General features: G+C 43.1%; 5 protein-coding genes across 6 annotated transcripts in view; 2 read left to right on the plus strand and 3 right to left on the minus strand.

Moving 5' to 3' along the window:
- Window positions 1–8,782: 8,782 nt before the first annotated feature.
- elac2 (elaC ribonuclease Z 2) lies at window positions 8,783–18,016 on the minus strand. Its single transcript, XM_015002469.2, has 24 exons — window positions 17,540–18,016; window positions 16,790–16,840; window positions 16,645–16,715; window positions 16,090–16,154; window positions 15,944–16,001; window positions 15,802–15,870; window positions 15,595–15,708; window positions 15,182–15,237; window positions 15,053–15,111; window positions 14,906–14,978; window positions 14,725–14,837; window positions 14,558–14,656; window positions 14,351–14,489; window positions 12,791–12,876; window positions 12,597–12,706; window positions 12,413–12,509; window positions 12,132–12,270; window positions 12,018–12,056; window positions 11,346–11,455; window positions 10,671–10,770; window positions 10,473–10,593; window positions 9,482–9,560; window positions 9,195–9,339; window positions 8,783–9,119 (listed from the first exon to the last, which is right to left on the minus strand). Exons 1-24 carry the CDS (start codon window positions 17,851–17,853, stop codon window positions 8,910–8,912), a joined length of 2,517 nt encoding a protein of 838 aa, XP_014857955.2. The 5' UTR covers window positions 17,854–18,016; the 3' UTR covers window positions 8,783–8,909.
- Window positions 18,017–20,013: 1,997 nt separating this feature from the next.
- Window positions 20,014–29,886, minus strand: LOC106927123 (germ cell-specific gene 1-like protein). Its single transcript, XM_015002470.2, has 5 exons — window positions 28,267–29,886; window positions 23,901–23,948; window positions 22,015–22,167; window positions 20,755–20,866; window positions 20,014–20,592 (listed from the first exon to the last, which is right to left on the minus strand). The coding sequence occupies exons 1-5, from the start codon at window positions 28,568–28,570 to the stop codon at window positions 20,286–20,288; spliced, it is 924 nt and encodes a 307-aa protein (XP_014857956.1). The 5' UTR covers window positions 28,571–29,886; the 3' UTR covers window positions 20,014–20,285.
- A 3,243-nt stretch (window positions 29,887–33,129) lies between these two features.
- On the plus strand, window positions 33,130–36,482 carry rcvrna (recoverin a). Of its 2 annotated transcripts, XM_088007805.1 has the most exons (4): window positions 33,130–33,883; window positions 34,724–35,225; window positions 35,392–35,503; window positions 35,591–36,482. In XM_088007805.1, exons 2-4 carry the CDS (start codon window positions 34,845–34,847, stop codon window positions 35,707–35,709), a joined length of 612 nt encoding a protein of 203 aa, XP_087863931.1. In that variant the 5' UTR covers window positions 33,130–33,883; window positions 34,724–34,844; the 3' UTR covers window positions 35,710–36,482. The 2 variants fall into 2 exon arrangements, with proteins under 2 accessions (XP_087863931.1, XP_014857953.1); XM_015002467.2 differs by lacking the exon at window positions 33,130–33,883 and having other exon boundaries at window positions 34,046–35,225.
- A 1,607-nt stretch (window positions 36,483–38,089) lies between these two features.
- gas7a (growth arrest-specific 7a) lies at window positions 38,090–55,326 on the minus strand. The gene is made up of 10 exons (XM_015002462.2): window positions 54,407–55,326; window positions 49,194–49,283; window positions 47,184–47,299; window positions 46,073–46,147; window positions 44,525–44,603; window positions 42,402–42,533; window positions 41,219–41,342; window positions 40,539–40,618; window positions 40,247–40,345; window positions 38,090–39,702 (listed from the first exon to the last, which is right to left on the minus strand). The coding sequence occupies exons 1-10, from the start codon at window positions 54,533–54,535 to the stop codon at window positions 39,589–39,591; spliced, it is 1,038 nt and encodes a 345-aa protein (XP_014857948.1). The 5' UTR covers window positions 54,536–55,326; the 3' UTR covers window positions 38,090–39,588.
- A 14,311-nt stretch (window positions 55,327–69,637) lies between these two features.
- Window positions 69,638–69,951, plus strand: part of LOC106927116 (myosin-4-like) — a 27,269-nt gene continuing 26,955 nt past the window's right edge. The window contains exon 1 of the mRNA XM_088007809.1: window positions 69,638–69,951. This exon is cut by the window's right edge and continues 243 nt beyond it. The gene's annotated coding sequence lies outside the window, so the exon portion shown is untranslated.

Raw genomic sequence — 69,951 nt, forward strand, 5'->3', positions numbered from 1 at the left:
TTTTCATTAATAAAAATCTCAAAGTGCTACATCGTGCAGCTAAACACATAAAATCAACAATCCAAAACAGACAGTCATTTAAAAGTGGAGTAAGCTTGTCTAAAAAGAAAAGTTTTCAAGCCGGTTTTAATATCGGACAATAATTACGGGGCTCTCAAATAGTCCGGGAGGGAAATCCATAGCTGAGGAGCCACAGCAAATACCCGATCACCCGTAGTCCTTAGTGTTGATCGAGGAAGATGGAGAGGATTACAGGCTCGGGATTGTAAGGATCTAGAAGTTCAATGTGAAATAAGCAGTCCTTCAAATAATCCGGTGAGGTTCCTATAGACAGTTTTGAATCGTTTTGAAGTTTTGAATCGTTTTGAATCATTTTGAATCGTTTTGAAGTTTTGAATTGTTTTGAATTATTTTGATTTGTTTTGAAGTTTTGAATTGTTTTGAATCCTTTTGAATCGTTTTGAATCATTTTGAATCGTTTTGAAGTTTTGAATCGTTTTGAATCATTTTGAATCGTTTTGAAGTTTTGAATTGTTTTGAATTATTTTGATTTGTTTTGAAGTTTTGAATTGTTTTGAATCCTTTTGAATCGTTTTGAATCATTTTGAATCGTTTTGAAGTTTTGAATCCTTTTGAATCGTTTTGAAGTTTTGAATCCTTTTGAATTGTTTTGAAGTTTTGAATCCTTTTGAATTGTTTTGAATCCTTTTCAATTGTTTTGAATCGTTTTGAAGTTTTGAATCCTTTTGAATTGTTTTGAAGTTTTGAATCCTTTTGAATTGTTTTGAAGTTTTGAATCCTTTTGAATTGTTTTGAATCGTTTTGAATTGTTTTGAAGTTTTGAATCCTTTTGAATTGTTTTGAAGTTTTGAATTGTTTTGAATCATTTTGAATCGTTTTGAATTGTTTTGAAGTTTTGAATCCTTTTGAATTGTTTTGAAGTTTTGAATCCTTTTGAATTGTTTTGAATCGTTTTGAATTGTTTTGAAGTTTTGAATCCTTTTGAATTGTTTTGAAGTTTTGAATCCTTTTGAATTGTTTTGAAGTTTTGAATTGTTTTGAATCATTTTGAATTGTTTTGAATTGTTTTGAAGTTTTGAATCGTTTTGAATTGTTTTGAATTGTTTTGAATTGTTTTGAATCGTTTTGAAGTTTTGAATTGTTTTGAAGTTTTGAATCATTTTGAATCGTTTTCAATTGTTTTGAATCGTTTTGAATTGTTTTGAAGTTTTGAATCCTTTTGAATCGTTTTGAAGTTTTGAATCCTTTTGAATTGTTTTGAAGTTTTGAATCCTTTTGAATTGTTTTGAATCCTTTTGAATCGTTTTGAAGTTTTGAATCCTTTTGAATCGTTTTGAAGTTTTGAATCCTTTTGAATTGTTTTGAAGTTTTGAATCCTTTTGAATTGTTTTGAATCCTTTTCAATTGTTTTGAATCGTTTTGAAGTTTTGAATCCTTTTGAATTGTTTTGAAGTTTTGAATCCTTTTGAATTGTTTTGAAGTTTTGAATCCTTTTGAATTGTTTTGAATCGTTTTGAATTGTTTTGAAGTTTTGAATCCTTTTGAATTGTTTTGAAGTTTTGAATTGTTTTGAATCATTTTGAATCGTTTTGAATTGTTTTGAAGTTTTGAATCCTTTTGAATTGTTTTGAAGTTTTGAATCCTTTTGAATTGTTTTGAATCGTTTTGAATTGTTTTGAAGTTTTGAATCCTTTTGAATTGTTTTGAAGTTTTGAATCCTTTTGAATTGTTTTGAAGTTTTGAATTGTTTTGAATCATTTTGAATTGTTTTGAATTGTTTTGAAGTTTTGAATCGTTTTGAATTGTTTTGAATTGTTTTGAATTGTTTTGAATCGTTTTGAAGTTTTGAATTGTTTTGAAGTTTTGAATCATTTTGAATCGTTTTCAATTGTTTTGAATCGTTTTGAATTGTTTTGAAGTTTTGAATCCTTTTTAATTGTTTTGAAGTTTTGGATCGTTTTGAATTGTCTCCCGCTCCACCCTGCTGACGGACTCAGCTGTTTTTTAAAAACTCTGTCTGCTCTGTTTGCTGTTAATATTCTGTTTTTCTTAATGACTGAACAAGGCAGAAATGACCCATTTTCTTCACGTCATTAAAATTCATTAAACTTTAATCTGATCGGCTTCTAATTTAAAACACAGATGATGAATCGCAGCAGCCTCAACATGGAGAGAAGCCTGATTCTCCAACAAGCCCAGCGCCGCCATGGCAACCAGGCAGAGCCAATCGCATCGCAGCGATGAGAGGATGGGGGTTTAAAAACCTGCCGCACCATGAAGCACAGTCACACGTAGCTTCACCGCTGGAAAGAAGCTAAATATTTACTTTATTCTTAAATGATTTTTCCACAGGACAAAGTTGAAAGAGTTCTCAGAAAACTTCAGTTCTAGTAAATAAAACAGGAGAATTCCTGATTGATCAAGACAGACTGATAATAATCCATCATGTTTGTGGTTTTGAGTTTTTTCTTCTGGATTTTATATTTCTGATGGATCGAAAATGATGGAAACATTCAGGTCATCATTTTAAAAACAAAAATATCTTTTCACATTTACCTACTGCACATGGAAAACACCTGCTTTAGATTAGATTAGATTAGTTTAGATTACATTAGATTAGTTTAGTTTTAGTTTAGTTCAGTTTAGTTTTAGATTAGATTAGTTTAGATTAGATTAGTTTAGATTAGTTTAGTTTTAGATTAGATTAGATTAGTTTAGTTCAGTTTAGTTTTAGATTAGATTAGTTTAGATTAGTTTAGATTAGTTTAGATTAGATTAGATTAGTTTAGTTTTAGATTAGATTAGTTTAGATTAGTTCAGATTAGATTAGTTTAGATTAGATTAGTTTAAATTAGATTAGTTTAGTTTTAGATTAGATTAGTTTAGATTAGATTAGATTAGTTTAGATTAGATTAGTTTAGTTTTAGATTAGTTTAGTTCAGTTTAGTTTTAGATTAGTTTAGATTAGAATAGTTTAGATTAGTTTAGATTAGATTAGTTTAGTTTAGGTTTAGATTAGTTTAGATTAGATTAGATTAGATTAGTTTAGTTTTAGATTGGATTAGTTTAGATTAGATTAGTTTAGTTTTAGATTAGATTAGTTTAGTTCAGTTTAGTTTTAGATTAATTGGTTTAGTTCAGTTTAGTTAGTTTAGATTAGTTTAGTTTTAGATTAGTTTAGTTTAGTTTTAGATTAGATTAGTTTAGATTAGTTTAGTTTTAGATTAGATTAGTTTAGATTAGTTTAGTTTTAGATTAGTTTAGTTTTAGATTAGATTAGTTTAGATTAGTTTAGTTTCAGATTAGATTAGGTTTAGTTTAGATTAGTTTAGTTGTAGATTTGGATTAGTTTAGTTTTAGATTAGATTCGTTTAGATTAGATTAGTTTAGTTCAGTTTAGTTTTAGATTAGTTTAGTTTAGTTTTAGATTAGATTAGATTAGTTTAGATTAGTTTAGTTTAGTTTTAGATTAGATTAGTTTAGTTTTAGATTAGTTTAGTTTAGTTTTAGATTAGATTAGTTTAGATTAGTTTAGTTTTAGATTAGATTAGTTTAGTTTTAGATTAGATTAGTTTAGATTAGTTTAGTTTTAGATTAGTTTAGTTTTAGATTAGATTAGTTTAGATTAGTTTAGTTTTAGATTAGTTTAGTTTTAGATTAGATTAGTTTAGATTAGTTTAGTTTCAGATTAGATTAGGTTTAGTTTAGATTAGTTTAGTTGTAGATTAGATTAGTTTAGTTTTAGATTAGATTCGTTTAGATTAGATTAGTTTAGATTAGTTTAGTTTTAGATTAGTTTAGTTTAGTTTTAGATTAGATTAGTTATGTTAGATTAGTTTAATTTTAGATTAGATTAGTTTAGTTTAGTTTAGTTTTAGATTAGATTACATTAGATTAGATTAGATTAGATTAGATTAGATTAGATTTAGTTTAGTGTTTTGAACTGGGTAAAGAGAAGAACCAGAACCAGCGCTAACTGTGTCAGATGTATTGATCTGAGTAACATCCTGATGTCATCAGCTGTAAATAAATCAATAATATTGATCATATCTGATGGGTTTTTGGTGACTATAAGTGTTGACCCTTATAAAAGGGGACAGTTACAAGAGAACAAATGATCAGATGAAACCAGTGGCCTTTACTTGTTCTTGTAATGTTTGTAAAGAGCGCACGAGGCCCCCTAGTGGGCTCTTGACTATGGCGCCAACTCTTTCAGACAAAGGACTATATTTCTTGCACACACCAAATCAAACTAAATTAGGATAATCAAACAATTGGATCTAATATTAAAATGGTCAAATTAATATCATACCCTGCAACATAAGCTCATTAGCAAACAGAGTTGGAGATTTTAACCCTGATTGTTCTTACAGGATGTGAAGGAAAACCCAGTTTCTGTGCCAGCAGTTCATTCTGCAGAGCGAAATGCCCTCACCCCGGCCTCGGTGTTTTTAACTTCTTTTTGTGGTGCCATTTTGAAAATTATTTCCATAAACCAGGCAGGAAGCTCCTCCAGACTCTGCTAATTCAGAGAGCTGCAGGTATTTACTGCAACATGTAAATATGTCTGTAACGGCGTCAGACTTCACTGCTGAAGCAAAATATGATGCAGCTCTTTGCAACTTAACTGCAGAACATTTGGACCATGAACAAAATGAAACACTGAGGCGGAATATTGTGGTGGGATGAACAGAGTGTTGACTCCCAGTTCAATTTTTAGCATTTCTAAAATATTCCAAACAAAATGCAGGTGAAAAACCTCGACACAAAGCAGCCAATCCAGTCGCCCCAGTCGTTCTCCTGAGTGCTGATTGGTTGCATCTATGAGTACAAATAAGGCAGACTGAAGATGTTAGCATCTATGCTAACGCTAAGTCCTGTGCATGTTTAGGAGACTCTAAAAACAGGCGTCGTCTCCCTAACAGGCCGATTCTGGTTTTTACCTCCAGGTTCCCATCGGTCCATAGAAATACGTAGAGATTACAGGTGCTTTTATTTTCTGCTTCTTGTTTTTGGTTTATATTTTCCATCTGGCATGATGATAGATCTGTTTTCATGCGTGTTGCTGTAAAGAGCCGGCTGCCTTTTAAAGCTGTAATCAGTTTCGCCATCAGGCCTGAGTTTCTGCACGCGGCAGCAGGAAGCCGTTCGGATGAACTCCGAGGAAAGGTCTGGGCTTTGTGCTGATGAGCAGAGGGAGTCCTGCAGCCCGATGGGGTCACAGCGATAGCTGCAGCAACGCTCACATCACCCACACCATCCGAAGGCAACAGAATATTCATTAAACCTCCACAATAAGACAGAATTTAATCTTCCAATTTAATTATAAGGTCGGCGCTCAGGAAGGCTTTGGTCTAGATTCTGTTCCCTGGGAGATTGGCCCTCTTTCCCGACTCCCACAATGAGAAGCAGAGCATCGTTTCCTCCAGCAGCAGCAGACCTGCCACCGCTGCTGCTTTTGTTCCTGGAGGAGGAATAATGAGCGAGGAATGAGAAGGAGACACAGGAAGTGTGGCCATTACTGGCCTGTTAGAGAAAACAAGCAGAACCCCAGAACACAACAGGGGAGGTACTGACCATGAGAGAGATGACTCTCTGAGCACGCCGCCACGCCGCTAATGGCTCTCACCAAACCTTTCCTGCTTCCTCGGCCTCCGAAAATATTCTGTCTGCTGTTAAAGCAGGGAGTGGAGGCTGCGTCTAATTCTGTCGGTTTTTACATTGAAAAGGATTTTAAACACTCATTTTAACTCCAAATGTAAAATGAGAGTAAACCAGAGTAAACACAGAATCAGTTTTTAACAAAGTGTTAGCTTAGCTAGCAGCTAGGCGTTAGCTAGCTGGAGGAATTCAGCTAGCAGGAAGATGTTATCGTAGCTCTGGAGGAATCCTAGTTAGCAGCTAGATGTTAGCGTAGCTCTGGAGGAATCCCAGTTAGCAGCTAGATGTTAGTGTAGCTCTGGAGGAATCCTAGTTAGCAGCTAGATGTTAGCGTAGCTCTGGAGGAATCCCAGTTAGCAGCTAGATGTTAGCGTAGCTCTGGAGGAATCCTAGTTAGCAGCTAGATGTTAGTGTAGCTCTGGAGGAATCCTAGTTAGCAGCTAGATGTTAGCGTAGCTCTGGAGGAATCCCAGTTAGCAGCTAGACGTTAGCGTAGCTCTGGAGGAATCCCAGTTAGCAGCTAGATGTTAGCGTAGCTCTGGAGGAATCCTAGTTAGCAGCTAGATGTTAGTGTAGCTCTGGAGGAATCCTAGTTAGCAGCTAGATGTTAGCGTAGCTCTGGAGGAATCCCAGTTAGCAGCTAGACGTTAGCGTAGCTCTGGAGGAATCCCAGTTAGCAGCTAGATGTTAGCGTAGCTCTGGAGGAATCCTGGACCGAAGTAGAAATGCTTCATTTTACAAACATCGGAGGATTTCCCAACATAATCAGCCTGATTAGGGTTATGGCACATCGTCCATCCCAGTGGAGTCAACGCTGAATGTTCTTAAAGGGCCGGTTGTGCCAGAATGTGTTGATAAAACCCATTAAGCTGTTAAAATATTAATAAATAGCTGTGATTGGATTTTATGATTGTTTTTCTGGGGGGTTTTATAATCATAGTCAGTTAAACCCAACGGGTTTGACCAATTCTTAGGAAACATTTCCAATAAAATCAGAAAAATGTGGAGATTTGCTGATTGTGTATGAATTTTACTGATTTGTGAAAAACTGGATGATTGATGTAATCTGGAATCTAGAGGGCCACATAAAAAGCTACGGCGGCCCAGATTTGGTCCCCGGGCCTCTAGTTTGAAACGTGATTTACGCAATGAAGGCCAGATTTAATTTCTTCTGAAACAATGCAGAATTATCAACAGACAAACAGAAAAGGACAAACTGACGGTTCAGTTCATCCTTTTCCCAAAAACTCTTCCAGCTGCCCCACATCACCACACTGCCACCACCATGTCTGACTGTATGAATATTTATTCCTGAAACTGTTACTAGGACTCATCCCTGTGGATTTCTCAATTTTATCTTCCATGAAATGTTCGTTAGGCAGCTTTTTCAGAGGCTTCATTCGTCTTCTAACCAGTCTGAGAAGTTACATTAAAAACTTTGTTTCTAAAACAAACAGGGTTTTAATGCTGTGACCAAGAAAAATTATTCTAAATGAAAATAAAGTGAAATTCCTGAAACGTGATGATCTGTGAGGGAATGTCGCCCTCTGCTGGTCGCTGTCTGTACGGCTGCTGTGTGGAAAAAGGTCTGAATGTCACAAAGTTTATCTAAAAACATAAATACTGTGAAAAAGTTACATGTTTTTGTCCTTAATATCAGAAAGTGAAACTTGTATATTATGCAGATTAATTACAGTGAATAATTAAAAAAAATTTTGTGCTCAGAAAATCCTTTTGCATGAATTACTGCATCAATGCGTCGCGGCACAGAGACCAACATGAAGATCCTCCTCTTCCTCCAGGTGCTTCTCTTTAATCCTAAATGGTTTTCAGATCCGTGGAAAACTGAATAAAAGAATCTTTTCCACACCTGCATTTATTTACAAGCTTCAACTTCAAATTAAATAATATTTAAAATATGGTGATAACTTCACAAAATACTGTGTTTGTTTTTATTTTTGATTTTGTGGGTCACAAACTGCTCATGATCTGCAGCTGAACATCAGATTCGGGTTTTTTCTCCATCCGGATTTTGTTCTGATGAAACAATTAGAGAAACTGAGGCTGAATTTCTTCTGGACCCGACAGCTGCAGCTGGATTCGGCTTCTGAAGGAACGATAATGTGGCCTTCCAGGAAAATCCATCATGTAGAGATTAACTACATATCATTAGAAAAAAAATATTTTTCATGGTTAGAGGATTAAAAAGCGAAAACAAAAACATCAAAAATCCTCTTGAAATGGAAAATTTATGTTTCCAAAGTGAAAATGATCAATTTCTGGCCCTGAACGCCTCATCAGGATGGCAGCAAGGAGACCGGACTGGGAGGAGAACCGATTCCCAGCCCTGGTCTTTCTGTATGGAGTCTCCATGTTCTCCCTGTGCATGGTGGGTTTTCTCCAGGTTCTCCGGTTTCCTCCCACAGTCCAAAAACATGTCAGGTTAATTGGCCTCTCTAAATAGCCCCTAGGTGTGCCTCTGTGTTGCCCTGCGACAGACAGGTGACCCGTCCAGGTGACCCGTCCAGGTGACCCCGCCTCTCGCCCGGAACGATAGCTGGAGAGGCAGCAGCTCCTCCTGGCCCCCCTAAGGGACCAGGTGTTAGAAAATGGATGGATGGATTAAAACGGTCACCATGCTGGGACAGTTCAGGCTCCTGCTCAAAAACAACCAATCAGAGCCAGGGGCGGGGCTTACTGCTGTCAATCAATCTGAGTGACAGCAACAGTTTTAATATTTAAGTTTATAAAAGCTAGACTGAAGCTTTTAACCCTTGAGAACTTCTAGCATTTTAATTCCAAATGTCTATCATCTCTGAAAACTGATTTATTTTTTCTGATTAATTTGAAGCTTTTAATTTACTGACAAAGTCACAATATTCAACCTTTCATGTACATTTTTGCATTTGCATATCAAATACCATCCAAGTTTTTTCCTTTAAAAAAACTTCTTAATTATATTAATGTAGAAAATTCAGAGCGTTTTCATAATTTTACTCCTTATTCCTGTTTTTGTATTTTTATTTATCTACATTAGAAATATTCCCCTGTCATAAAACATTTATTTCATGTGATGTCATCAGTAACTGTCCGCAGCAGATTGGTGTGAAGATTTTTATTCTGCTCAACAAAAATCAAACTATTTTCACAGCATCACCAGGAAACTCATTTCTGCAGTAAATAAAAGTGTCTGATAAATAAAATGATTGTTTCTGTTCCTGGAGGAATCAGCTGGACTTCAGCCTCTTTGAGTCGCCGCTGTGTAGCGGCGCCCCCTGCTGGCCTCTCTTTGCTCCTGCCTGCACCACCGGGCTGCAGCCGCCTCCTCTGCGGCTCCTCAGCTCCCGCTGCTCCTCCATCTCCTCCAGCTCCTCAGCAAACAGCGTCTTCAGAGCAGCGGTGAGTTTAGGGAGAGTTTTAAAGTCTCTGAAGCTGACCTGGAAGAAACAAGTCATCCTTAAAACCAGAGTTCATGGCAGATTTTACTTCTGCATGTCGTAGCAGAGCCTTACTTTCATGTGGTCGAAGGAGATTCCCACTTTGTCACTGAAGTCTTCACTGAAGAGCGGGATCTTGGCGTAGCGTTGGCTGAAGTGGTTCAACATGATGAAGTCGGCGTTCATCTTCATGCCGATGCCGATGGCCTGCGAGGTCGTGCTGCAGAAAACATCAATTACAGATATTAAAAATATCCAGAACCAGAAAACACAAACCAATTTATAGTTATCTATAAAAAATGTCACAAAAAGCAGGAGAGTCTGAAAAGCTCCAGAGGAGAAGTGATGGGCTGCCGTCTCACCTGTGTCGTTTCTCCACAGCTTGTTCCAGCAGCTCGTCCTCCAGCGTGGCTTCATGGATCAGCAACGTCGCTTCATTTCCTGGAAACATCCCCACAAACGTTTAACCCCTCGCTCCCCAGAGGAACCAGCCGCGTCCCAGTCAGGACTGGGAACAAGCAGCCAGTAAAGGAAGACCTACTGGGAGCTTCTGCTAAACACACAAACATTAAACAGTGAATTCAGTTCTGACCTTTTAAACCATAATAAGATCTTTGTCCACAGAAATGTATGAACTTTGTCCAGCCTGGGAATATTAGCAGCTAGTTAGCGGTAGCCTCAACCGCCTCGAATCACAGACAGCAGAGCCATGAGAGACATATTAGAGAACTGAAGGCTTCCACGCCTCACTCCTCCACGCCTCACTCCTCCACGTCTCACTCCTCCGAGCCTCACTCTTTCACGCCTCACTCCTCCACGCCTCACTCCTCCACGTCTCACTCCTCCACGTCTCACTCCTCCGAGCCTCACTCTTTCACGCCTCACCCATTCACGCCTCACTCTCTCACGCCTCACTCTCTCACGCCTCACCCTCTCACGTCTCACTCCCCCGCACCTCACTCCCCGTGCCTCACTCCTCCGAGCCTCACTCCCCCACGCCTCACTCTCTCACGCCTCACTCTCTCACGCCTCACTCCTCCACGCCTCACTCCTCCACGCCTCACTCCCCCACGCCTCACCCATTCACGCCTCACTCTCTCACGCCTCACTCTCTCACGCCTCACTCTCTCACGCCTCACTCCTCCACGCCTCACTCCCCCACGCCTCACTCCCCCACGCCTCACCCTCTCACGTCTCACTCCTCCACGCCTCACTCTTCCACGCCTCACTCCTCCACGCCTCACTCCTCCACGCCTCACTCCTCCACGCCTCACTCCTCCACGCCTCACTCCTCCACGCCTCACTCCTCCACGCCTCACTCCCTCACATCTCTAGTCTGCGCCGGTCGCTCACCGATGTGGACGAACGCGTCGCAGGGCATGGTGTCTCCAGAGAAGGCCAGCTTCCAGCCAGACTGGTGCACAAAGCTGCAGGCAAAGGCGTTCCTGCAGTGGCGCACCAGGCAGGTCCGAAACTGAGACACAGAGCGTCGATTAGCAGAACCAATCAGAAACAGAGAGCGGAGCGGAGCGGGCCGACGGCGCCGCAGACCTGCTGCAGGCTGGTCGTCCTCAGCATGGACTGGAGCGACGAATCAGGCTTCAGCTTGGAAACATCAGTGTCATCACACAGACTCCTGCTGGGGATGTGACTGAAAACCACAGAAGAAACTCAGTGAACAGTGAACCTGTTCAGACTCAGTGAACCAGTTCAGACTCAGTGAACCAGTTCAGACTCAGTGAACCAGTTCAGACTCAATGAACCAGTTCAGACTCAATGAACCTGTTCAGACTCAGTGAACCTGTTCAGACTCAGTGAACCTGTTCAGACTCAGTGAACCAGTTCAGACTCAGTGAACCAGTTCAGACTCAGTGAACCAGTTCAGACTCAATGAACCAGTTCAGACTCAGTGAACCTGTTCAGACTCAGTGAACCTGTTCAGACTCAGTGAACCAGTTCAGACTCAGTGAACCAGTTCAGACTCAGTGAACCTGTTCAGACTCAGTGAACCAGTTCAGACTCAGTGAACCAGTTCAGACTCAATGAACCAGTTCAGACTCAGTGAACCTGTTCAGACTCAGTGAACCTGTTCAGACTCAGTGAACCAGTTCAGACTCAGTGAACCTGTTCAGACTCAGTGAACCTGTTCAGACTCAGTGAACCTGTTTTATTCCAGGTTTCTGATGAAACTGAAGTGACGCTTTGAGCTGCAGCAGGTTGACGAACCTGAAGTGATGCAGGATTTCCTCACAGAAGTCGTGGTACTGACCGAGCCAGGCCAGGATCTGGACCGGAGCCACCAGGTAGACGGGGCTGAAGGGGATCCCCAGGTTGGCCTGGAGGCGCACACACACACACACACACACACACACACACACACACACACACACACACACACACACACACACACACACACACACACACACACACACACACACACACACACACCTCAGCTGAAAACCATCGATGAACTGATTCCGATATCTGATCTTTAAAGTTGGCCGATTCTGATCCGATACAGAAAAACGGCTGAACTGACTGAAAACTTTTGTTTTTTAAGAGACATAAATTTACTGAATTACAAATTAATTCCATAAATCTGACCCAGTACAGCAAGAAAACCACCAAAAGCTTCACCAGCTGGTCAAACTGTGTTCAGTCGATGCAGTTATGAGTAAAAACAGCCAATAAATGATGAACTAAAACGTTCAACTGTGTAAAAATAAACTGCAAACGGTTCAGAAAATCCAACAGGATTCTGAATAAAAAATAAAGAGTTAGACTGAATAGATCAGTTCTGACTGACCTCTGATCTATTTTCAATGATCAGAACTGATACAGATATTGATAGAGGATTGGTGCATCTCTAGGGAAACCCCGGTTACCATGCCAACGTACCAGCGCGCGTTGCCTCTGCTGCAGCAGCTTTATCAGGCCCTGAGAGGAACAGGAAGTCAGGGTTAGCACACGCCTCTGCGAACACTCACCTCCAGGTGGCGCTGCGGTTCTCACCGTGTGATGGTCGGCGTGGAGGTGGGAGATGAAGACGGCGGAGATCCTGGACAGCGCCTGGTCCACGGCGTCGCCGTAGTGTCTGCAGAGCTGACTGAAGGTTCCCTCCCCACAGTCCAGCAGCAGCGACTGACTGGAGCTACACACACACACAAACACACACACACACACACACACACAGTCTTCAGCCTGAATAATGCACGCACACGCACACACACACACACACACACACACGCACGCACACACACACACACACACACACACACACCAGGCTGTCCTACCTGATGTTGACCAGCGTTCCGCTGACGTTCCTGGTCTTCATGGGAATCGCCGACCCGGTTCCCAGAAACACAACGTGTGGGAATCCGTCAGCCGGACCTGCAGCAGGAAGCAGACTCTGTTCAGAACCGAACTCTGGATTCGGTTCTGAACCAGCCCGATCCAACTCGGCGCGCCTGGACCCACCTGAACCCTCTGCACTGGCCGTCCGGCACTTCTCCACTTCCTCCAGGAAGTTTGGAATCTCAGAAGCTTCTTTCACAAATTCCTCCGTGTTGCAGGAGGGAACGGCGTCTCTAAACACGAGACAGGATGAAAACGGACTAAAATTAAATATCCCATCACCACTGTGGAGAAAAGACGAGCAAACGGGGGAAAACCTCTGCCACTCCATGACGGGTCGCAGCTGGAACTTCAGCAGACACTCGGCTCGGACGTTCGGGACGTGTAAGGCCGCCTGCGGTTCCTGAACATAGAAATGAATAAAATAACTGATTCTGGTCCTGTTGGGTGTCAAACAAACACAGATTCAGAAACTCCAGCGATTAAAATGTTTGTTCTGGTGGATTCAGCTGCTCTCATTTCTAATTAAACTGGCCAGAAATTAAACTGAAGAAAAATATCAGAAGGCCTGATTTAATATTTAAAATTTAGACAGAGAGAAAATATATGATTATGTGCAAAGTCTGATATTTTAAAGAGCAAAATGAAAACTAAAATAAACAACAAAAAAAATTATATAAATGTAATCTGGATTTTTTTATGCAAACTGACAGCAGGAAGAAAAACTGAATCAGCCTGACGCTAATGCTAATGGGACTTTAATAAACAGGAAGAAGTAAACGGGAAGCTGTAAACAGGAAGCTGTAAACGGTAAACGGGAAGCTGTAAACGGTAAACGGGAAGCTGTAAACGGTAAACGGGAAGCTGTAAACGGTAAACCAGAAGCTGTAAACGGTAAATGGGAAGCTGTAAACAGGAAGCTGTAAACGGGAAGCTGTAAACAGTAAATGGGAAGCTGTAAACAGGAAGCTGTAAACAGTAAACAGGAAGCTGTAAACAGTAAACCGGAAGCTGTAAACAGTAAATGGGAAGCTGTAAACCGGAAGCTGTAAACAGGAAGCTGTAAACAGGAAGCTGTAAACAGTAAACCGGAAGCTGTAAACAGTAAACCGGAAGCTGTAAACAGGAAGCTGTAAACAGGAAGCTGTAAACAGGAAGCTGTAAACAGGAAGCTGTAAACAGTAAACCGGAAGCTGTAAACAGGAAGCTGTAAACAGGAAGCTGTAAACAGTAAACCGGAAGCTGTAAACAGTAAACCGGAAGCTGTAAACAGGAAGCTGTAAACAGGAAGCTGTAAACAGGAAGCTGTAAACAGTAAACCGGAAGCTGTAAACAGTAAACCGGAAGCTGTAAACCGGAAGCTGTAAACAGTAAATGGGAAGCTGTAAACAGTAAACAGGAAGCTGTAAACAGGAAGCTGTAAACAGGAAGCTGTAAACAGGAAGCTGTAAACAGTAAACCGGAAGCTGTAAACAGTAAATGGGAAGCTGTAAACAGTAAACAGGAAGCTGTAAACAGTAAATGGGAAGCTGTAAACAGTAAACAGGAAGCTGTAAACAGTAAATGGGAAGCTGTAAACAGGAAGCTGTAAACAGTAAACAGGAAGCTGTAAACAGTAAACAGGAAGCTGTAAACAGGAAGCTGTAAACAGGAAGCTGTAAACAGGAAGCTGTAAACAGGAAGCTGTAAACAGTAAACCGGAAGCTGTAAACAGTAAATGGGAAGCTGTAAACCGGAAGCTGTAAACAGTAAACAGGAAGCTGTAAACAGTAAACCGGAAGCTGTAAACAGTAAATGGGAAGCTGTAAACAGTAAACAGGAAGCTGTAAACAGTAAACAGGAAGCTGTAAACAGTAAACAGGAAGCAGGAAGTGTACCGTTGCTCTGGCGGCTCTGAGCAGAGGGAAAATGTGTGGGTGGATCATGTTGAGCTGCGTCTGGATCTTGTGGCTCCGGACGTTGTGGACCGTGCTGACGTGTTCGTTGAGGATCAGATGTTCTGTTGACGACGGGAACCTGAAAAACCCGGAGCGGACTCAGACCCTGAAACAACGCGGTCCGGTTCTAAACCGCGCGGGTCCCACCTCTCCATCCACTCTTTGTACTGATCCGTCTCCAGGACGGACTCTGGAGTCATGTGGACCACCAGCACGGCCGGATCCTCCGTCCCGCCGTCCTGGAACCTGGAAGGAGAGAGCAGTCAGCCGGACGGCTGCAGCTGCTCAGAGCCGATCCGGCCGGACGACGTTACCGTCTGAGCTGCTGGTTGGAGCACAGCGCTGGGAGGAAGTCCTCGGACGGACACTCCAGCACCAGGAAGACGGGCCCCGGGTCGATGGGGGTGCAGACCTGCTCCGGCCGGATCTGTGAGGCAAAGCAAAGCGTCAGGCGATGGAGATGTAACCCGATTACTCCCAGGGAAACAGACCCACCTCTTTTCCGTCGTGCATGATGGTTTCTCCGTTTTTCAGAGCTCTGATGAGCGGACCGATCTCTGCTGTTCCTCTGCAGAGACATTTTAGAAAGAAATCAGGAAAATCGGGACTGACTTGGGTCAGACATTAAAACATGAGACTCACACCGGCAGACCCAGGTCTTTGGCTTTAGCCACCAAGAAGTTCCCCTTCTTAGGATGAAGCTGCAGGAGAGAAAGGGATGTCAGAAACAAACATACAACCTCCCAAACTAAATCATTTTCTGGTGCTGACCTTGCACACGAAGGCGATCACCAGGGAGGAGTCTCTGGCCACTGCACTTCTTTCACCTGAGACACAAAATAAACAATTCAGACCAGAAACTGAACATGAACAGTTCATTCACACCAGTTCTGTTCAGTCCACTCTAATCCAACTCCAGTCCGTTTGTCTAGTCAAAGTCCGGTGAGGTGTGAATGTTAAGCGACCTCTGACCTCTGGTCCTACAAACCTCGGTCTGCTAGCCTAGCGCTAGCAGCAGAAACGGCTCCTGGTCTTTAGCCAAAGACTAAAGAGAAACTAAGGAAACTGACAGGCATGGTGGTGGTGGTGGGATGCTGAGGGTCAGGCTTCTTGGTTAAAGCTTTTACAGATCCAATTCTGAAGCAGCAGTAAACAGGAAGCAGTAAGCAGCAAACAGGAAGCACCTGATTCTTCTTCTCCGGTGTTGTGCTGCAGTCCACCTCTCTTTGGCGATCTGTGGCTGGGGCTGCTTCTGCCAGCCTGCGGTGAGTTTCTTCCTCTGTCTATTCCTGATTTGGCTACAAAAAACAGTAAAAATCAGATGAAAATCTGAATGCTTTCAAAAAAATTAACTCTGAAGAAATAATAATTTTAAAATCCTTTGAATTTACCAAATATGGGCACCTGGTACACAGTCATGGTTTCGTCTTTGTGCATCTCCTCAGTGTACGGTCGAACAGCTGAGAGGACATCACATCATGAACAACCTCACCACAAACACATGACATCATGTTAACTCAGAATCAGGCCTACACAGCTTGATGGCCTCCAGAGGCCCAGAGAAGGACTTGATGGCATGCAGGTAGTTCTTCTGAAACATGAAAAGATGGGAGACAGAAGGTCAGCCTCTCCATGACGCCTCACAGCAGCCGTCTGTCAAATGTTCTGCAGTTTCTCACAAGCTGTGGAGGTCCAGAGAGCACACACTCCGGGACGCCCGTTTCTTTCAGGGTTAATATCATCCCTGCAATGCACCAGATTCAGAAAATGTAAATATATTATTAATAACAGGCACAAAAATTACAAGCAATTAGTAATTACTAATGCAATGAAAGACAGATTTACATTTAAAATGACTAGTATTAACATCCAAAAAACTGAGTCTGCTGATTGAGAAATTATGTCAGCAATTATTGCAATAGACAATAATATTATTGTTTTGACATTTTCAACTTATATATTGAAATAATAATGAAAGTTTACCCTCTCAAAGACCAATAATCTTTAATTTTGTAAAGAAAACTTTAAGTATCCAAAATAAAACGATAAATAAAGCAACAACAAAAACCATAAATAAAATGGAAACAGAATTACTCAAATATTAATCAGAGTGGAAATTCACAATCACTTCTCTGTGGAAGCTGTTGAGTCCCAGCTCTGATTCAGAACATTTTGTAAAGAAACCCCAGACTCTAACACGAGAGCGTGACTTTAGCTGAGAGTTGACCTCTGACCTGACAGGCCTCCCACATTCTCCCAGCTCAGTCGGGTCAGGAAGATGTTGTCCAGCCGCGCCGCCTTCAGCCTGCGGGGGAAGCAGATCCATGTTAGCGCCGTTAGCTCTGCCAGCAGCCAGGATGAGACGCAGGTGCAGCTTACTTGTGTTCCTGCATGAGTCTCTGGGTTCCTTCTCCACAGTTGAACAGATACCTGCAGCACAGAGACGGAAAGTTTTCATCCCTACAGGCTGGAGCCTGGTTAAATAGTAATAAAGATGATCCAATACAGTTTGTGTGTGAGGATCAGATCAGTTAGAGTTCGTTTAACTGAAGCTACTGATGTGGATCTTCGGAGACCTGCCAGAAAATCCAGAACAAGTATGTATTTAATTTGCTTTAATATATCTTTTATATCTATTTAAGGGCTGCACAGTTGCTAAAGGTGTTGCTTTGCTGCAAGAAGGTTGTGGGTTTGAATCCCGGCCCGGGGATCTTTCTGCATGGTTTTCTCAGAGTATGCCTGAGTGCACTCACAGTCCAAAAACATGACTATCACTTTACAGCAGATTTCTTTGTTGAAGAAAGTCTTTAAATGCAAAGTTTGCATAAAGCAGACTGTAGGGACGTTTGGGTGAATTCAGTAAAGCCACTATATTGTTATTATGCTCTTTTTTCACGAATTTATTAATTGCAATGTTTGATCATTTAAAGAACGGTGACTTTGTGGCTCAAAATGTGGGAAAATGCTCTGAAATCCAGAAGAAACTGCAAAATAAGTAACGTTCACTGGCTGTATGTGAACTACAACCTACTAGAAGGAACCGGGCAATGCGAGTGTGCTCTTCTTTAATTAACGTACTTAAACTGAAACAAACACTTTTATCTAATATAAAGTACGTGAAGCGCCTACCTGTTGTACTCTGAGAAGACGTAAAGCGACGCGTTGCTGTCCCTGCTTCCCGCACCGACCACCTGAACGTACACGTTGGACGGTCCGTGAACGTCTCCCCGCTTGTCTCGGCTCTCCTTGGTCTTCAGCCGGCGGAGCGGCTCCTTCTGCGGCCTCTTCGCTGAGAACTGATTCCCAGAGGTCGCCATTGACCGGGAAAAGTGGAAAACAGTCCGGTAAGGAGAATAATCGCAGCGTGGGGCCGTCGCAGCGGCAGTTACAGCTCTGCCGTTCACAACCAGAAGCCTACAAAGCCTCACATGGAAACTGTTCATGCTATATACTTAAGCTAATCATTAAAATATCCGAGACAGGCGGTATTTACGATCCCAAACACCTCCGCTAGCAGTCCTGACGCATTTCCGAACAGTTGTGCATTTGTTTATCACCGAGCAGAGGCGTTGAGCCTCCTTCACGGCACGTTAAATGTTCGACACATGCGACCTCTCTTCCGGCAAGTGATAAACGTCATCAACAAGTTCCCGGTTCTTAATGCTGATTGGTTAGCGGAAGTTATTGCTTGGTCTTTGGGCCAATCAAAACGAGTTTACCGCAAAGGAGGCGGGAATAGAGCTTCTCGTTTCAGAGAAGGGTTGTAAACGATGCTACAAAATAAAACGCTGAATAATAGACAATATCTGAAAACCTCTTAACCTTCGTTTAGATATTCAGTATTAAGCTAGATTTATTTGAATGCAAACATTTTAAGGCAAAAGATTTGTATTTATTCACTGAAAGTTATTTGAAAATATTACATTGAAAATCTGTTTTTAATTTTTAAGATTGTATCCAGAGGTGTATTGTTTTTCCTAACAATCATACAATGACTATTAAAACAACTGAGTATTGAAGTATAAATTTACATTTACAGTTTTTGTATAAGTGACAAACTAAAGTGAGTTTAATTCTTTACAGAAAAGTCATTCTTATTTTTTGAAAACTTTAGATTTTTCCATGTAAAATTTTCAATAATCAAAATATGTAAAACCTTCGTATAAAATTTAATACTTATTGTTTGTTTATGCCTTTACCTAATCAAAGGATATCAATATGATAGTATTCTTGTTTTTATCTCTGAAAATTAATGGATAGATGGATCCTATGAGCCAGGCGCTTAGGTCTGAAAATACAGATACCTTTTCCATAATATGTGTTTTTTGTTTTTTTTGCATACATATTCATGCATCCATCATCTACACCCACCTGTCCATGCAGGGCTGCGGGGGTCCTGCAGTCCGAGGGCAGAGGCTGTCCGTCTATTTCCACCCTGGAAGATGCTTCAGTCAGATTTAATTTTTCCAGATTTTTCAGGACTTTATTGAAATTCTTCCTCTGGAAATATGAGCCACTGAAACCATCGACGTGAAAGGAGGATCTGAATAACCACAGATGTTTCCTTTCTGCGGCTTGATGCTTCATCATTTTAATGATATATTTATAAAAAACATGAGTCTGATTTTAACATTTCATATATTTGTCCCTCTTCGTGCTTCCCAAGCATAATGAAAACAGTATTATGTGAGTTGATCAGCGCGTGGAATCGTGTCATGGCTGAAAACAGAAGATCAGCAGGCGTACTGTAACCTGGATTGTTTCCATCCAGTGGGATTAAATGTGCCAGGCAGCAGCTGCTCCATCAGAAACAGATGAAAAGAGGAACCAAACAGTCACTGTTAACACACTGCAATTGGATTTTCTCTGCTGTTTTTTCAGCTGGTTGAAGAGCTTAAACTCATGACTATAACAGTCCTGCTTTATTTTGCATCTTCATCATGTAGTTACCTTCAGAGCTGCATTTCTGCTTAGCAAAAGCACAGGTGGTCTCTTCTGTCTAGTTTCAGTTTGCTGCAGCAAACCGCATGCAGACGGCGTCGCTTCTTCTTGGGACGTACAGAACGACCTGCTTTGTGACCTTGTTAAATGGTTTTCTAATAAACTGGCTCTGACTGAAGTAATTTTTTTACTCAACCAGCCGTTATGCAGCCATGTTTGATGAATCCACATTGTTTTAAAAATCTGCCTTCAGAGAATAATTTATCCACATTTTCCTTACCTGAATGAATATTTAATATTTTTGCACTTGGCTGAACTCTGGTGTCCAAAAAGTGGTGAAATGTTTCTTTAATGCTGGACTGAGCTGCAACCAGCAAACAAAACACTAAACATTAAACTGAAGGTGTGATAAAGAAAGTGGTTAAATGTAACAATCACTTCATGAATTATTCATTAACTGCAGTTAAGTTTGGACAACATTAAAGCTAAAATGGTGAAACAAACTAAATACTTTCCTAACTTTCCCCCTCTGCGTAGGAACCCTGTGAAGCTCTGGGAATGTTGTAAAGATCCTTCACTCACATGTTACACTTTTCTTTTATTCACATCTTCAATGTGAATTAAAACAGCAGCAGGAACCAAGCAGACAGTCTGAGGTCAGGTCACCCTGACAGCTGTGTGTCTGTCCTGAACGGTTCATCCAGGTCCTGCTTCCTCTCAGATCCAGCCTCACTCCGGACCGGCGCTTCACTTCCAGCATCACGGCTCCTCTCAGTGCGTCTCACACTAATTCCAGTTTCAGCGCCTCTTGGATGAAAGAAGGCAGATTCAGCTCAGGTAGAAGCAGAAGCCTGTTGCCTTGGATACAGAAGCTAAACGTGGTTTTAACTCTGCAGGTCGGCTGTGAAGCAGGAAGAGTAAATGTTCTCCTCCTTCAGCAGTACGCCTCCACCTGCTGCTCCGGTGGATGCTCCACCTCCTCAAACACGTACGGCGCTCCGGTGGAAGGCTTGTGGCCGTTTACCAGCGGTTCTGGCAGAACCTGCAGGTCCGCCGGAGATGCAGTCAGGTACATGTTCCACACCTGCTCAGGCAGACCCAGCTCCATCATCTTCTGCTTGATCAGCAGGTTCTTCTCGATGTTGTGCCGCTTGTATTTAAACTCTATGATGGTCTTGGTGTATCTGTTCAGGGTTGTGACTGCAGAGCCCATGCAGGTGCCGAACGAGCACCAGGCTAAGCTGCAAAGAGCCACAAAAAGAGACAATACAGTCATTCAGGTTAAATCAGAGCAGCTTTTCAGTTCTTATGAAGTTCAGTTATGGATTGAATCATAACTGAATCTCAACTCGTTTCTCTCTTTATGAAACTAGATTCTGTTGAGACATTGAGGAAGTTCTTACGCATAAGACCAGCTGTAGTCCCAAGTCTTGGGCCTCCAGTCTTCAGGTCCCATAGAGACGGAAAGATGGAATATGGTGGTGAACATCATGTGGGCGACCATCCCACAAAGGCCTGAGCAGAGCAGACGTCAAAACGCTCCAGTGACTTTTCAAGACCATTTACAGTGTTTCGACACTTTTTAAAATCTCATTTCTAGAGTCTCAGGTTGGTTTGAGCATCTATTAGGGTCGAGCATGAAGGAAGGAGAAACAGCCGGATTAAAACTACATTTCATTTATTTTTGTAACTTTTACCCAAACCAGGAAATCATGTACAGTGAAGCAGAGCAGCGAGGTGAACGCAGCCGGCTCGCTCTGACTCAGTATGTCTGCAGCAGCTTTTTCTGGGATTAACAAAGAACAACAGGGGGGAGGGGAGGGGGAGGGGGACCTCTGGGCGGATCTGGGAACAGCCCAAACCGTTGCCCCGGTTCCAATCGGATTACTCCACAAACCAGCAAATCCTCCGAGGCAGCGAGTGGCCGCAGATCAGTCAGCTGCTCTGATGCTTGACTGCAGCGTCCGGCGCATTCAGCCTGGCTGACCTGCTGCCCCGCTGCAGCCGCCGCCGCTGCTGCTGCTGCTGCTGCTGCAGCTCAGCAGCAACTGCTGCTGCCCCACTGTGTGTGGCTGATGGGCCACCACACACACTGGGGCAAAAGTCAGCACATTTTATCAGCTGAACCCCAAAACACACAGCGTACACATAAAGGATGTGAAAGGAGTCAATGAAAGGGTGAAAGGTCATTCCTGAGGTTCAACCTGTTCCCCATTTCTTCATAGCTTGTTTTGTATGGAGCTACATTAGCCTCAAAAACATCCACAAAGCATACAACATAATGTGCATAATAATGCATAAATGCGTACCTGAACTTCACATTTGTGTTTCTCAAGTTGCCACGTTTCAAACACACCGATAGAAACACGCTGCCCGTACACATCGGTACACCTGAGCTGCACTGAGTCAGAGACACGTTCAGCATCTCATCTGTGAATCCTGTTCAGTTAGAAAGTCTCTGATGCTGAAGGTTGGCTGATCCGTCCGTGTCTCTACCTGTTCAGTCTGAAACGTGGCAATTTGAGAAACTGTTTAACAAATGTGAATGTTCATTTATGCATCATTAGACACATTTGTATATTATGTTGCACATTTACAAATGTCTCTGTTTAGGCCCTGTGGATGTTTTTGAGCCTGATGTAGCTCCGTAGTTGTGCTGTTACCTGAGAGGGCGGTGCACATGGCGGCGAAGGCACTGAGTTTCAGCTTGTTCATGACGCTGAAGCAGCGGCTCTGCTCCAGAATCATCAGAACCCCGCCCACGAAGAGCAGAGCCAGGTACAGGCTCTCTGCAACCACACACAGCCACAGGACGCCTGGAGGGCAGAGGTCAGAGGTCAGCAACCACACACAGCCACAGGACGCCTGGAGGGCAGAGGTCAGAGGTCAGCAACCACACACAGCCACTGGACGCCTGGAGGTCAGAGGTCAGCAACCACACACAGCCACAGGACGCCTGGAGGGCAGAGGTCAGAGGTCAGCAACCACACACAGCCACAGGACGCCTGGAGGGCAGAGGTCAGAGGTCAGCAACCACACACAGCCACTGGACGCCTGGAGGGCAGAGGTCAGAGGTCAGCAACCACACACAGCCACAGGACGCCTGGAGGGCAGAGGTCAGAGGTCAGCAACCACACACAGCCACTGGACGCCTGGAGGGCAGAGGTCAGCAACCACACACAGCCACAGGACGCCTGGAGGGCAGAGGTCAGAGGTCAGCAACCACACACAGCCACAGGACGCCTGGAGGTCAGAGGTCAGCAACCACACACAGCCACAGGACGCCTGGAGGGCAGAGGTCAGAGGTCAGCAACCACACACAGCCACAGGACGCCTGGAGGGCAGAGGTCAGAGGTCAGCAACCACACACAGCCACTGGACGCCTGGAGGTCAGAGGTCAGCAACCACACACAGCCACAGGACGCCTGGAGGGCAGAGGTCAGAGGTCAGCAACCACACACAGCCACAGGACGCCTGGAGGGCAGAGGTCAGAGGTCAGCAACCACACACAGCCACTGGACGCCTGGAGGGCAGAGGTCAGAGGTCAGCAACCACACACAGCCACAGGACGCCTGGAGGGCAGAGGTCAGAGGTCAGCAACCACACACAGCCACTGGACGCCTGGAGGGCAGAGGTCAGCAACCACACACAGCCACAGGACGCCTGGAGGGCAGAGGTCAGAGGTCAGCAACCACACACAGCCACAGGACGCCTGGAGGTCAGAGGTCAGCAACCACACACAGCCACAGGACGCCTGGAGGGCAGAGGTCAGAGGTCAGCAACCACACACAGCCACTGGACGCCTGGAGGTCAGAGGTCAGCAACCACACACAGCCACAGGACGCCTGGAGGGCAGAGGTCAGAGGTCAGCAACCACACAGCCACTGGACGCCTGGAGGGCAGAGGTCAGCAACCACACACAGCCACAGGACGCCTGGAGGGCAGAGGTCAGAGGTCAGCAACCACACACAGCCACAGGACGCCTGGAGGGCAGAGGTCAGAGGTCAGCAACCACACACAGCCACTGGACGCCTGGAGGGCAGAGGTCAGCAACCACACACAGCCACAGGACGCCTGGAGGTCAGAGGTCAGAGGTCAGCAACCACACACAGCCACTGGACGCCTGGAGGGCAGAGGTCAGCAACCACACACAGCCACTGGACGCCTGGAGGGCAGAGGTCAGCAACCACACACAGCCACTGGACGCCTGGAGGGCAGAGGTCAGAGGTCAGCAACCACACACAGCCACTGGACGCCTGGAGGGCAGAGGTCAGAGGTCAGCAACCACACACAGCCACTGGAGGTCAGAGGTCAGCAACCACACACAGTCAGTGATGCTAAACTTTAAATAGGCCGTTTGGTTCTGTCTGGTTTCTATTTTTTGTCTTTGATTCACATCCAGTCAAACGTCTGGAGTCTGTCTGGGTTACAGGAAGTGTTGGGTAAGTTTTATTCTTAAGAAATGTCATTTTTCCTGACAATAAACCCAAATAAAGGCAAATTATTAAATGTTTTCAAAGAAAAACGTTTAAATCATAAATTTACTAACCTCTTTGATGTTCAGGTGCAATCTCAGCAAAACTTCGACAATCAAATCCTGTGAAATAAAAGAATAAATACATAAATAAAACTTTCAGACACACATAATGAATAAAACATCCGATGTTTTACACATAGTATGTTTTAATACTATGTTTATACTCAATTTAATACTAAATTATGTCTAAATTTTCTTTACAAAATGATAAAAGTTTTTCATAAATATAATTCTAAAAAAATCTGTACAGAAGCAACTTTTACATATTTTTCTTTAATAAAATGGAGAAAAGCTTTGAAAGCCAAGCAGGGTTTTATGAAACACGATTCATTTGTGGACGACAGAAATAATCTGTTTCTTCAGATTATTTTCTTCCCAAAACTGGAAATAAAAGAAGAAAAATAGAAACTAAAGTTGACAAAATGTCGTTGTAAAGTAAAAACCCTGAATAAGCTCAAAGGGACCTGAAGCAGTTCAGCTCTGAGGCGGTGAACAGATTTCAAAGTGATCCATGACAGAACCAGAGGTGAAAGGTCAAACTCACAGGTGTTTAGGGCTGAATGGAAGCTGCACTAGAACAGAGAAGTTTATGTCCAGTCATTTCATCTTTAGTCAGAAGCTTCTCCAGAACCACTGTGACACTGACCTCTACAGGAGAGCAGCCATGTTAGCTTCATTAATGGCTTTTCAGATAAAGAATCAGTTCAGGAATTGAACTGAACTGATTCTTTGTTTCCAGATAACATGATAATTATCATTTTAAATCTCATTTCCAGTAGTTATCCTCTTCTCTGAGCTCGGTTAGCAAATCTAAACAAACTTTTCTTCTTTCATGTTTTCACTTGTCTGATAAATCAGTGAAGGACATCATTACTTCCTACTGCGTATATTTAGCATATTTTATGTATTTTATATATTTTATGTTTGGTATTTTTACCCTAGAATCAACCAGAAACAACTGATGGTGTTTAGTTTGAACATCAAAAATCATCTCATCATCAATAATATGAAATTCCTTCTTGCTCAAATATATTTCTGTTTTCTTTTAATACTTTCTAGTATATTAATTAACTAATGAATTTACTTTAAAAACATTTTCTGTGTTTTTTATCTGTTAATTTTCTGTGTGGATGGTTTCCTGGAGGGAAGCTGATTCAGCAGCAGTTTGACTTTATTTTGAAGAGATTTGGCTTTAAATAAAAGCTTTGTGGTTTTTTTACCTGCTGTTGTTTTTAATCCTGTGCTCATTTCCTGATCTTTCATTTTTTCTGTTATTTTGCTCTTTTTTGCTGCTCGCATGCTGCCCTTCCTCCAGTGCCAGACCAGTGCAACCAGTAACCAGCTGTAGAACAAACTCACAGATAAAGTCAGTTTTGTAAATCTGTTAAAGACAGAAATCAGTTAAAGTAACTGATTCTGTAACTGGTTCAAATAAAATGATTCAGCTGCAGTTTTGATTTTTAAGTTGCATTTTAATACAGATGGAAACAGGATGCTGTTATAAAACCAGTCAGTTCAATCAGATCCACAGAGAAACCAATCAGTCCACTTCAACATGAAGGTAGAGTCAGAATCAAATCCATATACATTTTCTAATTTAGTTCTATAAAACAATGCAGTCAAATTTAGTTTATGATCATCAATAAAACTAGTTTCTGATCTAAGAAAACATTTGATTTTGCAACAATTGACTGACTTAGCAGCAAACTTTGCAGCAATCCCTCCCAAAACTCACATGGTGACATTTTAGCAGCTGACCTCACTGAGCCATGGCAGCAACACCTCCTCTTAGGCTGGCATGTTGCAGTAGAAAGCATTTGATTGCACTGGTTAGCTAACTTTGCAGCAATGCTCTCTGGCAGCAGATGATTACATCAGTTCATTTGAAGCAATCCTTTCTGGTCATTTCATTTTTCTCTGTTACTTATTTTAGTATTTTTGTTCATTGAGTTTGAAATATTGCTAATTCTTTACCAGTCAGTGGTTTGATTTGTGCTTTATGACCCAAACAGGAGCAGAGATACCGTTCACATCTGCAGCATCATCATACCGTTCACATCTGCAGCATCATCATACCGTTCATATCTGCAGCATCATCATACCGTTCACATCTGCAGCATCATCGTACCGTTCACATCTGCAGCATCATCATACCGTTCATATCTGCAGCATCATCATACTGTTCACATCTGCAGCATCATCGTACCGTTCACATCTGCAGCATCGTCTTACCATTCACATCTGCAGCATCGTCTTACCATTCACATCTGCAGCATCATCATACCGTTCATATCTGCAGCATCATCATACCGTTCACATCTGCAGCATCATCATACCGTTCACATCTGCAGCATCATCATACCGTTCACATCTGCAGCATCATCGTACCGTTCACATCTGCAGCATCGTCGTACCATTCACATCTGCAGCATCATCATACCGTTCACATCTGCAGCATCATCATACCGTTCATATCTGCAGCATCATCATACCGTTCACATCTGCAGCATCATCGTACCGTTCACATCTGCAGCATCATCATACCGTTCATATCTGCAGCATCATCATACCGTTCACATCTGCAGCATCATCGTACCGTTCACATCTGCAGCATCGTCTTACCATTCACATCTGCAGCATCATCATACCGTTCATATCTGCAGCATCATCATACCGTTCACATCTGCAGCATCATCGTACCGTTCATATCTGCAGCATCATCATACCGTTCACATCTGCAGCATCATCGTACCATTCACATCTGCAGCATCGTCTTACCATTCACATCTGCATCATACCGTTCATATCTGCAGCATCATCATACCGTTCACATCTGCAGCATCATCATACCGTTCATATCTGCAGCATCATCATACCGTTCACATCTGCAGCATCATCGTACCGTTCACATCTGCAGCATCATCATACCGTTCATATCTGCAGCATCATCATACCGTTCACATCTGCAGCATCATCGTACCGTTCACATCTGCAGCATCGTCTTACCATTCACATCTGCAGCATCGTCTTACCATTCACATCTGCAGCATCATCATACCGTTCATATCTGCAGCATCATCATACCGTTCACATCTGCAGCATCATCATACCGTTCACATCTGCAGCATCATCATACCGTTCACATCTGCAGCATCATCGTACCGTTCACATCTGCAGCATCGTCGTACCATTCACATCTGCAGCATCATCATACCGTTCACATCTGCAGCATCATCATACCGTTCATATCTGCAGCATCATCATACCGTTCACATCTGCAGCATCATCGTACCGTTCACATCTGCAGCATCATCATACCGTTCATATCTGCAGCATCATCATACCGTTCACATCTGCAGCATCATCGTACCGTTCACATCTGCAGCATCGTCTTACCATTCACATCTGCAGCATCATCATACCGTTCATATCTGCAGCATCATCATACCGTTCACATCTGCAGCATCATCGTACCGTTCATATCTGCAGCATCATCATACCGTTCACATCTGCAGCATCATCGTACCATTCACATCTGCAGCATCGTCTTACCATTCACATCTGCATCATACCGTTCATATCTGCAGCATCATCATACCGTTCACATCTGCAGCATCATCGTACCATTCACATCTGCAGCATCGTCTTACCGTTCATATCTGCAGCATCATCATACCGTTCACATCTGCAGCATCATCGTACCATTCACATCTGCAGCATCATCATACCGTTCATATCTGCAGCATCGTCTTACCGTTCATATCTGCAGCATCATCATACCGTTCACATCTGCAGCATCATCGTACCGTTCATATCTGCAGCATCGTCTTACCGTTCATATCTGCAGCATCGTCTTACCGTTCATATCTGCAGCATCGTCTTACCGTTCATATCTGCAGCATCGTCTTACCGTTCATATCTGCAGCATCATCATACCGTTCATATCTGCAGCATCATCATACCGTTCATATCTGCAGCATCATCATACCGTTCATATCTGCAGCATCATCGTACCGTTCATATCTGCAGCATCGTCTTACCGTTCATATCTGCAGCATCATCATACCGTTCATATCTGCAGCATCATCATACCGTTCATATCTGCAGCATCATCATACCGTTCATATCTGCAGCATCATCATACCGTTCATATCTGCAGCATCATCATACCGTTCATATCTGCAGCATCATCATACCGTTCATATCTGCAGCATCGTCTTACCGTTCATATCTGCAGCATCATCATACCGTTCATATCTGCAGCATCGTCTTACCGTTCATATCTGCAGCATCATCATACCGTTCATATCTGCAGCATCGTCTTACCGTTCATATCTGCAGCATCATCATACCATTCATATCTGCAGCATCGTCTTACCGTTCATATCTGCAGCCTGCTCACAGGAGTAAAATATCCCGGTGTGGAACTTCCTGAGGATGAACTTCTCCTCTCCCGTCTCGAAGATGTACTGCACCTGCCGGCTGTCGTTGAGGTTGGAGCTGTTGAAGCGGATGCAGTACATCTGCTTCATCTTGACCGGCGGCCCGGAGCAGAAGGGCTTGGCCACCTTCCTGGTCCCCTCGCACCAGTAGCTGGTGGTCACCGCTGACACGGCGAAAGCCAAAGCCACAAAGTTGAGCATGATTGCCAGGGAAGCTCGCCGGCCGCGCTCCAGCCTCATGGTCCAGGCCAGGCCAGAGAGATGAAATGAAAAGGCGACTAATCCTGGCTTTCAATATGTAGCCACAGTGTTTTGCTTCCCAGCAGAGATGTCAAATCTTCATAATCTTGTTGCGTTTGGGGCTCCTTGGGTGAGAAAGCAGAGCGTCCCTCTGCCAGCTCGCTGCCTGTTCTGCATCTCTTCACCTCGGCTCCACAGGAACGACACAAACCCATTTTCTGTCTCTGACCATTTAAACTCTCGGCCCCCGCAGCTTCAGATCAAACCCATGGCTCCTCCCCTCCAGCAGATCTCATCATGCAATGTTCTCCATTACAAATGGCAAATTACGCTCCAAACTTCCTTTGAGCTGAGATTATAATCCAGAGTGAGGCTCTGGCTGCTTAGGTTCTCCCAGCATTTCAAACCGATTGCAGCAGATCAAGTGCTGGTTTAACTTTGACCAGTGACATAATGTGCGCAGTCTCATATGAAAATCCATCCAGAATGTGTGTGTGTGTCTGTGTGTGTGTGTGTGTGTGTGTGTGTGTCTGTGTGTGTCTGTGTGTGTGTCTGTGTGTGTGTGTGTGTCTGTGTGTGTGTGTGTGTGTGTGTGTGTGTGTGTGTGTGTGTGTGTGTGTGTGTGTGTGTCTGTGTGTGTGTGTGTGTGTGTGTGTGTGTGTGTGTGTGTGTGTGTGTCTGTGTGTCTGTGTGTGTGTGTGTGTGTGTGTGTGTCTGTGTGTGTGTGTGTGTGTCTGTGTGTGTGTCTGTGTGTGTGTGTGTGTGTGTGTGTGTGTGGAGGGTAAATCTCCCTCCAATAGCGTGCTGACGGTTGAAAAGGGAAACACTGAGGTCCTTTATGGAAAAGACAATAGAATCAGTTTGTTTGTTTGTTTGTTTGTTTGTTTGTTGCTGCAGAGCCAAACCTTTGCCTCCTTCTGGAAACTGTTGATGTCAGGAAGTTTTATTAAACACAGACTTTAGGTTTAAAATGGTAACGAGTTGCTAATTATTCTGGTTGTTATTCATAATCGTCATTAATTCTATTATTTTGATCCGTAGATTTTCTTGTCAGTTTGAAACCATTTTTCTATGTAATATAATTTATTTGTTGGCTCTTTTATTGAACAGACACATGATTATTATAACATGGTTTTAATTACAAGTTTTGGGTAATTATTGAAGTGATATATTTCATTAAACTGAGATAAGGGAAGGATGAATAAGTGTTCACTTCTTCCTTCTTTTTAAACAGAAAGTAAACTAATTATTTTGTTCTTGGTTATGTTTGTTTTCTCTGTCCTACTTGTTATTAAAAACCTGGAAAAAAAAGTCAAAACCCTACATCAGAAAAGATAATGTCCTAACCCTTCTCAAGGACATTATCTCTGGTTCTAGCACACTTTTTCCTTCCACTTAACTTCTCGATATTTTGCGTGGATCCAGCACTCTGTGATCGGCCATCTTGTTTAAAAAAGACGTTTTGTGGATTTCCCTCCTCCCTCCCGGGTCGATTTTAACTGAACGTTTCTGTCACTAAAAGTTTGACTTTATTAAACTCAGTAAAAAAGAAGCATAAACATATTCTTACACCAGCCTGTCTCACATTAGTGGCATCATCCAGTAATTACCTTGGTTACAACAATCTTTCTTTCTTCATTAACATTTTCTGTATCTATCACTGATTATTGATTATGAGCAAACATCATTTCTAACGTTGACATTCTTTTTATATCAATAAACCAAAATGCAGTAACAACTTTAACTTCATTAGATAGTAATAAAACTGATGACAGCAGTAATTATTTTAAATAAACTTACTAAATGTTTTCAGTGATTTCAAAATGATTCATATCTGTCTGTAACTTCCAGACATTTCATGCTGAGCTCCACAATAATTCATTTATTCCACTTTCCTAAACTCATAGACGGCCCGACTCTCTGCGCGTGCACAACTTGCTGAGCAATTCGCCTGAAAACAAAGAGATTATTCCGACCCTGTGCAGCCATGTCATAAAGGACAGAAACACAGGATGAGCGAGTCCAGCCTGTGATGAGGCAGTAAGCCGGCCGCGTGTTGCATAATCATCCTACCTGACAGATGCAACCACTGGATGAAACATTTACCTTTTGGTAAACGATGCTCCGTGTCTGAACTGAATCATTATGTAAAATTCATCATGATATTTACAGATTAAACAACGGCTTCGCTTTTCCTGGAATGATTTTGTAGCAGCAGGTGTGGAGAGTCATAATTTATTAACAAAAAAGAATAAGACTGCAACAAAAAATAATACAAAATCCATAAAACAAAGAACAGCAACTGAAGGAACCAGAGGAAAACTAGAAAATAACCGAGATTAGAAACCAGAGGAGCTAATCAAGGAGAAGTGGAAGCAGCTGAAGGAAAATCACAAGACATAATCTCAGATTAACGGAAATACTGAACAAAAAGAAACAATAATCTCAGGAAACAAGCAGAATGATAATAAATGAATAAACACAAAGATTAATGCAAATAAACAAGAAAACAGAAACAGCCATGAAAACAGGTGATAAATACAGCAGAGAAAAATAAAAACATAAACCCAACAGAAAAGCAGGAAATTTGATCACCTCACAATATATATACATATTAAAAAGTATAATTCTCAGTTTTTAAATACATTTTATTAAAAATAGTATGTCAAAAATAATTAATAACTGAATAATCAGTGGAAATTTTTTTATTTGCTTTACAGTAACTGATCCTGATGAGGACATCCGTTTTATGCAGCAGACATGAAGCTCCATCTCAGAAATGAGAAAATTAAAAACGGTACTCAGCCACACATTCCTTTGGACCGGAGTATATTCATTTAAAAAAATAATTTTCCCTTATTGTGCAACATTTTATCCTTTATTCTGTTCCTCTTTTATTTTTCTCTTGCTGTGACTCTAAAACACATGTGTCAAACTCAAGGCCCGCGGGCCACATGTGGCCCGCCATGCCATTTTATGTGGCCCTCCCAGCATTTTTATAGGCCGATGATCGACTTAAAATACGTTTTGAGCACGAATTGACTACAAACTACATCTCCCACAATGCATTCCGATTGTTACCAGCCAACATTACGGCTTCTCGCCACTAGAGAGCAGCAGAGTCACCTTAAGCTACTTATTGATTTTCCCAGCGAATGAAACTGAGACATCGACAAGCTAACATCAAAACGTCCAAGAAATGAAACATCGACTTACAAGTAAGACTGTGAATGAAGATGTGTGTGAGTTGGTGTCAGGGCGGCAGGTGGCGCTAGACTTTTTTGTTATCTGTTATATGAACCGACAACATAAAAAATAAAATAAAAATCGGTCATGTACTATTTTTATCCGTGAAATTACACTCAACATCGGCTATTTAGTCGCATTTTATGTGGTTTAGCTAATATTTACCGTGAATCTAGATCCCATCACAAATTAAGCAGATAAATGTATCTACATTTAAGCGACTTCACTTAAATTAATGTCACTTCACCCGCTGGGGTCTGAACGCACTTCCTCCTGGTTCCCGGTCTGCAGAAAACTCCGCCGCGTCCGCAGTGGTTGAGCAGCGGACTGCGCATGTTACAGTCTAATTAACTTTTGCACCGTCATTTATTTCCTCAAGATAAACTGCCTGCTCATCATATGGATTAACACAACGTTGCATTCTCTTTAGCTTTCTCTGGTCTGTAATGGAGACTAGAATTTAACGGCCATTTCAACCAAAGGTTTGTAATGCGCTTCCTAACCAGACGCTCCAAAGCGTCCGGTCCAGAACTCTTCAACTCGCCGTCAGCTCCGGTCAGAAAGACGCATTTAGTTCAGAGACCATGAGATGATATTCAGAAAGGATTTTTTTAATTAATTGATTTCAGTTGCCTCTGAGACTAAATCTTTGCGTAAAGTCTATAATGTCTGCCCATGTGACTTGTTTTTATTATTTGTTTGTTTACCTTTAAACACTGATTTAAATATTGTAATTTTTAAACTAAGCAGTAATTTTACATCCATGGAAACTCAAATGTAATATTTAAAATTTCAATACGTAAAATCAGTTATTTAACAATATGAGGTGTTTAATTTATTTTTAACATTGTATTTTTATATATTAATGCTGGGGGTGTTTTCCAGAGCTTCCATCTGCAGCTTTAGATGGTTCCTTCTCTAACACACCTGGACCATTGACTCATTCTAAGCCTCTACAGAACTGAATGAGGGAAGTCAACCTTTTGTCTGGGGTGTTTTAGCAGGGATGCCCTCCTGATCTGTACCGTCAATGTGGCCCGTTGAGGGGGGCCAATATGCTGAAGTGGCCCTCGGTGAAGTCGAGTTTGACACCCCTGGTCTAAAAGCTGCGATCACCTGTCTGTCACTTTCTGTTCAAAATGGGAAATGCACAGTTAATAACTGGACTGGACTGGGCTGGGCTGGACTGGGCTGGACTGAGCTGGACTGGACTGGGCTGGACTGGGCTGGACTGAGCTGAACTGGACTGGACTGGACTGGGCTGGGCTGGACTGGGCTGGACTGAGCTGGACTGGACTGGGCTGGACTGGGCTGGACTGAGCTGGACTGGACTGAACTGGACTGGGCTGGGCTGGACTGGGCTGGACTGAGCTGAACTGGACTGGACTGGACTGGGCTGGGCTGGACTGGGCTGGACTGAGCTGAACTGGGCTGGACTGGACTGGACTGGACTGAACACGCCTCTCAGGTCAGCATGTTTGCTTGTCTTTCCTTTTTTAAATTTAAACTCCAGGAAGTTCTGGCTCTAATTCCACATTACAGAACAAAAGTGTGAATAATTATTAGTGATGAAATAAGTAAAGAGTTGGATGTTTAAGGCCGTCAGTGTCGGATTATTCTGATGGAATAAAAGATTCATTTGTTTTAGGGATTTATCCAGGCTTTAAAATGCTACCAATAAGGCTGGAGGCATTGTGAGCAGAATATTGGTAAACTGGGTCATATCATTTAATAAATAGCCCTGAATGTTCCTTCTTCATGTTTTCCTCTGTAAATCATTTAAGACTTTATTCTCAAATCTTTCTGTCTGACCGTAATCTCTCATCCTCGTCCAGAATTCATCCGGGTTTCTTTAATGTTCTTCTGTTTTCTAGTTTCTTTAATTGCCTCCACTTGCTGCGGTTTTGGTGCCGCTGCAGCAGATGGCTTTACAATCTGGCCCCAGATTATTACAATGGAGACGTGGATAATCTCATCACATTGTGGACGCCAAGCGGGGCTGCAGGCCGGCCTCGGCTGCGTTGGGTCAGATCCTCGCTGACGTCCTGCTCCAGGATCAAACTGCAGGTCCGACTCACAGAAAACCATCTCGCCTCACGTCAGCGCAGAAAAACTCCCTTAACATTTGGTTTTCTCAGCCTGCGTCTTTATTTCACCGGCTGCGGCTAATTTCAGGACGAGATGTAAAGTTTAGACAATGAACCAGTTTCAGGAATGAGAAAAGACAAAAGAGAAAAGCAACATTTATTTTATCTGCAAGAAAACAAATACAACCAAATACACGAGTCAAGAAATGCAAAAAGACAACAACGTTTTATACAGGGAAATAAAATAACTTTCTGTTTCTCCTGACAACGTATTTTGATGAATCATAACGACGAGTAATCATAAAATATTCAGACTGAATTTAATCATTTATTATTTCTATTCCTTGTGCTTCTGATTCGGACCAAATGTTTCTGAGTGACTTCCTGACTGCAGATATTATGTACTGGCGTCACCCTGTTCCTTATTAAAGCCGACTGTGGCCATATTCTGTAAGCAGCTATGAAATGAAACCTCCTTTCAGACCAAAACACAAACAGCAGCCATTTAAAGGCAAAGGAAGCAGGCGGCTTGAAGTAACAGAATAACTCGATTCTTTCTGCAGTTTCTGATTAGCAGACAACTCCATGATGATTATTGATTTTCAAAATAAAACAGGAAATTAAGAAAATAAAATACATAAACATTCAAGATAATGGGAACAAATTCAAACTAGAAAAATAAGTAATAAAAAAGAAATCAAGTTTAAATTTAAAACATAAGACAATAAATATATATCTGGATTAGTTTGTCTCGGACTGCGGTGTGAATGTGTCTCCCAGTGAAGGTGTCATAACGCTGTGACGTGTTTATCCTCTTTAGGACAGCTGTCTGGATTTAGATAGTGATGACCATAATCTCATTTGGCAGCCAAGCAGAGAAACTCTGAGCTCTGCACACGTTCAGCCCTCAAACGCAGGAAAGGAGGAAGATCTGAGGCAGGATGGGGAACACCAAGAGCAGCGCCTTGTCCAAGGAGCTCCTGGAGGAACTCAAGTCCAACACCAAGTACTCCGAGGCAGAGCTGTGCACCTGGTACCAGTCCTTCCTGAAGGAGTGTCCCAGCGGGAAGATCACCAAGGAGCAGTTCGAAGGAATCTACGCCAGCTTCTTCCCGGGCGCCGACCCCACAGCGTACGCACGCCACGTTTTCAGGAGCTTCGACACCAACGCAGACGGCACCCTGGACTTTAAGGAGTACATCGTCGCTCTGCACCTCACCTCTGGAGGAAAGACTCTGCAGAAGCTGGAGTGGGCCTTCGCCTTGTACGACGTGGACGGCAATGGAACCATCAGCAAGAACGAGATCCAAGAGATCGTTAGGGTACTGAGGTCGCTTATTGTCTCACTTCAACCATTAACTATTCGCTGGCTAAAGCTGTGGGTCAACTTGTATCTGAGAGGCTGGAAATAGCAACTATCTCCTGATCTTTTTAAGGTCAAAGTTCAGATTAAGTTAATTGAAAACGCCCTGTGGTTTTCTCCTGCAGTCAATATTCAACATGATCCCAGCTGACGACCAGACGAAACTCCCTGAAGACGAAAACACTCCAGAGAAGAGAGCTGAAAAAATCTGGGCATTTTTCGGAAAGAAGGAAAACGGTACACTTCATTAAATCATTTCACTCTGCAGCAGCTTTTAGCGTTAAAAACCCATCTGAGACAGACATGTTGTTGTTTCCTTTGCAGATAAAATCACGGAGGGCGAATTCATCCAGGGAGTGATGGACAACAAGGACATCCTGCGCTTGATTCAATACGACGAACCTCAGAGAATCAAAGACAAGCTGAAAGAAAAGAAGCAATAATTCAGGAGCTAACTTCATGATTTAAGACTGTTGATCATCTATTTTTGTTTACCTTTTTATTTTGTCTGTTTATGTCTTTTCTTCTGTGAACTCTGTTCTGGTTACCAGCTAAAACAATGAATCACCTGGTGATAGTAACCAAGCCTGCAGCTTCCGATTAGCTAACGGGTAATTAATACGGGGCAGCCTTTAAATCCTGTTAGAGCTTTTATATGAAAACTTGTACAAACTTTGCAGTTTATGATGTTATTAAAAGTGATTAACTCTGTGTATTGGATATCTCACCCAGTTTAGCTTGTCTGCCTGCCATAATGCCTCCAGCTAATTACCGTTAGCGATCAGAGAGCTGCATGTTTTTTTCACACTTTGGTTCATTCATTAGCCTAATTGTGAAAAAGTCAGAACTAGAGCTTCTTATGTGGGGAATTAGGCTCAGGTTAACAGTCCGCCTGCATCAACCAATCCTATTAAAAGCTGAAGGTCAGTTGAGACACTCACGTATTAGCATGTGTGCTAAGAGTCCAGGCAGGATAATAGAGGCTTAACACGGGGGACAATACTTTGCTTGAATATGTATAATTTATACCTATTTCTAACGGCACAATTCATTTCTGTCTGAGAAATTAATTTATTTATTTATCTGTAATTTATCTAATAGAAATAAGTTAGAAAAAATATTAGCAGAAATCTGTTTACAGCAATAATTAATGTTCTAAAAACGTTTGCCTTTGAGTGTCATAAATAAATTTTCAGCCATTTGGATCTGTGGAGAATGTTGCAGTTTTTGCTTGGATTTGAATTTGAACAAAAAACTTTTCCAGGCTCCGCCCCCTCCCACTCTGCTGAGCTGTAGTTACCATGGCAACTATAAACTTGTTACTTTTTAAGCAGCGAGGTTCTGATTGGTTGTTCATTTATTGTTGAATCAAGCAAAGAAAATTTTGAGAGTTTATTTTTTGGAAATAAAAGCCATATACAACTCAGAAAACTGCGCCATACTTGGATGGTGTTGAATTTATTTCCGTCAAAGGCAGTAAAACGCAGGTTAGGGATCACAGCCAAGGGTTATTAGCTCCAAACTGGAAATACTTGTGACAGACTCTAAAAACTTAGGGCTGCCGAGTTTAAAAGCTCAAATATATCCTGATATGCATTAGTAAGTGGAAACACACAAAAAGAGAGTAATATCTAGCTTTCCTTAAAGTGGAACCAAGTTTAGCTTTCTGAAAATATTCCAGCAGTGGGTGGAGTCGATTGGCCCTTTGCGCATGACGTCACGCTCTCTGGAACTCCGCCCACTCCGCCATGACAGACGTTGAAACAACTCCCGTAAAGCTAGTCTAAAAGCAGACATCTTTGGCCCAACACCACTTTTATTTAGTTGATTTCAGTTTTAAAATGGTCACAGGATGCTGCGCGGTCAGCAAACAAACAAACTTGTCATTTTATTTTATAACCTTAAATGAAGAAGAATATGGTGGCGATGGATGGCAGTTGTCAGTCATAATGACCGTTAGCCCTCGGTGTAACCGCGGATTCGCAGCGAATATTTTTTAAAAGGTAAGAAGACAAACGTCCATGCACTTTATAAGTATGATTACAATATCAAATATAAGGAGAAGGTACATCTAACCATTAGTAGCCATGGAGACAGTGCCGCCCCGCCATGTGTGGTTTGAATTCAGGCAAAGTCTGTAATTTAATCAAGACGTCAGGAGGGAGGAAGAGCTAGCTGTTATCCACTTCTGAAACTCCCGCCATCTATGAGCCCCAACCAGGTGAGTTACACTCGCAGACAAATTACTTAGACTCGAACAAGCAGGAGCCATGAATAAACTGGAAAAAACAACTGGGAAACCAATTTCAGTTGCTCGGTTCGATATTCCCGTCCGTAATGGCGCTTAGGATGACTAAGTGACGTAGTCGCAGTGACAATGAGGGGCGTGGCCAGGTGTAGGGGCGTGGCCAGGTGTGGGGGCGTGGCCAGGTGTGGGGACGAACGGGCTGGGTTCAGGACGAAAGAAGAAGCCGTTTATGCTAACTTATAAACTTTGTTACAATATTTATCAAAAAAACAACTAGTGACAAACCTATTGAACTACATTTCAAAAATAATTTCTTTTTTCCATTGGTTAATTTTAAGTTATTTTTGTCTTTCAGGTTATTTCCAACAGTTCTCTCCATGTTTGTATCCAGATATTTCTAATACAGCATCTACTGTCAATAACACAGGACACAATAAAGTTATGGTTGGCTACAAAGGAGATGCACTGCACCTGCTGTCCTTGCAAACAGCATATAATTTCATTTTTAAATTCATCTGATGGAACATTTCTACAATCCCGACTTCCCTGTAGCGTTATGTAATGACACTGCACCGTTTAATTTTCAGAGAGGAGATTTATTTTGTACACTGCATTCCTCGGTTCACGATCGGGACAGAGGTCACGAATGATCAAAACATTCTGAAACACTGGATTTAATGTAAACAGTCACCACACAGGCCAGTTAGGTCAACCGTTACGTCATCATCAGACTCCTATCAGGAACATTTAGTTGGAACGTAACAACATTTAGTGCACAACACTGACGCACGACGATGAAACCTCTACAACAAATACACTACCAAAGCCTGCACGTGTAGCCAGGTGGGATGAAAACAGGATCGTTTTCCTCTTCTTCACAAAACTAAGAATGTATATTTAAAACATTAGTTTACATTTATCTTTCATCAAAATATTTTTTGTGCCTTGCAGTTGAATTAAATGAGCAAATAAACCAAAGACATAGAGACCAGAGGAAATGTGAAGACGACAGAGAAATGCACACGTAAACCGACTCTACATGCAAACGGGGATCTGATGGGCTTCGTCTGACTTGGTGCTGCAACTGGATCCACCCAATCTAGAAATGCATAATCGAATCGTCTGTTGATCAGCACACAAATTGATCAATTTAGCTTTTTGCTGCTCAACACCACCGTAAAAATATTCCCTGCACATTTACCAAAAATAAACAACGTTGTAGAGTGTAAACACCTCGCCTGCCTGAACATCTGCAGATCTGTCAAAACGTTTCACAGCAAAATACATCTAACCAGTATCTACAAATGTACACTGATGCAGAGAATATATCAAGGACATTCCAGGTATAGAAACTGAGAGGCACTAAAAGGTGTTTCGTGTAACTTGGACCACCTTTTCCTGCAGACTGGATCCCAATCGGACCCGGGCCTGAATTTGATGTTGGGAGCTGAATTTCCGTTCCAAGCGCTGGACGCTCTGAACATGTGAGGATGCTGGATATTAATGCTGAACGTTTCTGTTGTAGAAAGAGCCTAAATTAAAAACACAGATCACCTTGTGCAAATTCAATGAGCTACACAAAACCACCAGCATGAGGCATGGAGGGTCAGACATGCATTTCCACCGAAATGAACCAGGAAGAAATATGAAAATATATTCATCATCAAACCTCATTCAGTTTCAGAATCTGTATCTAAAATAAAGTTAACATCCACAATAAGACTGTAGCTTTCTTTCTTTTTGTTTGGTTAGCACAAAATGGAAACAAGTTGATCGAAGCTAAATTTAAGATTTTAAAGAACATAGATTTTTTTTCATATATATATAATTTACAACAGGTAAACAGCAGAGTACGCTATATGGCATTCAGTAAGCTAATGCTTTAGTGACGGGTGAAGTTTAGGAGGAACATGCTGGTTCTTTGATCCGTTTGTTTTCCAGGACTGCGTTCGATCTTCCCTCGTTGTGATTAAAGTCAGAGCTCAGCAGGCTGCACATGCACCGTCCGCCGACTGGGCCGCTCTCAGGCTATCGGACCCGGTGACACTGAGAGCAGGTCGGAGGGTATCCGGGCCTAAATGTCCAGATCCACAGGCCGAACCTCGCCAGTTTTGTTCTCTTTCACCCACAGCTCCCTGTCTTTGGCTGGATCCATGCTCTGCAGCAGCTGGTCCACCGGCTCCACCGTCTGGAAACAAAACAGCCGTCATGCAGCTTCCTTACAGCTAAAAAAGACATTATTCTTTTTTCCACTCCGTATTCAGTCTATAATGTTCATAAATCTACTTTTTGAATTTAATCTCAGTAGAGATCCACTGAGATCATCTAACCAAAACAAAAAGTAGTTTTTAAAAATGATTTCATGATTTAGGGAAAAATATCCAAAGAAATTATGTGAGAAAGTCACTTAAGTAGAACCTGACTGACAACATGAAGTAGGCTTGATATTTTTAAATTAATGAAATCATTTGATTCTGAATAAATCTTGACCATATAAATTCAGACATTTTTCTTATTTTATGAAAACTGAATGGATGTAAAAAATAATAAAATCATATTCCTGATTGATTTCTCACAGATGATATTGATTTATATTTTAACATTAATTCAGTTTAATGTCGCATAAACAGGCTGCAACTGTTTCTGCGACATTAAACAAAGACTCTGACTTTGAGTTTCCAAAGAGGTTCATCTGAGGGTTCATGACTGTAGAAAATGGAGAAAGGACGCACGCTCTGGTTGAACATGTCTGTTTCGTGCCGCAGGGTGGTGTACTGACGCAGGTGCTGCTGAACCCATTCGACCCGCTCCACCTCCAGCCTCTCCAGCTCCTGCAGAGGAACCAGCGAGAAGAAACGGCTAAACATCACAAAATGATCCGAGTCCCACAGGCAGACGGAGCAAGTCATGACATCGTCTCCCCTGAGTAACCATGGAAACGAGGTTTGACTCGCATTAATGAGTGAAAATTAGATGTTTGTAATGAAAACATGAGCCGTTTTGAACCAGGAAGTGACACGTTACCATGCTGGTTGTAACCATTTCCTCAAACCACTTGGACTGAGTCTGATTGTAGAGATCCAGACAGCGCATCAGATCATCTCCTGTCAACGATTAGACACGAATAAAAGCTCAGATTTAATAACTACTTAAGTTATTTATGTCTACAAACTAACGGTTTCCATTTGTCTGTAATGCCTGTAATAACCACCAGGGGGCACCAAGAAACCACTTCTCACAAAGTCTGCAGCCGAGTCAGTTAAATTTAACATAAAGCAAATATATCAGGACAACTTTATACCATTTTTATTGAAAGATTGAATTAAAACATCAGAGCAACTCAGTAAAACATCAAACATGTGATCATTTCTTTATCCTCCATTAAATCTGTTGAAAAAACACAGCTAAAGGAGTCGTTTTTGTTTTTCTAAATAAAAATGGATCATTTTTTTCCATTTTGATTTGATATATTTACATTTTACATACTAAAAACTTTAGCTTTGCACTAAATTTCTGACAATCAGGTCAAAGTGGCAGACACTGAAAACAGAAAAGTTACTGATGTTTATGGAAACTGGTTTAGTTCAACTAAACACATTATATCAGAAGACATTTCTGATGGAAATATCAAACAGTGAAGGGATTTATTTCCCTTACAACAACAGATTGATTCAGAAATTGACAAACGACCTTTGACCTCTGACCTGCCTGTGTGGATTTCCGTCTCGCCTTCTTTATGTCCTCCTCTGTCTTGTTGCTGAGTTTGATCTCCAGCTGCTGCGTCTTCACCTCCAGATCCTTCTGTCGGTCAGCCAGGGCTTTACGAGCCTATGACACACACACACACACACACACACACACACACACACAGATGAACTCTCCCTGTGTTTACTTAAAGAACTGATACTTGTTCAGGTTTAGCATCAGGAAAAGCTCAGCTAACGTCTCTGCAGACCCCACACATGTTGGACACAAACTGCTTAGACTTTAATCTTCAAGCCGGCGCTACAGAGACGCTTTCTTCCCCCAGACTGTGTCTTAGATAAATACTTAACTAGGCCTGGAACAATTAATCAGATTAATCATGAATAATTGATTAGTGAAATAAATGTCAACTACTTCAGTAATCAATTAATCGTTACTTGGAGTATTGAGACAAAAAACGGTTAATACAGTCAGAGCTCTAATTAAGCCAAAACTGTTAAAAAATATTAACATTTTTGCCTAACCTTCATTGTCTGTAAATATTTTCTAGTTTTAGCTTCACCTGGTTTAAACACTGTAGATACAGAAGTTTCTTAAGTGCCTTTTGCATCCAGTTATTAATAAGTTAATCTAGTTAATAATCACATCTCTACACTGTATTGCTGTCAGTTCAGTGCAAAGGTCTGATTGTCTTGAAGTTAGACAGAGTTTTAAGCTGCAGATGATTCAGTTTTGACTAAAAGAATAAAGTTTCTCCATTTTAGGCAATAAAATGTTTTTATTTAAAAAAGGAACCAAATTATTTGTTCATTTTCATCTTTTGATGTATTTCTAATTTTGTACACTAGACTGACACCAGGCATATTTGCACTAATTCAACCTCAAATACAAAACAAATATACAAACATCATAATTCACCAGTTATTTCTGCAGATTTCCATAAACCTTCAGGAAACTCAGTGAACCTGCCAGACATGAAGGCTGAAGAAGCTCTGCTTGTTTTTCTCCTGCTGGTTGGAATAACAGGAGGCCATGCGGCTGCCGCCCACCACAACATGCCGTGAAAATACCAGGAGAAAAACAGAAGCAGCTTCCATTCATGAGCTGAATCAGCAGGTGGGAGGAAGACGCATCGAGTTGACTCGGCCGCCTGCTTCAGTCGTCTCTCTGCCTCCTGGTTACCTTTTCCACGCCGGCGAAGCGGCTGGCCAGCTGCTTCCTCAGGTCGGCGATGTGGTGATCGTACTTCTTCAGATCCTTCTTGAAGTTGTCGCCTCTGAACGTCAGCAACGGTTTCTCTACCTCCGTGTGCAGCTGCAGAAACAAAGAATGTTGTATTATTAATATGAGCTTTCTGCCTTATTAGAAATGGAGTCTGACCCTGAATAAACCTCCAAATGCATATTAGAAATGACTCCTCAGATTGGCAATGAATTCACAATAAAAGTGATTTATTGTTGCACATTATTTAGTTTAATGTTGCATTCCAGTCTTTTAAAACCAGCTATAAACCTGATTGATGAGTAATTTAATTCTTGGTTCCTCTATAAATGGGTCAAATCATTTTGAAGCTTTAAACTTATGTCACTCTTTGCAAATTATGATTATTTTTGTTCTTTGCACCATATGCCCCAAAAATGCAGAAAAGTTGAGTTATAGTTATAATTCACTATTAAAGTTTGGAATCAGAATAAATGTATCTAAAGCCGTTTTCCTGACAGTCCGGTGGACTCAGTTCAACCAGAACTCCACCATCTGCTCCACCTCCAGCTGCTGTGGTTCTGCTCCAAACCAACCTGTTCCCCTCCTGGCCTGTGGGGGCGCTGCACCAAGAACCACTGAAGGAAACGACACAAAAACCTCTGAAGACGCTGAGAGCAACTTCCGTCTTCACCAGATGGAAACAAGATGGAGATTTTAGCGGTTGGAGGATTTCTCTTTAGTCTTTGAGTAAAGACCAGGAGCCAATTCTGCTGCTAGAGCTAGGCTAGTGTGTTTGTTTTGGTTGAATTTACCCAGAATGCCCTGCACTGTAGTTCACTTCCTGCTTTTGGAGCAGTCTCTGGTCCGCTTGGCGTTCACAGTATTCAAACCGAACCAGAGTTCACTTCAACTGAACCCAGAACGAGGTTTGGAGGACCAGAGTTAGCTTAGCATTCACACCTCACCTACCGAACCGGACTTTAAAGGAAAACGGACTGCAGTCGGATAAAAGCGGACTGACCAGGGCTGGTGGGAATGAACCCTAAATGTTTGAAGGTAAGTTTTTCATTTTACTGTTTCTTGTTAAAGGTGGAGGAGTCATGAACAAATGCATCGTTAGTTTCTAATCAGAAATCTATTACTGAAGGCACTCCTATAATCCGTCCTGCACCATTGTTGTGCAGAAAGCTTATGATGTGCAGCAGCAGAGCTCTGAATGCAGCTCTTATTAAAACTGAGAGCAGCAGCTTGATAAGACTCTTCACCGGCCGCCGGACCAAGTGGAGCAGGTTGGGGTCATCCCGCATCGCCCTGGGTCTGGGCCTGTCACAACACGCAGCTAATTAATTAGCCAGTAGGGGGTGGGGGGTTCAGCCCCTCTGGTTTTGATTTCTGCATCACTGGGAATCAGACCCTGGAATGGGTTCCTTTCTTTAGCAGAAAATAAACCTGAGGATGTGGCTGGATGGACGACATTCTGTCAAACTCTGTATGTATGAATATGAAAAGCTTCACATGCGAGCAGATATCAGACCTCATGTCATGGAGGGTTTAGGAGTTTCCACACCGTTACGGCGTCAAAGTTTCCATCCAACATTTCCTGATGAGCGTAATGCAGTGACCTGAGTTTCTCTGCTGCATTCAAAAAATACTTTACTGATCCCAAAGGGAAATTACATAAAAGGGCAGCACAGTGCTGCACACTGACTGTCAGCTGGCTTAAAGGAAGGAAGCCACACTTATCCCTCCCTTATGAAACAGGTAAAACAGAAAAAGAAAGATATTCTGAGAATAATGCAGTTAAACACATCACTGTTACTATTTTTCCTTTGGTCTGTGTATCAAATTGAATTGAACAGCAACAATATGGAATGGACAAAGTTGTAGCAATAATAGCAATCAATATTGTTTTAGAAGCAGCATGAATTATTGTAGCTTCTGTCTTTTAATTCAAAGTAGTTGGATCATATATCATATTTCTCTCATGATTATCATACCTCATTCAGACATAATCTAGTCTGTGTTGTTAAATTTAGTCTCTGTTTACGGTTGTTTCTAATTTCTTTATTTAATCTGAAATCTGAGTGGATGAAGGAAATGACCTTGTTGGAGAACTTGAGGTGAACTTCAGCTTCATCATGGAGGCTCTTCTTCAGCTGAGTCCAGGCCTCTCCCAGAGTCCTGAGGAAACATCCGCATCGTGGATGGAGTATTCATGGAATATTACAATAAAACTCAACAACTTTACAGCTAAATACCAAACTAAAACACAACAACTTTCTCTGACTTCTCCGCGCCGCAGAGGATGGAGGGTGAATGAATTTTAGAACGTTAGGAAAAGATTCAAGCATTTAAAATGTGAACAGTTAAATGAACTTCCTGCTCTGCAGTTAAAACTCCATCATCTGATTAAAACTTGATTCTCTTGTTTCTCTGCTGTAATCAAAACTTGGCCGGTTTTCAGTTAATTTGTCACATTTCATATCATTTTCTGCCAGTTGTGGTTCAATAAGCAACACTCTGACATATTATAAAAATAATTTAAAAATAACGACACTAGGTGATCATCCATCAATCCATCCAGTTTTTATATTTTTGTGTAAATGTAAATGCACCTGAATTTCCCAGCTGAGGAACTAGAAAGTTTATTTTATTGTGTTTTTATGCAGTGATCGGCCAGACAACACAGAAACCTCGGCACATGCGCCGAGCAAATAATATGAAACCGCGTGTTGATGCGCGTATCACTTTAAGGAAAACCACGTGACCGATGCAGTTCCTGTGTTTGGATGTGACCGCGCCAAATTGTATTGACGAGGGAGACACGTTTGTGGGTTTTGTTGGATGGAGATATCTATTTTTCTACCTTTAAACCCCGTGGCCAGCGTAACATTAGCATGGCAGCGAGCAAGGTGTTAGCTTCGCTCGCTGCGTTAGCTTCGCTCGCTGCGCTAGCTTCGTTCGCTGCGTTAGCTTCGCTCGCTGCGCTAGCTTCGCTCGCTGCGTTAGCTTCGCTCGCTGCGTTAGCTTCGCTCTCTGCGTTAGCTTCGTTCGCTGCGTTAGCTTCGCTCTCTGCGTTAGCTTCGCTCTCTGCGCTAGCTTCGTTCGCTGCGTTAGCTTCGCTCTCTGCGTTAGCTTCGTTCGCTGCGTTAGCTTCGCTCGCTGCGTTAGCTTCGCTCTCTGCGTTAGCTTCGTTCGCTGCGTTAGCTTCGCTCTCTGCGCTAGCTTCGTTCGCTGCGTTAGCTTCGCTCGCTGCGCTAGCTTCGCTCGCTGCGTTAGCTTCGCTCGCTGCGTTAGCTTCGCTCTCTGCGTTAGCTTCGTTCGCTGCGCTAGCTTCGTTCGCTGCGTTAGCTTCGCTCTCTGCGTTAGCTTCGCTCTCTGCGCTAGCTTCATTCGCTGCGTTAGCTTCGCTCTCTGCGCTAGCTTCGTTCGCTGCGTTAGCTTCGCTCTCTGCGTTAGCTTCGTTCGCTGCGTTAGCTTCGTTCGCTGCGTTAGCTTCGCTCTCTGCGTTAGCTTCGCTCTCTGCGTTAGCTTCGCTCTCTGCGTTAGCTTCGCTCGCTGCGTTAGCTTCGCTCTCTGCGTTAGCTTCGCTCTCTGCGTTAGCTTCGCTCTCTGCGTTAGCTTCGTTCGCTGCTCTGTCTCCCACTCACCCTTCCTCCTGCGCTGCCAGCGGACTCAGCGACAGCTTGGACAGGTTTTTGGCGTATTCCTCCTCGATCTTTATCCTGACACACAGACATGAAGATGTCAGCTGACTGGACAAGAAAAACCTTCAAGACAATTTAAAAAGCAGAAGATAATGAAGCTGGTTGTGAGTTTTACAGAGCGTCTGTTTCTGTTCTCATGTTTCTGCCCTTTACCTTCACGTTTACACCTGAATGACTCAGCCTCCTGCTCTCTCCCAGGCGCTAAAGGTCAGGAAGGGAAATTAGCTTGAAGGATTCTTAAGAAACACTGGCTTTCAGCTTTCAGCATGCTCAGTGTCATTTTCCACCACAAAGAGCAGAAAGTGGAAAAAAGGTGACTTCAGTTGGAAACAATTACAGCGCCTTCCAACAGCTTGGATTTTCTCATTTTATCAAGTTAAAATGAAAAGTTCACTGCATTTTACTGGAGTTTATGTAAAATCATACATGGGTTTTAAATGTCAGCTTTTAAATGTCTGTTTGCATTCAGCCCCAGGTTCTCTGATGCCCTTAAATAAAATCCAGCCTGTTACTTTAAGGCAAATCAGGGATGAAATGCTGGAGGAGTTTAAATCAAAGTTCAGTTCTGAAACAAAAACCCAAGCAGAGAAAAATCTCATCGATCTGCCAGCAGGAATACGACACGAATGCAAACCTACGAGACCTGGGCTGTGATTTAACAAAACGCAAAATTAGACGAGCAATAAGGTTTCTTATAGATATACTAACTGCAAAAAGATTTAACATAAACGTCCAGATTTGCCAAGTTAAGCAGAAATGTGAGATTACAGATTATGATAGATTAAGAGCCAAACTTCCCCTCACTATGATTTGATATGTAAAGAATGAGAATATTTTTTTAAATATCTTCTTTTCCTTTGCTTCACATCTGTTCTGTATTCTGAGTTGGTTTATCACATAAAATTAAACATGTCAGCGCTGCTGGTTCTGACCTGGTCAAACGTTTCAGGGGTTTTAGGAAACTGCATTTATTAAAACGTCTCTGTTCCCGCTGTGGGAACGTTTCTGTGCCTCAGACGTCACGGATTCAGCCAGCCGCCCGTAAAGCCCTTACCTCTCGTGGATGAACTCAGCCATCTCCTTCTGCAGCTGTTTCCCCTTCAGCTGCTTCTGCAGCAGGACCTCGAAGCCCGTGACGTGGGCGGCCCCCTGCGGGTCCTTCCTGTCGGCCTGCGGACAGAGCAGAGCACCGGCTGCATGAGCGGAGCGGCGGAGCATCACGGGATTGGTCAGAGGTGAGTCAGAGACGCTGAGAGCTGTGATTCATCCTGACTGAGAGGCCGCGCGTCGGCGTTCACACGTCAGCCGCTGAGGGCCGCTTCGCTCAGCCTCTCATGTCAAACGTGTTTGGATGGCGTGTGGCAGCCATGTTGCGCTCGGTGACAGCGCGCGTGGGACCGAGGCGTCAGGTCAGCGAACGGACAGGAAGTCATCAGGAGGAGGAAACGCCGAGTTTCAGTCAGAAATCTGATTTATTTGGGGTTGAAACAGTAAAATCAGATGAAAACTGATTCATGCAGAAACCGTGGATATAATCCACTTTAATCTGCATCAGGCTACAGAGATTCTTTCAAACAGAAACTGTTAACGGTTGTAAAATTACATTTTTGAGATTAAATTTGTTTTGTTGGAGAAGAAAAAAAGACATTTGCAGCAAATTGATAGGAGTTTCAGGCTGAGCGGTTTGAACCTGACGGGTCCAGCAGTGAGTCACGTTATGGATTAGCTGATCTGTGGAAGATCAATCCACTCACTGGATTATCGGCTCCTCTACGAAGCAGAAACATGATGAAGAGGGCTTATGCTGCCGATAATAATCTGTTAAAATAACAGCAAATTCTCCTGTTACACCAACAAACAAGTTATTTTAATACAAAGTAACAGAGTCAGTAAGATTTTTATAACTGCTTTTAGGATATTAGACTTTTTCTCAGGAGATGCCATGGAATTTAGCTCTAAACTTTGACTAGGCCGTGGGAAATGTTTAATTTTCTGCCTTATTTTGTTGATTCAGATCGTCAGTAGATTTCTGAAGGTTTTAGTTTGAAACTAAATTATATTATAATTATTTAGAGCTGTTCAGGAACAGTAACTCCAGAGCATGATGCTGCCACCGCCATGTCCAAACTTTGATTTGTCTTCATCAGACCCAAACAAAGTTTGTTTCTGAGTCCAAGCAGACAGAAATGAAGTGGACTTCCTGTGAGTCCTCCGTTAGCTTCCTGCCATCAGGTCTGGATTTAATGACGTCACTTTGGCCCAGATTAACCGTCAGGAAAATCCTCTCAGCCAAACTGTTTCAGGTCAGATGGAGAAACAGGAAAAATGTGCATGAAGCAGGATTTACTTTAATAATCTGCAGACTAATACAGATAATTACAGCTGTTTTACTTTCAGATTTGCCCTTAAAATGTTAATTTTTAGTAGAATTGTGCTGAAAAACGTCAGTGGAGCCTGACTGGGACGATGCAGCGATGAATTATTTTATTCTTTCTGTTTTTTATTTTTGTGATGTAACCAATTACAGAATTAATTACATCATATAAATGGTCATAACTAGTATTTTATCTAATATTTTACATATTAGGAGAATAAAATAAGTTTTCATGAAGAGGTTCAACTATTTCTCTGTTTTCACTTGTTTCTCTGTTCATAAAGATATAAAACTGGCAGAGGATGAAATATTTTTTCCTGCTGCCTTTGTAAAATAATCATTAAATAAATCATGTTATTACACAGGATGCAGTTGATTTTTGTGTATTTTTTAGTTAAACTTTTCTTCACATAGTTATGAGTGTCTTCTGGTTAAAATCTGAGCTTGTTGATCCTGATGATCTCCAAGCAGCTCATATTTACTGGAGTTTGTTTCAGCCTCCATTTGAACTGGGAGCTGTGGGTGTGTGTCAGGCCATCAGCTGCTGCTGTGATGTTTACACACAGAGCTGAAGTTGAGTGGAGAAACGCTAAATTAGGCAGAAATGGAGCAAAGCAGCTGCTGCGGTTCAGTTTTCAGCTGACTTCCTTCCAGGTTTCTATATCGGGACGAGTCGCTCCAGAAACTCACCCAGAAATAATCGCAGTAGCTCCATTCGTTGGGCTTGAGGAGCTGCTGCTCCGGACCTTCTCCTGGCAGTGGGAACGTCACGCAGTTTATCTGCAACCACACAAGCACACGTCAGGCTGGACACAGACGGCTGAAGGTCACGCTGCAGAGGAGCCTAAAGGTCACCATGAGAGTGTTGACCTGAGGGAGCCACATCGTTTCTGCATGTAAACAGTCCGCCTGAGTCCAGCCTCCTCGCGCTGCAGTGTCTTCAATTATTCTCGCAGCTGCAATTATGTAATGCTGCCATCTGGGATCCCCCAACCCAGCATGTCAGGCTGGGACACGCAGACGGGACGCTTCACCCACAGACACACAGGAACTCCCTGATTCACCGTGCCAATACTGTGCTGCAGCTGCAGCTGGAGATGCTGCTGCTACTGCAGCTGCTGGAGATGCTGCTGCTACTGCAGCTGCTGCTGGAGATGCTGCTGCAGCAGCAGCTGCTTCTGGAGATGTTGCAGCAGCCATGCTGCTGCAGCAGCTGCTGTGCTGCCTAGAGACAAATATCTGACTCATTCCAGCTGCTTTCATCTTCTGCTCACATCTCAGATTAAATCACAACAGGGATTTTTTCAAACAGAGTTTTTTGCTCTCGGATGTTTACTGAAACGCTGATATTGGAAAACTGGAGAGATTGTTTACTTGAAGCAAAGCAGAAGATTCCCACTGAAGGCGTCGGAGGAAGCGAAGCTGATTTAAAAGCAGCAGAAGCAACAAGAAATCAGAGATAATTAAATTTGAACATGTCGTCGACGTGTCCTCCCAGCTCAGCAGGAAATCTTCACTGAGCTTCTCAGACATCAGATCAGCACCAACTGAACTCATACAGAGAACATTTATCATCCACAGGATAGTTAATTATTGTGTTGATGAGGAAATGTTTTAGTTTGCAGCTGAAAATCAAACATTTGTTGGCAAAATAAATCATTTGCTTGCTTATAATATTTAGCTAAATATTTATCTTGAGGCTAAATATAAATAGCAGGAATTTATACAGAGATTTGCAATATCCAGCTTTTATTTTGATAGTACACTTCTGATGAATTCGCATATTAAGAAAAAATGTTTTTTTTCTTACTGAATCTTTAGTTTGGAGGTAAATATTTAGTCTACAAACTAAATATTAAGCTTGTTAATTAAAAGTTTAGTGTAAAATTATGACATAAATATATGAACGAAAAATGAACCTGATTTTTCCTCTAACAGGCTAAATAACCCAAATTATTGCTGTTAATTCTTGGCTGTAACTTTTCAAACAGCAGATCATTTATCGCATTTAAAGCTGCAGATTTTCTCCACAGCTGAAACCCTCGGACGTTTCTGAGGTGCTTCAGCTGCCATCGATGTTAAATGTGTTGTCATTTTGTAGATTTATAATAATCTGATCAGCAGAAGCGCTGGGGAAGCTGCCCGTAGCGATCCGGCCGCCTCTCTCCTCTCTGCTCCGACTTCCAGCAGCTCATCCTGCTAACAGCATCTGCTGTTTGTCATAATGAGCGAAGCTTTAATGCTGCTTTGTGCACAACATTAAACTTCGCTAGATATGAGCCAATTAGCTCTCCTCCAAGCTGCATGTAAACAGTAAAGGATGATTAGGTATTAATGTCTGTTTGGTTTCCAGCAGCTGTATTACAGGATCTCTGGCTCTGGTTTTTCACAGCTGAAGCAAAGCTCCACAGACAGACAGCAGAGATCGTCCTGCCTGTTATGTAAGCGTTGATATAAAGAGGAAACGCGCAGAGCGGCGATCTGAGGCAGCGGCGGAGTGATGTACCGACCGGTCGCCTTGTTCATTTTCTGCCTCAGAGATCACACTGATTGTCACGGCTCCAGATTTTCTATTACAGCGCCTCAGCATCCATCAGCAGCGCTGCTTTCTCACACCGAGCCGCTCGTCCACAGGGAGCCTGTCTGCCTAACTTGCGCCTTTATGGCCTGTTATTGCGGCGCTGCGGGGGGCTGGGGATTAAATATTAATCCAGATTACCTTTGTGACCCAGTGTGTAACAGATCCGCCCAAAAACTCTGGATGCGCTGCAGCTTTTCATGTTTGAACAAAGCAGATTTGTTTGGCCAGTGGGAACATTTTGTCTTCACTCAGCGCTTCGGAGCCGTGTGCCTCAGGTGAGCGAGGCTGCTGCTTATTACACGTTTCACTTCTGATTCATTTATTTGCTGAATAGAGAAAAAAATCATGACAGAGTCGTGGAGGAAATGGCCCGTGAGAAATGTAAAAACGACGTGTTGGCGGCCATTTCTGAGCAGGAATTTCAGCAGACGAGGTTCAGGAAACGGCTACTGTTGCTAAGCAACAAATTACTTTGTGGTAAAATATCCCCTCCCTGCCTCCACAATCTACCTTCAGTAACAAAGCAACTAAACTGCAAATGGGATGGTTTCTGGTTTCAGTACTGAGACTGACACACTGTCGATGAGGCAAAACATTATGACCACTGACAGGTGAAGGAAGGACTCAGATCATGTCCTTTTCGTGACGCCTGGAACTCGTGAGGCAGCAAGTGAACATTTTGTCCTCCATGTGGATGAGTTGAAGGCAGGAACAACAGGCAGCGCACGGACTCAGCTGGGTCTCACCGAGTCCAAAGCTGAGGGATTTTCTGTGGTCTGTCTGTGGAAAGGCCAACAAAGGGCCGATGATGAACCAGAGGCATCGAAGAGGAGCTGCTGCAGCTGGAACTGATGGATGAAACGAGGTGGGAACGAAATGTGTCAGAACCGTCGGTTTGTTGTCATGAAAACCTGCAGACCTTTCTGGACCCGCCTGTGTTCAGGGAGGTGGGAAAGACAAGCCGGCGGAGGCAGCATGATGGTTGGGGAAATGTTTCTCCATCGTCAGGTCTCGCTCCGCCCCGTTAATGTCTGGGTCGGTTCCAGTCGGGTTGGGTCTGTGTGTTCCTCACTATGGACTGCATCTCAGAAATCTGCCGGTGGATTTGTTCCTTCGGTTCTGCTGTAATTGATAGAAGGTTTTGGATCTCAAGGTTTGGCCATAAAATTATACATTTTCCAACTGCTTTGGTCTCGTTGCGGGTAGAAAATGGCGGCTGATGATGTTGACTGAGGCGTAAATCCACCAGGAAATCACCGAGTCCAGTCTGGTGCCAATCAAATCAGTTTTCCATCTCGTTCCATCCAGAGGTGGTTCTAAAAAATGTTGAGGAACCACACTGGATCCGCAAACAGAGACTGATCTGCCTGTGGAAGAGCTGGATACAGCCGGCATGGAGAAGGAGCTGCTGAATCTCTGATCCAGGAAAGTTTTAGCAAGCACAAGAATCTGCTGCCAACGTCACGGATCCAGGCAGACCAGAACTCCTGGATGCATCAGCTCACTGCATGTCGTCATAATTTACTGCAAACAAACGCTGAAGCAGTTTGGTTATGGTGTGAACGTGATCCGACCTCGATCCGGATCCAGGTCTAACCCACAAGATGTCCACTGATTTATGTTGGAGCAAACAAACTAGTTAACGATGATTTAAAGACGGTTCCTCACAACGTCCTCAGATAATCTTTGGGAACCAAAGGGAAACATCTGACCAACAGAGACTGAATCTTTTTCTGTGTGGAAAGAAACTGAACCACCTGAAAAAAATCAACAAACTCGGCAATAGATTCTGACCAATGTGAGAAAAAACCCTGAGACTTTCTGGTAACAAACACCAGGAGGAGACTGCAGCCTCTCCTGGCGTCACGCGTTGGGTTAGCAGCTGTTTCTGCAGTTATTGTCACTTTTAGATTTAGTGTTTCTGATTGTAACTCCACTGAGTTCATGCCAAGAGCCTGGCATAAAGGACTGACATGTGGAGAAACTGTTCCTGTACGGTGGAGGAGTCGGGATGCTGTGGGCTCGATTTTTCTCCTTGAAACACAAAAACCTGATGAGCTTCAATACTAAACAGAAAATGTTTCGTCTGAGTCCCAGAAGAAATGCTGTGGGTTAGAGGAATACGAGTCGACCTGTAAGATTATAGGAGAAGTTTGGTAAGAAGAGCCAAGAACTGATGATTTGGTGAGGAAACCCTGGATTGTTCCCAACTCGGTGAATATAATTACTTAACGGTTTCATCTTTGTTGGGTCTTGACGGTACAGGACGTTCTATGGTTCTTTGACGTTACTGTTAATTTGAGTACAGATTTTAATCCTCAGTCCATCCTCAGCTGACACTGACAGATCCTCATTACTTCCTTCCAGTTTTTGCCTCTGCCTTTTTTCCCAGAATGCATCAACAGGTTGAGCCGAACGCCGGCGATGGTCGGCTCTGAAGGCTGAAACTCCGTCAGGCGGTTCGCACACTGAAGGTGAAAACAAGGTTGCAGAGCAGCTGCTTCCCTCTGATGTGTGAAGAATCCTGCATGGGTCCATTTCGCCATCCGTCATGGCTGTGTGCGTCTCCATGACGACTGTGGCTGGGTTGTGTAATGCAAGTTTCTCTGTGGTGAACAAAAAGAAACCTCTGGAGGGCGTCACAGATTGACTCGCTGTCACCTGTTTTCCACCGGAGGAGGACGGACGGGTCTGGATCAGATCGGCCCAAACGCCGCGGCGTCTCCCTCCTTCTCTTGTTGTTTTCCATCTGAACAACCGTTAATCACTGCTTTTGCTTTTGTCACCATGGAAACTGGACTTGCTGCATCCCTCGCAGGTCTGGGTTTTTTCTTTCACAATGCCCGTCCACAGCGGTCAGCCGAACATAAGGCAGAACCCACACCTCCCACCGATCCCCATTACAGGCTGGGAGGTTACATAACCCGCTGCTCTGTCTGAACGTCTGGAGACAAACAGAACCTCTCAGAAACCAGTCCGGCTCTGGAGCCTCTGGGCTTCCAGCCTCACCTGCACCGGTTACATCTGAAGCCCTTCACAGCGAAACCCAGAAGGGAGAAACAGAGATCAGTTTACCTGACAGGCTCTAAAAATACCACCAGGTTCTGCAGCAGCTTTTTGTTCCTCGACTAAAAACATCGATGAGGGTTTTCAGGGTTTAAATTCACATTTGATCACCTTTCAATCGATCAAACACAAAATAAATGACGGGGAACCCCAGATCTGCGCTGCTCCTTAAAGGCTCATCATGGGATGTCAACAGATGAGAGGAAAATGAAAGCAGAGCAGGAATGGGGGCTCGGTTCGGGTCTGGAGTACTCACTGTGATCTTGGTCTCCTTGACCTCGGTGATCTGCCTCTTGGCCGGCGACACGGAGCCGGGGGGCTGCGGGGCGAGACAGGACGGATCATCAAAACTCTCCTCTGTGTCAAAGCTGGCTTCCATCATCATCCCGCTCACCTCCTCCTGCTGCTCTGCTCTGGGAAAGCCTCGCTCCGCTCTTTCCCTCCACACACACACCGAGACTGCCTTCCAGTCTCACACGCTGCAGCGCGACTGGAGAGGAGCGGAGTCGTGTTGTGGGGAGGGGGAGAGGGATGCTGAGGAGGAGGAGGGCTGCAGAGGGAATGTGACGAAGTCTAGCCTCCGGTTAAGCTGCTGTCACTAAAGTTTACGGGAAGGAAAATCTCCCCCATCGCCCAGATCTCCAGCACCTTGCCTCCACCACGCGCCGCCCCTTATGGGAGTGAAGACCACTGAGCTGCAGGTGCTGGAGAAAAGGATCTGTGAAGCGCTGGTGACTGAGGCTGCGTGTGTTTGAGCTCCTGAAGGGTTAAACGTGACGCTGGAAGATGCAATGTGCTTTTCCTTTCCTGCACTGATCTGACATCCTGACCCAAACACAGAGGACCGAGCGACGCCTCACCTTTGCCGTGCAAAACATGGCGGCCGGCCGCTCCTACCGCCACATGCCCAGAGTTTCCGCCGATCCGACTTCCCGCCGTTCCCAACGTGAAATCTGACTTCGGTCGTCCTGTTTACCGGCAGACTCTGCCATGTGGAGCCTAAACCTCAGCCGCCCGACTGTCCGTCCATCGATTCGCCTGCTTGTGATCGCCCGGCGGGGCCTCGGCCCAGGGGGAGTCGGTCACGAGGGTTGGCATGAATTGGTGTTGGCCCAGGTTCATGTGAGCAGCGGGAGCGGCAGAGATGCTACTGAGATCCGAAAGGCTTTTCACACGATGAGCTGCTCTGATGATTTACACTGAAGGTTGGAAACGTTGAGGGCTGTTAATGTAATAAAGCCTCGTTTTCTCCTCTCCACCGGGTGTAAATGCAAATAAAAGTCTTTCTGAACAGCCTGGAGCGAGACGCTCAGATTTTCTCTCAGGTTTTTATTTTGCAGGCATCCCTTCCTATCATGCAGTGCAGAAGACTTGGTTTCCCTTTAACACGCCACAGGAAGTTAACCATGATGCTGATGAGGGAAATGACTCAAACTGGTGCACTTTATAGGAAGACATTGATATTCTGAAGGTAAAATAAAATGTTTGGCTTTCTCCCCCCTTACAGATGAAGTTCAGACCATAAATCTGCAGAATCCCAAACCTAAAGCTTTCTGTGAACATAACCAACATTCAATTTTTAGCAGTTTTGTTTATTGATGAAGAACAACGATGAGAGCATCGTACCTGATGATGCTTGAGACAGACTGCCGTCACCCGTTTACACGACGCAGGGCTGCTGGTGCTCTCCAGGGATCTGCTGGCTGAAAAAATCACAGATCATTTATGAATGCAAGGTTCAGAAATATGTGGCCACTTCAGGCGGCCTGAACATCTGCTACACCACAACGTTTCTCCTTTGTGTTTAAATTGATGCACCCAACTATTATAGTTATTAGAGCCTTTACTTTAATATATTAATTTCAATTACTTAATCAAATTACAGCTTTATAAATCTGTAAGAGTTATAAAGCTTTAACACAATCAGTCGCTTCTGTACCTACAAAAGTCCTGAGCTGGAACCTTTGTTGCATGTTTCTGGTACGGCCGTAAATCTGACGCACAAGCTACATCCGCCAACAACGAAGCTCCTTCTCTCTGGTCAAACTACTGCGGGTTAATTTCTGTTTCTAAACGATCTGATTGGATGCTGGAAATGACTATTGCTGTGTTGAAGTTGTAGTATAGTGAGTTTAACTATCAGTGAAGCTATGCTAGCCTAAAATAGCATCTCAAAGCTAAACAAGTAGCAGCTAATGCTAATGTTGGCATCCACAGTCCAGATTTCTGAAGAAACTCCATGAACTTTGGTCTAATCTGATGGCTGAAGATCAGATTAAAAACCATAAATATAAAAGCTGCTTATTTTGTCCAAATATAGTTTTCAATTAAAATGCAAAAACTAATTATACAGAAAAATACAAACAGAAATATATTTTACTACGGAATTAACATCCAAACAATAACTGTATAAATTCAGCCCTAATCTGTTTTTATTCTAAAACTGAATGTAGGGAAGTTTTCCTGCAGTCAGTCTGACGATGAACCGTGATAAAACCGTTAGGAATTAGACAACAGGCTCATTTATGAAGCCATTTCTCTGGGTTCCTGTTTGTTTACTTCCTGGTCTTGCATCACATCCTGTGTTGGAAATGTTCCTGGCGGCCCGGAGCGTTCGGTGAACCGAGCCTGGCTCCGTCCTGCAGCCCCCGTGGCGGTTCCCCTCCATCCCTGGTGATTCATGAGCTGTCCAGTCGCTGCTCATCAACCCGGCCCGTTCCCAGCTGAAGGTAACCCAGAGCCAAGGCCGCACAGCTCTGCTGCATGGAGCCGCAGGCTGCAGGGCAAACTCAGATCATTTCACTTTGCTTACAGGAGCAAAGAGAAACCCATGACTTCACTTAACCTCCGCCAGCATCGCAGTAGATTAATGTTTTTCTGACACAAGCAGCTCTGCTCAAAGAATCCCTTCAATAAATATGAGATGAACTGGCAGCTTTCAGGTTCCATGTTTGCTTCTGTTCACACACAGAACAGGAGAAAACAAGACCTGCTCTTTCTAATTCCTGTTACTCAGGTTCAGTAACTCACTGGTTTAATGAGCAGAAAGACTTTCAGGTAACTTCCTCGTCCTTCACCGGAGAGAGGCTGAAGTCAAGTCCAGGATGTCTTAATGACCCCAGCAGGTTTACAGCCCGACGAATGAAACGGAGGATGGCTGTTCTAATTTACGAGGCTGATAACTGCTGGAAGGTTTATCTGCAGCCCGGCAGAACCACTGCAGAACCACTGCAGAACCGCTGCAGAACCACTGCAGCCAGCAGAACCAGTGCAGCCAGCAGAACCAGTGCAGCCAGCAGAACCAGTGCAGCCAGCAGAGCCACTGTGGCCCGGCAGAACCACTGCAGCCAGCAGAACCGCTGCAGAACCACTGTGGCCTGGCAGAACCGCTGCAGAACCAGTGCAGCCAGCAGAACCACTGTGGCCCGGCAGAACCACTGCAGCCAGCAGAGCCACTGTGGCCCGGTAGAACCACTGCACCCAGCAGAACCAGTGCAGCCAGCAGAACCACTGTGGCCTGGCAGAACCACTGCAGTTTGGTTTGAACCCAGGAAGATAGTTTTGTGTTTTAAAAACCTCATAAAGGTCATTAAGGTCACTTCAAGATGTTACTGCAGTTTCTCCAGGCTGTACATCTACACTGAGCAGGTGAACAGGAAACTGAACAGATCAGGTTAAAGATGAATCAGGTTTTAACGAGAGAAAACATTAAAAATAAGGAATATTTTCTTTTAATCTGATCTTCAACCTTCAGATTGGAGCAAAGTGTTTAGATGCTGACATTAACGGTAGCTGCTACATGTTAGCATGTAGCAGCTACATTTAGCCTGAATGCTAACATGTACCATTCAGGCTAAATGCTACATGTTAGCATTTAGCTAACATGTAGGCTAACTCCTTTTAGCACAAATTAAACACGTCAGTCGTCTTTTGCAGCGTCCAATCAGATCGTTTAGATTAACGCTCAGTGGACCAGAGAGAAGAGGCTCGTCGTCCATCGCTGTTAGCCATGGTAAATATAATTATATTTTTAATTAGTTGGCTATATTTTACCACTTTTTGTTTCTGATTATCTCTATTTTATAATCTATTTTTTACAGTATTTTCATGCAGCTGTCACAGCAGTGGTTTCATTTACACTGGCCTGTGTTTCATGAAGTAATCACCTTCCCAGGTGATACTTTTATCCTCCCTGTTCAGTCGCTTCTTTTGTCAGATCCTCTTTATTAAACCACTTCACCTCCATCCTGGACCTGCTGCTTGTGTTTGGGTCCTAAAGGCTCCACAGTCATGACATACTGATGTAAAGTGATGCCGTGTTCAGGACACGCCTGCTTCCCGACGGCGTTTTGTTCTGGAGGTTCCTGTTCGTCCGGAGCGGCGGCTCAGATCGCAGCCCGTCAGTAAACTCTTCCTCTGTCAGCAGCGATGCTCGTGTCTGACTAAACGCTGACAAACCCCCTGCAGCCGGCTGCGTCCGCCGCTCCTTCCCCCTCGGAGTGTTTGGGCGTCAGCCAGCAGCAGGAGGACAACCATCTGCTCTCTGACTCCGTTCGCCGGCTGAGCAGAGATGCTGCAGCCTAACGAGCCTCTTGCTGAGATTTCTCCTCCAGTTGTGTCCCTGGAGGATTGGTGACTTACTGAGTTGTCATGTTAAACTGAGTTGAAGAAACTGGAGATCTCCAAACTATTAACCCTTCACTATCTATTTAGAATATATCTGTGTTTTTATTGTTTTGGGTGTTTTGTCACTTTGTGTTGTTTTCCAGTTCTGTGTCCAGAACCTGGGGCTGAGGAAGAGGAGGCTGCTTTCACCATATGGTGAGGAGTTTGTGCTGCCAGCTGTCCCTGCGGGGCTTCAGCTGAGGAAGAGCGGCGCCGCCGCCATGTTTCCACTGGAGCGGGACTGATGGTCGGATTACACACAGTTTGTTTTCAGGTTTCCTGTCTGACTCTAAGCAGGTTTTATGGGCTGTTGGTCTCAGAAACAAACGATGAGTGTTTTTATCGATGTGTGGCCTTCGTGCAGAAATCAGCATTTAACATTTTGTTCAGAAATGTAATCAGAGATCATCCGACTCTGCAGAGAGCAACTCTGTAAAATGTACGAGGATGAAGAGGATTTGTGTTGTCACTGTGTTCAGAGAGGCTGGGATGGAAAATCAGCTACTTCTGAGTTTGAACTGAGATGAAATGAATCCATCCATCTTGAGTTTCTTTCAGTCTGGATCTCCTGATAAACCGACAGCTTCATGTTTCGACTGAATTGTTTCCTCCTGGCTGCAGATGAAGCGTTTTGTCTCTCCTGCCATCACTCGCTAAGAAGAAACAAAGATTTTTTTCATCATTTATTCTATTTTTCAGATTTTATTATTTTAGTTTTCTGGCTGGGAAGCTTTGGTTGATTCTAAAGATCAGATGAATGTCTTCCTGCCTCAGTGTCGTCCTGAAGACAAGATTAAGACAGTTTTCCTCCTTCGGTCCGGTCGACCCGGTTCTACTGGAACCAGAACATCTGCTCCACCTCCAGCTGCTGTGGCTCTGAGTCAAACCAACCTGTTCCCCTCCTGGCCTGTGGGGGCGCTGCACCAAGAACCACTGAAGGAAACGACACAAAAACCTCTGAAGACACTGAGAGCAACTTCCTTCTTCACCAGATGGAAACAAGATGGAGGATTTTAGCGGTTGGAGGATTTCTCTTTAGGCTAAAGACCAGGAGCCATTTCTGCTGCTAGCGCTAGGCTAGCACGTTAGCTTTGGTTGTATTTACCCAGAATGCCCTGCGCAGTAGTCCTCTTCCTGCTTTTGGAGCGGTCTCTGGTCCGCTTGGCGTTCACATTCAAACTGAACCAGAGTTGAACCCAGACGAGGTTTGGAGGACCAGAGTTAGCTTAGCATTCATACCTCACCAACCGAACCGGACTTTATAGGTAAACGGACTGGAGTTGGATTAAGCAGACTGAATATCATGACCCGGTTTAACTCCTGGTGGAGTCGGTGGGTATGTCAAAGTCACCGCAGCTAGAAAACTTCTTTATAAACGTCCCCAGAGCTGAAAGCTTTGTCCTGTCAGCTAACAGCCACGTCTTTAACACGGTAACAGCTTTAAAGGCTCATCTCCTCTTAATTAATCTTTCACATTATTCCAAATCCCACCAGCATAATTGCAGCTCTGGAGGGACTGCGTGCCGATATTCCAGCTGATCCCCTTTGTGAAAACGTCTCCATTAAATGACAGCCGCTGACAGCGACAAGCAGCTTTCTGAAACACTCTGACATCTTTATAACTGCCACATGCTGAGCTGCAGCGTCCTGAACATGACACAACAATAAACTAACAGAACGACAGCGGCTGCTGCAGCACCAGGCTCCGGATATAAATATAACTCTAATTTCTGTCTTCAGATGTGCGTTTGAACTGTGAGTTTCTGCAGCCTCCGTGTTTTCCTCCATAACAGGCGGAAACACACAGAGGCTGCCGTCGTTCCCAGAAGGGTGAGAGCAGAAACTTTCCTCCACCTCCTGAGAAACTGGCTGCTCCGCTTCTTCCAACGGAGCAAATCCAGGATAATCAGATTAAAGTGTGCAGGCCTGATGGAGCCTGATGATGAGGAGAGAATAAGAATGAGTCCAGTTCGCAGCTGGAGACGAACCCGGCTGCTTTATTCTTTATGTACGACACAAACATCTGATTTATGGAGCAGATTGGTTCAAACTATTCTGGACGTTCCCCTTTTCTCTGGACTCCTTCACAGAACAAAACCAGAGTTTTGGTTGGTTTTACCTTCACTGGGATGACGGTTCTGGCTCCCAGCAGGACGGAGGCGCCGGTCCGGTTCGGCCGCAGCGCAGCTCTGTGGACACAAACCAGCTTTACATGGAAACCATGAAACTTTACAGAGTGGTCCAGAAGTAAAATCAGGCAAAAACTTAAACAGCAAAGTCAACATGAACTGCAGGAAATGAGGAAATATGAAGATGAAAAGCACAGAAATCAACTTTTCCACTCTTTTGTTTTATACTTTGGTGTTTTGCTTTCATGCTTAATTAATTAAATACTTTTTTTGTTGAAAAGGAGAAAGTGTTATTGACTAAATATATGTAAATAACATATTTCAAGGAAATGCATAAGAACTGAATTTTCTACAGTTTAAACAACTCAAACTTACATTATTTTATTTTTTCTGTTTAGTTTATTAATCTTGGGAAAAGAGGATTTAATTATATTTTTAAGAAATAAGCCTGTGTTTTTCTTTTTAAATGTATTTTGTGTTAATATTATTGGGAAAATACTAAACTAAATAAAAGCAAAAAATAAAATCGTATGAGATTTTTTGAAACAAGGTAACGTAACTTTTTTTTTTCTATTGTTTCCATTTTTCTGGGAAATTTCTTACAAAAACTTGACAATAATTTAATATGAACCTAAATTTTATTTAATGCTTATAATTAAATGTTTATTATTCTAATTGTATCACTTTTGTTTTGGGGGTAAAAATGAATATTTTTATGTTCTCTAAAGCAAGTGGGAAAACAGAAGCTAACAGATGTAGATGAAGTTCAGCGCTACAGAGAAAAGTTAATCATGTTTTTGATAAAAACCTGATTCGTTGATCTGCTGCTGAACAGCAACAACCATCAGTGACTAACAGCAGCAGGTTCCGTCAGAAACGAGCTGCTGGTTGGTAATGATTTGGTCGTTAAGAGTGGGAACAGAAAACCTGCTGCTGCATCATTAAAGTTTAGAGCTGCAGCATCTCCTGCAGCACAGAGGAGGTAAGTAACGTGAAGGAGGGCCGGCCAAAGTTATTACCATCAAATGTTTCAGCACCGACTCCTCACTAAAACATGCTGCCGTTCAAGCAGTGAAAACGATCCAGTAACTGGATAAATAAATCCTCCGTATCGGCGGCTCCCCTCAGCAGACATGAAGGTTCCCGCTTCAGGCTGAGGACAGAAACGACTGCAGGGATTTACCTGAACCTGACACGCTTCAGGAAGCTGCTATCAATGATCTGTAGTCAGATAACAGCAGAATACAGAGGAGGAAAGATGTGCTGCTGTGCTAACCGCTCTGCTAGCCGCTGTGCTAACTGCTCTGCTAGCTACTGTGCTAACTGCTCTGCTAGCTACTGTGTCAAGCAAAGTGGGCGGAGCTAAGAGACGGAGGGGCGGGGTCAGGTGTGAGGATGAGTGGAAGGGGTTAAACAGGTGAGGTCAGAATGAGAGAAAGTTCTGCTGCTAACTTAGCAAATTTATTGGTATTTTTAGCAACTTTTCAGACGCTCCAGCCACTATATGTCATAAAGGTGACTAGCAACAAATCTAGAGGCTTTTCCTGTTGTAGAGTTTTATGGCGACATGTGAAGAGCAGTCGCTCTGCAGCTCCGCTCCGTCCTGAGGGAGCAGAGAGTTCTGCCGTTAATCACGCCAGGAAGGCTGAGAAACGCATCGATCAACACTCGCCATACTAGCTGCTCCACCTCCTGACTCACCACCAGGGGGCGGAATACCAGACTGTGGAGCCTTCTGGACCATTGGAACCAATAGTAAAATTCACCTGCAGTACCACCGTTCAACCCAAAGAGGGCAGCACTGAGGCGGTTTTAGGCCAAATGTTGGAAAATTAAACAGGTTTTCACAAAAATGTTGAACAGAAACATAAAGACAGCATCTTCAAGGATCAATTTAAAAATATCTGCAAAAAGAGTTTATTTGTTAGTTCCTCTTTAAATTTCGGTAATCTGAATCCTCTGCTGCTGAGTGGGGAGCGACTCTGGAGGAGGAGAGGAAGAATCACTGAACACGAGGAAACGGTAACCCACAGACTGAGATCAGGAAAATACCAACGCTAAGAGTGAAAAGGAAAACACGGATAACTGAAGAGAAGGACTGGAGAGAAAATCAGTTTCTGTTCCCTGGTCTCCATGATGCTGGTTGTTCTACAAACCTCCGTTAGCAACTGTTGGGTCAGAGCGATAAATTATTCAGGGTGTGTTTACACCTTGTTGACAGAGAGCCAGACTTATCTAATGATGCTGCTTCACTGCTTCCAGAGCTGCAGCTCCGCACTGGGAGAGAGGAGAGGAAACCTGAACCTACCAGAACAAACAGCAGCGACACCTGAACTAACTCAGGGCGTAAATTCACATTTACTGAGCAAAGAAATGATGAAAACATGAAAGAAATGATGAAAACATGAAAGCATCCACATGTTCTGGGTGATACGGGACTTAAAGCCTCCGGACCTGCAGAGGAACGACTCCACTCCAGAGGAAGGAGTTTATTTCACTTTCAATCTAGAATTTAATTCTTTCAGTAACGATTTCAGTGTCAATGAGCATCAAGTCGCTGACAGATTTAATCTCCTGCCTCCTTCCAAAACCCCCAGATAAAATGTAGCTGCATTAATAAAGCATGAACACAAACAGTTCCCTCACTGTCGCTGAGCAGGAACAGTTTATCTTTTTAACCAGATCTCTTTTTCTCTCTGATTTCACAGGCTTGAAAGCAGAAATGCAGCCAGAAGAGATGTGATGTTTTAGCGTGTTAGAAAATCAGCCACATCTCGATGAGAGAGACGTTTAAACCCTGATCCTCTGGGCGCTGCTGCTCCCCGGCCAGGATTAGCTCCTCTGTTCGCTCCGGCTGCTGACGAAGACCAACAGGAAACCAGGATGAAGATCACCGCCCCGCTGGAGAACACCACTCTGGTCGGTTGGCCCAGTTATTATCAGAGTAAAAACATTAAGTCCCCCAGCCGTGTCGTTTAAATGCAGTGTTTGCACAGCCTTAATTTGTAATCCTGGGTTCGCTGACAGCGGCTAAAACTCAGATTTTTCACACGGTTTGTTACTTTGCCTCCAGGCTGCAGATGAGACTGAAGCAGTAATTATAGGAAGAAAGAGAGGAAGCTCTGCAGAGCAAAGACCGATGGTTAAATGAGATAATACTGATGCATTAGTCCAGCTGCCTGCACTTTGTTGGTCCTGCCAGTCAAAGTTACATCAAATGGAAGTAATTTAGTGACTCCAACTGAAGACAAGTTAGAGGTTTCCTTTATTTAATGTATTTAACCATTTGGTTTGAATTTATCCCTTAAAAATGACGGTCAGGTGAGATTGTCGTAAATCTTAGGTAACAAAGATTTTAATAAAGAGTGATTTCAAATTCTACAAATATTTTCAGATTTAGATTAAAGTCGGGATTTCACTGTTATTTTTGATTCATTAATTACAAATAAAACCAGTAATCTTTTTTTTTACGTACAAAAGTTGAAAGTAGAAACTTTGTATTTGTGCGTTTCCGGTACACCGGTAAATCACAAACAAGCACAAACTATAAATATATTTGTTCTTGAGCTCATATCCAATAATTTAGAAATTATTTACAGACTCTGCAATTAACCCCGAGTCCCACCTCTAATTTCAATACGAATCATATTATTTGACTCATTTATGTTGAGTAATTAGTATGTAAACAAATATCAAACCCACAAATAAACATAAAGTTAGAGATATAAACTTAATTTTCTGTCCATAAGAGTCTAATTGCAGCTCCTACCATGCTGTCGCTCTGCAGAAACCGAATGGAGACAGAGGGTCTGATGTCTGTGGCAGAGCCTGCAGCTGAACCTTGAGACGAACACGGAAACTTTCTAAATGAGCAGCTTCAGAACCATGAAACGGCTTCAGTTTGGATCAGAGCAGACAGAGGTCAAAGGTCGTTCTTCTGCAGTGAAACAAAGCCAGAAATGTTCTGGCACACAACAACACGTCTGTCCTGCTCTGGACTTTCCTCTGCATGTTCTGATCGAGAGTCAGCCGGATCAGAACATGAAGGCGACCCGTGTCTGAATATCTTACCAACGTCTGGACTTTCTGTTCAGAAGGTTCTGGAATAAAAAGTAACGTGCATCTGTAAACAACAAATAAAAATACAATACAATGATTTGTATTTTATTCCAGATATAAGAATTTACATTGAATCAATTGTTGAGAAAATAAATTTAAAATAAGCTAGTTTTAAAACTTAGCATGTCTTGATTCAAATGGCCTAATTGTGGTTTTAAATCAGTAACGTATTCTGGCCTATTGACCTTTATGTTACCTGTAGTTCCAGCAGATGGTTTGCTAGGATCGTTTGAACTGCCTTTTGTCTGTGTGGGAAACAATCAGGAGAAGTTCCAGCTTTTCACACTCATCTGTGAAAGGCCGTAAACACGGCAGGAGTTCCTGGCTTGAGAGAGGGTCAGAGACAGCTCCTGGTTGGAGGAGCAAAGATACGCCTTATTTGAATAAATTAAAGATAAGAATACGCCTTTTACTATAAAACTTTCTACACAGAAGTAACAGATCAGATTTGCTCTTGCAATTCTCCAAAGACGTCTTTGCTTTTCTTTCTTTCTTCTTTCCATTTATGTCAGGTAAATGAATGTGTCTCTGTTGTTCTGCAGTTTCTGTTGTAAGTTTTTGCATTGTCTTAAACTCTGTAATTCTGTGACGTCAACATGCGGCCCGCTGAGAGGACCCGGGATCCAGAGGAAGAGAGAGCCAAACTTTTTCCAAAAGAATCTCTTCCTTAACACAATACAAAATATCAAGAATCATAAGAGCTTTGAAATGAAAACTGTAACAGAATATGAATCTCTAAACGTGCAATTAAAGCAAAAACAGAAGCATCTCTAATAGCCGAATTAAAAGTCTTCAGTTGACCCAGACTGTTTCCCAGTAGCTGATCATAATTACGTAATTTGGCATTTTGAAATTAAATTCGCTTAATAAAAACACGACAATTTTTTAAAAGATTCTCGTTTTTTCATGAAAAGTTTCTTCGCTGGTTTGACGTATTTTTAGCCGCTTCTGGTTTATTTTTGAAAATCTACAACAGAAACCATTTTTAGTGTCACGCCAGTCACGTGATCAACAACCGGATGTTGCCCCTGGTTCAACCCACGAAGAAGAAGACAGGAAGTGACTTATTGCGAACAAAATTATTCATGTGTGACTGTTTATTATTTAATGGAAACACCGTTAGCGGAATATTGACAAGGATTTGCGCACATTTAGCAGCTTCTGTCTGCTAGTCGCTTCTTGTTCACATTAGCAGATATTTTGCATAATGTTCACTTTAAGCTAATTGTGCAAACCGAGTTGCAGAATTCCGAGAAGTTGAGAAAGAAAAAACAAAATTTATGAAGCTTCTTTTCAAAGTAGAGCTTTTTAAAGATGGCGTCTATAGTAGATTTCACATAAACAGAATAAAAACAAAGCACTGCGTTTCTAGGTAAGTCTGTTATTTGATCATTAATTTTCATTAATCACCCGCTGCGGAGCTCTCGGTTAGCGCCAATAAACATGAATGAGTAAGAAAGTAAAAGTGAGATTTTGGCTTCTTAGAATTTATATTTAAACTATTTGCTAAATTATTACACAGCTAAATGAAAAAAAAATTTAATTTCTCTTTTTTATTTTCATCCATTTTAGAGGGAATTATGAACAAACGACTCGAAGCACAGCCTCCCAGTCTGGACTGGTTTCCTTCACTGGAAATCCGCCACTGGTCAGGTTTTTGCTTCAATAGTATAAAAAAAAATAACTTTTTGTTTATCTAATCTTTTATCACAGATCTATAGATAACATTTAAATGAATTTAAAGGGGCTGTTATTGTTGCAAAGTTGTGGTTTTATTATGATCAACAGAGTAAAATGAGATTGTCTGGAATTATTTTTACGCGGCTCAGATGGTCGGCCTCCACCTGTCAGAACAGAGTAAAGCAAACAGAGCATCTAAAATAAGCTTCACCTTGGAACAATTGGCTGATAGAAATGGGAAGGTCACAGGACACCAAACTGGATCAGAACCGTTTAGACAGCTTCCCTTAACTTTTCTACCCTGTTCTGCTGTTACTTTTCATCTGATGTTTAATTTTACTGCCTGAATATTTGGATCTGGCAGCAGGTTTTATTCAGCTAATCACCACAGAGTCTGAGATCCAGTTTTACAGTAACTATTAAATTAAAAGTAAGCTGCTAGAAGAGGTGCATGTGAAGAAAACTATGCCCAGCTAAAGGAAATTAATTCAGAGCCAGAAAGTTTACATAAAGACAACATAGGCTGTCTGGATACTGAGACTGTCATACACAGCAATCTTCAGTCAGAGGCTTCTTCAGATGTGTTGGAAGACTGACTGCTGCTGGAGATCCTTCCAGCCCACAGCATCACTGTCCATAGCGCCGCTCTCAGGTCGTTTCAGTGAGTTAGAATCACTTTGAGCTCTGAGTTATTTTCTGAAACACTGAGGACTTTGTCCAGGTCAGGCTTCACCTCGCTGTGTCACCCAGATCAACGGCTTCACATCAAACCCCGCCCCCTCACCACCCCGTCCCCCTCACCACCCCGTCCCCCTCACCACCCTGTCCTCCCGTCCTCCCGTCCCTTTGTCCTGTTTAGCTTGGAGCGCTGCCACCGTCTCTTTGTTAAAACAACTGTAACCCTCTCAGGCTTTTGTTTCTGCTGCAGCTGCCACATAATCCTCTAAAAGGAAAATAATCAATCCTCCTAAGATCCACTTTAAAGGTCGTCCGGACACCAGTCAGCCCAGTTAGACCAGTCAGCCCAGTTAAGCCAGTTAGACCAGTTAAACCAGTCAGCCCAGTTAAGCCAGTTAGACCAGTCAGCCCAGTTAGACCAGTCAGCCCAGTTAGACCAGTCAGCCCAGTTAAGCCAGTTAGACCAGTTAAACCAGTCAGCCCAGTTAAGCCAGTTAGACCAGTCAGCCCAGTTAGACCAGTCAGCCCAGTTAGACCAGTCAGCCCAGTTAGACCAGTCAGCCCAGTTAAGCCAGTCAGCCCAGTTAAGCCAGTTAGCCCTGTTAGACCAGTCAGCCCAGTTAGACCAGAGACCAGTCAGCCCAGTTAGACCAGTCAGCCCAGTTAAGCCAGTCAGCCCAGTTAAGCCAGTCAGCCCAGTTAGACCAGTCAGCCCAGTTAGACCAGAGACCAGTCAGCCCAGTTAGACCAGTCAGCCCAGTTAAGCCAGTTAGACCAGTCAACCCAGTTAAACCAGTCAACCCAGTTAGACCAGTCAGCCCAGTTAGACCAGTCAGCCCAGTTAGACCAGTCAGCCCAGTTAAGCCAGTTAGACCAGTTAGACCAGTCAGCCCAGTTAAACCAGTCAGCCCAGTTAGACCAGTCAGCCCAGTTAAGCCAGTTAGACCAGTTAGACCAGTCAACCCAGTTAAACCAGTTAGACCAGTTAGACCAGTCAGCCCAGTTAAACCAGTCAGCCCAGTTAAACCAGTCAGCCTAGTTAAGCCAGAGACCAGTCAGCCCAGTTAGACCAGTCAGCCCAGTTAAACCAGTTAGACCAGTTAGACCAGTCAACCCAGTTAAACCAGTTAGACCAGTTAGACCAGTCAGCCCAGTTAAACCAGTTAGACCAGTTAGACCAGTCAGCCCAGTTAAGCCAGAGACCAGTCAGCCCAGTTAGACCAGTCAGCCCAGTTAAACCAGTTAGACCAGTTAGACCAGTCAGCCCAGTTAAACCAGTCAGCCCAGTTAAGCCAGAGACCAGTCAGCCCAGTTAGACCAGTCAACCCAGTTAAACCAGTTAGACCAGTTAGACCAGTCAGCCCAGTTAAACCAGTCAGCCCAGTTAAGCCAGAGACCAGTCAGCCCAGTTAGACCAGTCAGCCCAGTTAAGCCAGTTAGACCAGTCAACCCAGTTAAACCAGTTAGACCAGTTAGACCAGTCAACCCAGTTAAACCAGTCAACCCAGTTAGACCAGTCAGCCCAGTTAGACCAGTCAGCCCAGTTAAACCAGTTAGACCAGTTAAACCAGTCAGCCCAGTTAAACCAGTCAGCCCAGTTAGACCAGTTAAGCCAGTCAGCCCAGTTAAACCAGTCAGCCCAGTTAGACCAGTTAAACCAGTCAGCCCAGTTAAACCAGTCAGCCCAGTTAGACCAGTTAAACCAGTCAGCCCAGTTAAACCAGTCAGCCCAGTTAGACCAGTTAAGCCAGTCAGCCCAGTTAAACCAGTCAGCCCAGTTAGACCAGTTAAACCAGTCAGCCCAGTTAAACCAGTCAGCCCAGTTAGACCAGTTAAACCAGTCAGCCCAGTTAAACCAGTCTGCTCCGGATCTCTCCGTAGGAACCCCCTCATCGCAGATTAAGGTGACTGTTTTAATCTGAAGGATTTTGGTGAAATTAGAACATGTTTGATTTTAAACAGTTTTTTATTCATCGAGCTGCTAAGAAAAAACACAACAGCATTAAGAACCTGGAGAAACCTGACCTGTAATTCATCCGTCTGTTCATCTGTAAAATGATCAACAATTCCATTCACATTCCACTGAAACGGAAATCTGAACCAAACCACCTGCAGAAAACTGTAACTTTTATTTTGGCAGAAATAAAAAATTATTATTGGAGCAACATCTATAAAGTAGAGAATTTTAAATGTCTCCTCTTGTACTTTCAGTGATGGAGTCAGGAAAACCCAGATGGAGCAGCGCGCTGACTTTTTATTACTTTTTAAACCTGACTTTCCTTGGCATCTAAAGCTAAATATATCTGCGCTGCTTGTGGGTCCCTGATCCGTCCTGAGCAGCAGGTCTGTAACTCTACCGGCGGAAGCGAAGGAACGGCCGCGAGGTGAAGGACGGAGCTGCGTATAAAACGGACGGACGTCTGTCCCGTTCCTGCACTCTGCAGCGACTCCTGCAGCGTTCTGGAAACCCGTCCCAGTCCGACCCGCCGCCGAGGCCACGGTGAGTTCACCGCAGTTCTTCATTCATAAA

This window comes from Poecilia mexicana, unplaced genomic scaffold (genome assembly GCF_051168715.1).
Source record: "Poecilia mexicana isolate PSO_F unplaced genomic scaffold, ASM5116871v1 scaffold_8, whole genome shotgun sequence".
Classification (NCBI taxonomy): Eukaryota; Metazoa; Chordata; class Actinopteri; order Cyprinodontiformes; family Poeciliidae; genus Poecilia; species Poecilia mexicana.

Coding starts and splice junctions, on each gene's coding strand:
- elac2 (XM_015002469.2), bottom strand. CDS start 17,853: ATGAACAGTTTCCATGTGAGGCTTTGTAGGCTTCTGGTTGTGAACGGC. Junction 15,112..15,181: donor TGATCGCCTTCGTGTGCAAG/GTCAGCACCAGA, acceptor TCTCTCCTGCAG/CTTCATCCTAAGAAGGGGAA. Junction 12,057..12,131: donor TCCACGCCGACCATCACACG/GTGAGAACCGCA, acceptor TGTTCCTCTCAG/GGCCTGATAAAGCTGCTGCA.
- LOC106927123 (XM_015002470.2), bottom strand. CDS start 28,570: ATGAGGCTGGAGCGCGGCCGGCGAGCTTCCCTGGCAATCATGCTCAAC. Junction 20,867..22,014: donor CATGTGCACCGCCCTCTCAG/GTAACAGCACAA, acceptor TGCTCTGCTCAG/GCCTTTGTGGGATGGTCGCC. Junction 20,593..20,754: donor GACTACAGCTGGTCTTATGC/GTAAGAACTTCC, acceptor GGCTCTTTGCAG/CTTAGCCTGGTGCTCGTTCG.
- rcvrna (XM_088007805.1), top strand. CDS start 34,845: ATGGGGAACACCAAGAGCAGCGCCTTGTCCAAGGAGCTCCTGGAGGAA. Junction 35,226..35,391: donor AGATCCAAGAGATCGTTAGG/GTACTGAGGTCG, acceptor TTTCTCCTGCAG/TCAATATTCAACATGATCCC. Junction 35,504..35,590: donor TTTCGGAAAGAAGGAAAACG/GTACACTTCATT, acceptor TTTCCTTTGCAG/ATAAAATCACGGAGGGCGAA.
- gas7a (XM_015002462.2), bottom strand. CDS start 54,535: ATGATGATGGAAGCCAGCTTTGACACAGAGGAGAGTTTTGATGATCCG. Junction 40,619..41,218: donor ACGGAAATCCACACAGGCAG/GTCAGAGGTCAA, acceptor AATCGTTGACAG/GAGATGATCTGATGCGCTGT. Junction 40,346..40,538: donor AAATGGTTACAACCAGCATG/GTAACGTGTCAC, acceptor GTTCCTCTGCAG/GAGCTGGAGAGGCTGGAGGT.